The sequence below is a fragment of the Salvia hispanica genome, chromosome 4, assembly GCF_029641045.1.
Source record: "Salvia hispanica isolate PSC_SH4W2 chromosome 4, Shi_PSC_v1, whole genome shotgun sequence".
NCBI classification, from domain to species: Eukaryota; Viridiplantae; Streptophyta; class Magnoliopsida; order Lamiales; family Lamiaceae; genus Salvia; species Salvia hispanica.
Genome location: NC_142695.1, coordinates 57,777,550 through 57,830,846, shown reverse-complemented (window position 1 = coordinate 57,830,846; position 53,297 = coordinate 57,777,550). Strand labels below are relative to the sequence as shown.

Sequence of the window (53,297 nt, the reverse complement as noted above, 5' to 3'; positions counted from 1 at the left end):
AAGCTCAATTTCGAGATGAACAAAAGGAATTACACCTTGGCTGAGCTGTTGACCGAACTTCAGTCGGCAGAGGATCTCATGAACCAAGCTAAGGCTGCGATGGTCAGTTCGTCACATCCTTCCTCTGGCCCTAGGCCTAGCGCGGGAAAGAAGAAAGTGACAAACCAAATCGCACCTAAGGAAGCTAAAGTAAAGAGAAAGAAGAGGTCGGGAAAGAAGCAGACCGGAAAGTGTTTCAAGTGTGGAGAGAAGGGGCATTGGAAGCCAGATTGCCCTAAAAAGAGCAAGGCTACAGGTATGCACCAAGCTCTAGTTGTTGAGTCATGTTTGGCTTCGACTTCATCTCATACTTGGGTTATAGACACTGGAGCTACTGATCATATTTGTTTTGATCCTGACTTAATGCAGGTGACAAGACGGCTATATGATGGCGAGATCGAAGTCCAGCTGGGCGACGCTACTAAAGTGGCGGCCGTTGCAGTGGGAGACGTTTATTTGCGTTTTAGTAGTGATAGATTTTTGGTTATGAAGAATGTTTTGTTGATACCTTCTTTTAGAAGAAATTTAATTTCAGTTTCTAAATTGGTTTTTGATGGATATTCGATTTCTTTTAATGACAATTGTGTTATTAAGAAAGATGGTTCTTATATCTGTCGTGGTATCATGGAAAACAATCTGTACACAATCACATCTACACAATATAATCGCAAATTAGAACTCAATAATGCATCGAAAATTTCAAAGAAAAGAAAAGAACCTTCTTATTCAATGAACGAAACGTACTTGTGGCACCTTAGACTTGGTCATGCTAACCAAAAGAGGATTCAAACACTCGTGGATCAGAACCTTCTTAAAGGTGTTGACACTGAATCTTTTTCCACGTGCGAATCCTGTTTGGAAGGCAAGATGACTAAGAGACCTTTTAGAGTGAAAGGTAATAGGGCCAAGGAAGCACTAGAACTCGTTCATACTGATGTGTGTGGACCAATGTCAACCGAGGCAAGAGGAGGATTTCGATATTTCATCACCTTTATTGATGATTACTCGAAAGTTGGATATGTTTATTTGATGCGCTTTAAGTCTGAAGCTTTTGACAAATTCAAGGAGTTTAAGGCTTATGCTGAGACGCATCATGGAAAACGTATCAAGAGCCTGCGATCTGATCGCGGAGGTGAATACCTCAGTGCCGAGTTTTTGGACTACTTATCAGTAGAGGGAATTGAATCCCAAACGACTGCGCCGGGCACACCTCAGCAGAATGGCGTAGCTGAAAGAAGGAATAGGACCTTGTTAAACATGGTCAGATCGATGATGAGTTATGCACGACTGCCTATTTCGTTTTGGGGACATGCCTTGCTTTCCGCGAGCCATATTTTAGACAATTTACCGTCAAAATCTGTTCCTGCCACTCCATATGAGTTGTGGACCGGGCGTAAGCCTAATCTAGAACATCTCAAGATATGGGGGTGTCCAGCTCATGTTTTGGAAAAGGATCCAACTAAGCTGGGCTCAAGGACAGAGGTATGTTTGTTTATAGGATATCCCAAAGGTTCGAAAGCTTATGAATTCTATAGTCTCCGAGACAAGAAAGTCATAGTGAGTACTCACGCGACATTCTTAGAGGAAGACTTTGTTATGAATCATAAACCCAGCAGCGAGGTGGCTCTTGATGAGCTCACTTCAGTCACAAGTTCCATTAACCAAGAACAAGTACCCTTAGTACAACCAATTCCCGAACCTTCAACTTCTACACCTAATATTGTAGTGCCGCGCCGCAGTGGGAGGGTCTCTCATGAGCCCGATAGGTACATTGGTTTGGGAGAATCTATGGATCACTCCTCGGACAGTAATGTACCAGATCCCTGGAATTTTGCAGAGGCGCAGGCGGATGTCGATCATTGCGAATGGGTGAAAGCAATGGATTCGGAACTACAATCTATGATAGACAAAGACGTCTATGATTTGTCTGTCCTACCCGATGGCTGTACTGCCATTGGGAGCAAGTGGATATACAAACGTAAACGTGGACCCGATGGACGAGTTAAAGTCTTCAAGGCAAGACTAGTGGCTAAGGGGTATACCCAAAAGGAAGGCGTCGATTACGACGAGACCTTCTCCCCAGTGGCCATGCTCAAATCGATCCGGATACTATTGTCTATTGCAGCTTACATGGATTGGGATGTGTGGCAGATGGACGTTAAGACTGCGTTTTTGAACGGTAGTCTTGAGGAGACCATCTACATGGAACAACCCGAAGGCTACGCCGTCAAGGGCAAAGAGCACATGGTTTGGAAGCTTAAGAAGGCCATTTATGGCCTCAAGCAAGCATCTAGATCATGGAATCAGTGCTTCGATCAAACTGTTAATAAGTTTGGATTCGAAAAATGCCCTAACGAGAGCTGCGTGTACAAGAAGGTGGAAAAGGGAAATGTGGTGTTCTTAGTTTTATATGTAGATGACATTCTTCTAATTGGAAACAATAAAAAGATGTTGTCATCAGTACGAACTTGGTTGTCGAACCAGTTCGAGATGAAGGACATGGGAGACGCGGGACACATTCTAGGTATCAAGGTCCTAAGGGATCGTGAGAAAAGAATGTTGTGCTTATCCCAAGAACCCTACATCGACACTGTACTTAGTCGCTTTAGCATGCAAGATGCCAAGAAAGGTTTCTTACCTTTTAGACATGGCATCCATTTATCTCAAGAGATGTGTCCTAAGACAGCATCTGAGATAGCAGAGATGAGAAGGATACCATACGCCTCGGCTGTTGGTAGTCTCATGTATGCTATGCTTTGTACAAGACCCGATATTTGCTTTGCTGTTGGCATGGTAGCAAGATATCAATCAAATCCTGGCCAAGGACATTGGACTGCAGTAAAGAACATACTCAAGTACCTTAAACGGACTAAGGATTATGTTCTAGTTTACAAAGCAGGCGAGCTATGCCCTTTGGGATATACTGATTCAGACTTTCAAGCTGATCAGGACTCGAGGAAATCTACTTCTGGCTATGTGTTTACCTTAGGAGGTGGAGCCGTAATTTGGAAGAGTGTAAAGCAGAAATGCATTGCAGACTCTACCATGGAAGCCGAATATGTGGCCGCTTCGGAGGCTGCAAAGGAGGCGGTATGGCTTAAGAACTTTCTTATGGACTTAGGTGTGGTTACGAATCTGCCCAAGAGCATCACCATTTATTGTGACAATTCTGGTGCTGTGGCGAATTCGAAGGAACCAAGAGCTCACAAAGCGAGCAAACACATTGAGAGGAAGTATCATATCATCAGAGATATAGTGCAGAGAGGAGACATACAAGTGGTCAAGATTGCGTCAGAGAACAACCTAGCAGATCCTTTCACTAAGGCATTGGCGGTCAAACCGTTCGAACGCCATGTAGAAGGAATGGGAGTTCGACTCGCTCGAGACCTCAACTCGCTTTCAGTATAAGTGGGAGAATTAGACGTAGTGCACAATATTTTGTATACTCGAAAGCTGTTTTGAGTATAAGTGGGAGATTGTTAGAGTTTGTATACTAGAAATCACCTTTCGAGTGATTGAATACTGTTAAAACTCTTATTTTATTTTCCAAATGAATAAACAGATCATTTTTGTCATAATGTTGTTATATTTTACATTTAATGGATGTTAATTGCATATTTAAATGTATAAGTAATTTAACAAAGTCTAAGTCTTTGTTTTAGTAGACCGGTTGTGGGCGTCGTCCACTTTAAGGTAACACGGTCAGTTCTAAACAAAGAAAAAGAAGAATTTCACAACCTAGATAGGCTTAGACTACCTATCGTGAAAGGTTGCAATGTCAGTCCGATTATTTCTAAGCCTTACTGAAATAAGATGACGTTGGTGTGGTATAGCACTGAATGGATCTAACAGCGAGACAGTCTTTATGCTATCTACTGAAAGACGAGGTCTCGTAAATTATTTCTAAATCAATGTACGTTAGCATTGAGCATACGGTATTGATTATGCACTACTTTGACTTACCAAATGGTGCGGGTTTTTCGTAACCCAATAAGCCTGGTATATTGGGTAGTGGTGATTAGTATCTAGCGGTGCTAGGATTGCTATTATATTGAATCGTGCGCGAGGTGAGTCTCGTTTGATAACATCCTCAAGAGAAGCTTGAAATAAGGTTTTATTATTCGGAACCTAGCTAGTTGGAGTTTAATTACTCTATGAATAATAAATAAGATTTTCTTGCTAAGTCCTCTCTTGAAATAAATAAGATATTAATTAATTAAGTCCATAGCAGACAATAATTAATTAATGGATGTTTCTATCTTAAGCGCGGGAAATAAATATAATTTATTGGAAACCCGAAGTACTTGTAATTTCGGATTTGGATGGGGAGTGCAGTATTACTTCTGTAGTGGCTGCTCGTAATATTCCAATTTTAAGCTTATATTAAATTGGGTTTAATTTAATTAGTAAAAAGCTAATTGGAGGAGCCCATATCCAAAGCCTTCCATAGATCCCTGTCTGGGCCCAATATGTGACTTATTATAAATAGGAGAATAAAGGAGACAGAAAACACACTAGATTTATTGTCTAAATTTTCGGCCCCCTCTACTCCTAGTAGGGCTCGAATTTTTCTCCTCCGTGGGAAAGGATTTCTGTCTTCTCTATTTAAGTCCTAGTGCACTGGTGAGATCAGCCCACCCTGATATCAGTTCACAGTCCGGGAACCAGTCAGAAGATCCGTGGTTTTGTACTGAAGATCTTCACGAGGAGAAGGCGCTAGCCATCTTCGATTCTTTGGAGAATCATCAAGGTATAATGGCTAAACCCTAGAACAGCATGTTTTAGATTCTATTTGATTTAAAGCATGTGATAATTTGAGTTATGAGCATGATACGTGAGATAATTACGCGAATAGAATTTGTCTAAATAATCCGCTAAATAGATCTGATTATTATGTAATTGATTTATGAATGCGCTTCCACTGCCAACCCCTTCAGTTGTATGTGGATGATATGCTTATTATGGGTCCTTGCATTAAGTCTATTAAACATGTGCAAAGTGCCTTATGTGAAAATTTTGACATGAAAGATCTTGGTGATGCTAAAAAGATTTTGGGGATCAATATCCTTAGGGATAAAAAGTCCTCTTCTCTGGTCCTTCATCAGGAGCCTTATGTGCAAAAAATTCTTGAAAAGTTTAATATGCTTGGTGCTAAAATTGCTTCTGTTCCTTTAGCTGCTCATTTTATGCTGAGTAAGGACCTTTGTCCTACAACTGAATCTGAGGTTAAAGCTATGCAAAAGGTCCCTTATTCTAATGCTATTGGCTCTGTGATGTATCTTATGGTTAGTACTAGGCCTGACATTGCCTATGCTGTTTCTTGCTTGAGTAGATACATGTCTAACCCTGGGCCAGTGCATTGGGAAGCTCTTAAGTGGTTTGTGTTTTTCTAAGCATGATCAAGGTGTTGAGTTGTGTGGTTTTGTTGACTCTAACTATGCAAATGATAAGGACAAGAGAAAGTCCACAACTTCCTATGTGTTTCAGGTTTGCAGGTCTTGTGTTAGCTGTAAATCACAACTCCAACACATTGTAGCTCTGTCTACAACAGAATCAGAGTATATAGCCATTACAGAGGCTATGAAGGAGGCAATATGGTTAAAGGGAGTTCTCTCTGAACTCAAGTTTATTAAGTCTGCTCCTGTGTTGTACTCTGATAGTCAGTCTGCCATTCAACTTTGTAAAAATCCTGTCTTCCATGATAGAACTAAGCATATAGATGTTAGGTTCCATTTTATTAGAGATGTTGTGGAAAAAGGTGAAGTTCTTTTACAAAAGGTGCATACTGATCATAACCCTGCTGATATGGGTACTAAATATTTCTCTGTGGATAAATTTATGTCATGCATAAAAAAATTGCACTTTGATTTTGGTTGAGCATGTGCATTGCATGTCCCGGGGAAAGACCTTGCTGACTCTTTGAAGTCACAAGGCATGTGAAAGTCCTACAAGACTAATTGGCCTAGCCATCTGGAGTCTTGTTCAGGCAACCTGGTTTCTCTCTTGACTAATGAGCTTTAAAACTCTTTGGTGTCTTGAGACAAACCTTGTAAGCTGTGATGAAAACAACAGTAGACTTAGGCTCTCCCCATATACTCCCAAATTAGTCCAAGGTGGAGAAGGTTGAATATTTGTGTGGACTATTTGTATTTTGGACATGTATATTAATTGTGTTGGGCTTGCTCATTTAATTAATATGTGGCCCAATGCTGATAATAAGTCCAGCCTGGTTTTGCAGGCCTGTTACTTATTTGATGGCACAGATGCATGCCACGTAGCAGCTCCACAAGGATCATGATTCTGAGCCGTTGGATTAATGTGTGTGTTAGTTATGAGTCTACTGACTCTTCGGTTACACCATTATTCGAAAACCAGAACTCTCTCTCTCTCTTGCGCCTTTGCTCTGCCTTCTCTCTAACCTCTCTCTAGATTCCGGCCTTGTTCGCCGGTTATCTTCTCCAGTCTTTTGTTCTCACCGTTGATACTTGGTTCTAAAGCTGTTCATCGGTTCAGATCTTGAGTGAAGTGAGACTCAGTGTATTCCTTCTCAGATCTAGGGTTTGGTCCAACTTCTGTGTTGGATTTGGTGGTGACTGGAGGTTCTTGTGTTGCTGAGTAGTGATCCAAGAGTTTGGTGTTGATCCTTGTGTGAGGAGGCTACGTTGGTCGTGTACTCAGTGAAACTGAGGTTTCTAGTCCCTGAGTTCTTTCGACGGTTTCTCTCTTTGTGACTTGTGGTAGAAGTGAGTGGGGAGGTCCTTGGCCTAGTGAAGTCACCGTTGTGACCGGAGCCATATTCCTACTGTTTCTTTCTTAGTTGCTAAGTTTCGTTCTGAATATTAGATCCTACGGGATCATTCTTGTGTTACTAACGATTCTACTTAAGTGTGCAGGATATTGAAGAAGATGAAGACTCAAGTTTTGTGTGATACTTGAACTTAGTCTAGGGTTCTTCAATTGTATCTTCTTGTACTAGTGTAGAGTGTAATCTTAGTATCACACTTGTATTGGCTTGTATCTCAGAGATTAGCCATCTCGGACTCAATCAATAAAAGAGGTCTCGGTAATTAGCGAATCCCGAGTGGTCTGATCCCTACATATCTGAAAATAAAATAAAATGGATAAAGAGAATAAAGTAGAAGAGAATGTTATTTTTTGTCAAAAGCAAAAAATGACTAAATTATTTCGGAGCTATTCAAAATACAATAATCACTAAATTAACAAAGAACGTAGGGAGTATATACTAACAGTCCCTCCGTCTCATAAAAAAAAGACTGTTTTTTTTTATGATAAGCAAGCGCTCAAGCCACAAAACGGCGAGCTACAAAAGGCAAAGTAAAAAAGAAAAAAAGACTATTTTTCCATTTTGGTTTGTCTGATAGAGACCTAGACTTTACTTTATTCCAGAAGTCGGCTGATAATCTTAGTTTTACTACTACTCCCTCTGTCCCAAAGAAGATGACCCATTCCTTAGGCGCATGGAATTTTCAATGCAACTTTATTTTGTATGTTAAGTAGAGAGAATAAAGTAAGAGAAATAGAATAAATTAAGAGATATGGAATAAAGTAGAGATAAAAACCTATTTTTAGTAATTGTCATCTAGGTTAGGACAAACCAAAAAGAAAGTATGTCATCTTTGATATGACGGGGGAAGTATTATTTAGTATTTTGTGACTTATTGTTATAGTGGTTAAATTTTTATTTACTTTACCAATTATAAGTTAAAACCGATGCCGAACCAATTGTTCATACCTTTTTAGGGAGGGGGGTAATAAATAGTTAAAGTGAAAAACGACTAAAGTAAGATAAAGAATAATATATAGAAAAAATAAATGTGACATTTTTTTTGGGACTATGAGAGTATCTATTATCATCTTTTACCCTATACTTTATAGACTAAACTCCAAAATTGGTCTATAATTAATTTTGATAAAGATTCATGAACAAGATGTCGGCCACCTGTTTGGACTTTCTTTATTCATATGAACTCATTTAATGCAATATAATGCTATTTCATTCATAAAAAGACGATTTTAATTTTTTTATTATGGGTCATTAATCAAAATTAATCTGTGTATATTAGATAGTGGAGCGTAATCGTCAGAATTGGGATCGAAATCAGTAATTCTTCAAAAAGACTTGATTATGCATGTTAACTACACAAAAATATTTCTCATCAATTTAATGTCCAAATACCGATTGAGATGTACTTGCATGAAATTGGACATCATTTTCTCATCAATGAAATGAAGAATTTACTGATAAGTTGAACGAACTACATTTATTATTTGGTTGGAGTCAAGAAAGACTTTAGTCAATATTCATGAATTAAATGTTATTTTTTTAATAATTCCCTGTTTCTTGTTAAGTCACTTATTTTCGGTCCGGAGTATTAAGTAGAAGAAAGTGTATCTGAAAATAAAATAAAAGGGATAAAGAGAATAAAGTAGAAGAGAATGTTATTTTTGTCAAGAAAATAAAGTAGAAGAGAATGTTATTTTTTGTCAAAAGCAAAAAATGACTAAATTATTTCGGAGCTATTCAAAATACAATAATCACTGAATTAACAAAGAACGCAGGGAGTATATACTAACAGTCCCTCCGTCTCATAAAAAGAAGGCTGTTTTTTTTATGATAAACAAGCGCTCAAACCACAAAACGGCGAGCTACAAAAGGCAAAGTAAAAAAAAAAAAACTCTTTTTTCCATTTTGGTTTGTCTAATAGAGACCTAGACTTTACTTTATTCCAGAAGTCGGCTGATAGTCTTAGTTTTACTACTACTCCCTCTGTCCCAAGGAAGATGACCCATTCCTTAGTCGCATGGAATTTTCAATGCAACTTTATTTTGTATGTTAAGTAGAGAGAATAAAGTAAGAGAAATAGAATAAATTAAGAGATATGGAATAAAGTAGAGATAAAAACCTATTTTTAATAATTGTCATCTAGGTTAGAACAAACTAAAAAGAAAGTATGTCATCTTTGATAGGACGGGGAAAGTATTATTTAGTATTTTGTGACTTATTGTTATAGTGATTAAATTTTTATTTACTTTACCAATTATTAGTTAAAACCGATGTTGAACCAAATGTTCATACCTTTTCAGGGACGGAGGGGGTAATAAATAGTTAAAGTGAAGAACGACTAAAGTAAGATAAAGAATAATATAGAGAAAAAATAAATGTGACATCTTTTATAGGACGGAGAAAGTATCTATTATCGTCTCAAAAAATTATTCTTTTTCTATATTTAGTAAGTTTTCTCTTTTATGAGGTGAACTTTATTTTTCACTAACAATACATCAATTATCTCATTTTTTTTCTCTCTCACTTTATCAATTTTGCATTTAATATGTGTCATCTCTAAAATCCTTATTTTTAGACAACGGAGGGGAAAATATTTATCTTAGAAGGGGACAAATGATTCAGTCTAAACACACGAATGCTGCCAAGTCGTATCAATAACAAAAATACGCAAATTAAGCGATGTTTGACTATAAATGGAGTACTATTATTTTGCACTATTTTTTTTAACTAAAATGAATGAATACTCTTAATTTTGGATTAGTTAATTATAACAATCAATTAGTTAGACATTCCTCCTCCAAGTTCAAAGAACAATTTAGATGTTGTTTTTTTTTTTTTTGGAACATTTAAGTTAAAAAAAGTAATTAGATGTTTGAGTTAATTGCCCAATGTGTGTGGAGTGTGGTATGGTGCGTGCGAATTATAATTAAAAGATGGGACTTGAATTGGATTACAAAACTCTAAATAAATATCTTTAGTTATACTTACACGTAAGAGTTTGTGTTAAAATGACAACACCTCTTAAAGTGACATAGTGACACAACATATATAGCAATATTATAAACGCTACACATCAATCTATAGATTGTTGTATAGCGTGTTGAATATTGCTAGCCGAGAAAAATTGCTGTATACAGTGTTGCATATTGCTGGCATGTGTTTTTTACCCCTTTTTTATTTTATTTTTTCTACATGGCAGCTTATTATTCGTCCACGTGTACAGATAATTGGCTAGAAATGGTGGTATGGTGTTATTTTAGGATGTGGTAGTACCCTAACACTCCCCTACACATAAGAATATACTCCCTCCGTCCAAGCTAGGATGACACATTCCTTAGCCGGCACGGGATTTTAGGAGTAATTGGTTAATGTGTTTAATTAGAGAGAGAAAAGGTAGGTGGAAGTATTAAAATAGAGAAAGAAAGAAAGGTGAATATTTTAATAGGGGTGGGAAAAAGTGGTCGAGTGTATTAATTGGAGAGAAAGTTTCTAAAAAAAGGAAATGTGTCATCTTGGTTGAGACAAACTAAAAGAAAAACGTGACATCTTAAGCGGGATGGAGGGAGTAAAATTGAAGATATAAATTGTTTAAAGATATGGAATTGAGCGTGGAACTAGCATCATAAGCCACTGAATTATGATTACTGAAATAGTTTTAATATTAAACACATTTCAACTATTTAGGCCCAATAGTCCAATTTTAAGCCCAGCTAAATTTGATCACCCTCCGTTTCTTACTATCGCTAAATTTGACCTAAATTTAAAATTTGGCCCATTTTAAACCCAGCTTATTTTTAGCACTTCGGTGCTCGAATATTTCTACATTTTTATGCAATTACTGTTTTAAATTAAATCATTATCTCACTCTATAAGTAGCACTTTGGATTTGGCACAAGTTTTAATGCAAAATTGGTAAAGTAAAGAGAGAAATAGAGAGAAAAAATAATTAAAGTATCGTGAGTGTGAATTTTTTTTATATTGGATTTGTTTTACAGAATTTATTGTCTGAGGTTTTATACTGTATTTTGTATTTAGATGGTGTTATATGCTGTTAGAATAAAGAAAAAATTGATGATTCAAGGAAATAATAAGGCTACAATTAGGGTTTAATTATTCAAGATTGAAAGAAATCAATCAAGAATATGTTGGGATATAAACACCAATCCCGAGTAGGCACAATAAATAGTGAAGTAAACCAAGTCGGCAATGCCATTCTCGCACTCATTCCGAACCATGCCATTCTCGCCTCAAAGATACTCCATCTATCCTACCATAGGAGTCTTATTTTGTTATTTCGGTTCGTCCCATAATAAGAGTTTTATTTTAATTTTTTTATAAATGGTAGGTAGACTTCACGTTCCACCAACTTATTCCACTGATATTTTATTATAAAACTAACATATATAAGTTGGATGCATATTCCGCTAACTTATTCAATGGGATTGAGGTAGTATGATTTTAATTTTCTTTTGGTTGAAAATCACTGAAAACAACTCAAAGCTGACATTTGCAAAGTGTGGATATGGATTTAAATGGCAAGAAACTCAGTATATAAACACAAACATTCATTTCTAGAAGAAACAAATGTTGAATGAAGATTGCTGACTCATAATTGAAAGTATCGGGACTTAGTCTTTGTTGGTTTCAGCTTTAGTTTGACTCATTCTTACTTAGTTGTTTAGTGTTCCTAGTCATTAGCTATTTTTAGCTCATTTTAATCTTCATGCTTAGAGGGCTTATAAATAGCACCTCATATTAGTGGAATAAACAAGTCAATTTGGAGTCATCTTCTGATATACACTTTTAGATTACGAATATTTCTATCTCTTGTTGTTCTCTGCTTTCTACTTCCAACAATAAATACACACCAAACATAAAGTTTACAAATGAAAGCAACAAACTGAAACAAAATGAAAGTACATTTCCGCAATTCACAAACAAAGAGAAAAACAATCCAAATTACTTGGAAAGATCAGCATCCATGAGTTCGACCTTGTGATTGAACGTTAAAGCGCCTAGTTTCACCGCTGATAATAATGAGGATGTTATGAATCAAAACATCAAATCTTGATTGTAATATGTTAAAAGTAACGCGAAGATAAAAAGTTGTGCGTAAATTTTATACTCCCTCCGTCCCACTTAAAATGCAACATTTGAGAATCGGCACGGGATTTTATGTAATGTTGTTTTGTGAGTTAATGAAGAGAGAGTAAAGTAAGAGAGATGAAAAAGTAGAGATAGAGTTGTTTCCATTTAAGGAAACGTTTCATTTTTAATGGGACAATCAAAAAAGGAAAACGTTGCATTTTTAATGGGACAGAGGGAGTATTATTTGTGAAAATTAACCTAAAACTGTATCTGAGAGCAGAAAATAAAGTTGATATTACCTGCATGTTTCAACTTCGTCTCCATTTGGATACAAACACAGCAATCCTGATATAGAGCCAATCTCCAGCAACATCAAACAAGTTGAAGAATGCAATTCTCCATGATTTCTTCAATATGAATGAGCCAATAAGTCCCCAAAATCCAAAGATAAAACCAAGGCCCATTGATATCCCAACTTCTTGCATAAATGAGAAGTGGCTGCCGTCTTTCTCATTCATGTTATCCACCGGATTAGTGGTGGATGGCCTCAAGCTACCTTAAATGCACATCGGTAGAGGGTTGCCACAAAGTCCATCATTCCCGGCGTAAGACGATGCATTGAAGCTTTGAAGTTGTGTACTCGTTTGGAATTTTTCCAGACAAATTGTTGTTCGACAAATCAAGAACACCAAGAGTGTATATTTTTGTCAAACCTAGAGGTATCTTGCCCGAGAGTCGGTTATGAGATAGATCAAGAGAATCTAGTATATCCATTTTACCACCGTCTAGAGTAATATGACCCGTCAAACTATTTCTTGAAAGATTCAAGGAATTTAAATTGCTCATACTGGAAAATGACTTGGGAATGTTCCCAGTCAATCTATTGCTTGAAAGATCAATGAGTTTGAGAAGCCCGAGATTTTTCCTGTATTCTGATTCCTTACCTTTCCATTGAAATGAGGAATATTCATACTCCCATGTTTCGTAGCCTCCAAACTGTGTACCAATAGTACCTACGTAAGCATATGTGTCACTGATACTCTCACTTGCCAAGAGAGTGAAATTGTCGAAGCAATCAGGTATTATCGAAGACAGATTGTTTATCGATAAATCTAGAACTTGAATATTAGTAAGATTGCATATCTCAGGAGGAATACTGCCATGCAATTTATTTCCACGAAAGTTTAGAAATTGCATTTGATACAGCTTGCCAATCCAAGTGGGGATCTCTCCTGTTAGCTTGTTTCTTCCAATATCAATGATTGTCAATTCTTGGCATTGTCTCAAATTGTATGGCAACAAACCAGAAAAGCCATTACTATGCAACAGGAGTCCAAGTAATTCTTTTAAGTTGCCGAAAGAGGAAGGAATTTCACCCAAAAAACCATTGTTAGCCAAATTGAGGTAACTCAAGCTTGGCATATTGTCCCAACAATTGGGAACCTCTCCTGCCAACTGATTATTTGATAGGTCAAAGTATTCGAGATAGTCATGGGGAGTTTTGCAAAGAGATGAAATTGAACCCGAGAACATATTTCCATTCAGCTGAATGTGTGAAGCATTGACAGACAATAATGGTATAGGACCTCGGAATTGATTGTTACTGAGATCCATATACCTAATGGAGGTGGATAATAGATTCGGAACCGTACCACTAATTTGATTGTAGGAGAGAAATAAGTATTGTAACGAAGGAGACGTACTCCACAACCACCATGGGACTTCATCTGTTATATTGGTACCATTGAGATTAAGGTATGCCAAATTCCTCTGAGTTTGGAGCCATTTTGGAAAATATGGGCCCACTTTGCACCAGGCTAAATTCAAATTATCCAACTGAAAAGGAGGAGTCCAATTAGAGGGAATATCCAAGATGAATGAATTGAAGGATAGATCTACTGACTTTAACTTATCAAGCTTGGAGAAATGGGATTCAGAGACTAAACCTTCCAAAGAATTATGAGAAAGATATAGACTTTGACGCTTTGAGAGTTGGCCAATGCTTAGAGGAACTGAACCTTTGAAAGAATTTTGTGAAAGATCTAGATCTTGAAGCTTGGAGAGATGGCCAATAGTTACGGGTATGGAACCGGTAAAGTTATTGTTTGAAAGGTCCAATTTTGTCAATGAAGGAAATGCTCTCAGGTCCGGCATTGATCCGTTGAGATGATTATTGGACAAGTCTAGTATTTTGAGTGATTTAAATATAATACCAAGTTGAGATAGAGATACACAACACAAAGAGTTGAATGAGACGTCAAGTAAGCGTAGGTTGGTAAGATTCCCCAACTGAGGAGGAATACTCCCAGAAAAGTTACAACCCCCAAGGTATAGATGTTGTAATTGTTTCATGGAACCAATGAATTGTGGGATCGGAATGCCTCCAAAATCATTCTGACTAAGGTCAAGTGAACGTAGGTTGGTAAGGTTACCTAACTGAGGAGGAATGCTCCCAGAAAACATAGAGAATTGAAGAGACAAGTGTTGTAATTGGTTCATGGAACCAATGAATTGTGGGATGGGAATTTCTCCGAATTCATTCCAACTAAGGTCAAGTGAGCGTAGGTTGGTAAGTTTCCGTAACTGAGGAGGAATAATCCCACTAAAATAACAATTCTCAAGAGACAAGTGTCGTAATTGTTTCATGTAACCAATGAATTTTGGGATCGGAATGCCTCCAAAATCATTATGACTGAGGTCAAGATGATTTAAATGATCCAACTCAAGCAATGAAGAGCCAATCTTACCTCTCAACTTTGCAGAATAATGTGAATTAAGTTGGAGGGTGATGACATGGCCAGTGGTGTTGCTGCACTCAACACCATGCCATTCGAAGCATTCGTCGCTTCGCCACGATGAAAGAATACCATGCTCATCGATGAGGCCATTCTTGAAGCTAAGAAGAGCTTCTCTCTCACTCTCAATGCATCTCACTTCTGCATCTCCCGAAACAAACACACATAAAAGAAGAACAACAACTACAATTTTGATTGCTGTTCTTTTGTCAGAAATCATATTACTCTCTTTAGTGATGTATGGAAGTGAATTGTATTTCTTGTATACTCCATTCATCAATTTATTGACGAATTAAAATGTACATGCATGAAGTTGAAGTTGTACATCATTTTGTCATAAATGAAATGAGGATTTTACTAATACGTTCAACGATCTACATTTATTATTTTGGTTGGAGTTAGTTGGAAAAATTGATCACCAAAGACTAGAATCAACTTTCAAGCACTAATAGTCATTTTTCAATCTACACCAAAAATATAATGAAAGTTAAAACATTATAATTACTTAAATAATTTTCCATGTGAAATTTTAAAGAGTTAAAGGAATCAACTTCACACTTTACAGATCGTTATGACAATACGAATCATCAAATAAATTTAAAATATTAAGTAATATAAGTTAAATATCTATTCATGATGCAAACAAATTTAAAATATACAACATGGAATAACAAGTACTACTAATAATATTTTGTTGAATAAATGCATATATTTAAAATATCAGAGATTTTTGAGATTATATTTATACATTCAAAACTAAAATTACATAGGTAGATACATTATGTATATTAACATATACATACATTTTAAAGTTGTAAAGAAAATTATAATATGCAGTCTAAACAATCTGTGCAATAGGCTTCCAACATGCATGTATATTTTGATGATCAAGTAATTATCAAACTAATATTTTATATTAGTAAATAAGTTAAAAGATCTAGCTTTGTATAGAAACCAGTCTACATATTTTGTTTGAATAATTCTAGAGAATTATACATATCTTGAATTTTGTACTAACAATTTTGGGAGGACCTCAAAAATAAAGTCTATAGCTTAAATTTCAAAGCCAATGCTGTAACTTTAAATTTGAAAATGACCCAGGAAAAAGATGTCGGTTGTTGGAATTTTCTCATCTCATTTAATGCAATATAAGTCTCTAACCAATAATTAATAATTCTATTCCCCCATAAGGATATTGACGATGATACACAATTTAATTGGTTAGTTAGATTTCCTTCGGAAGCTAAGCTATAAATCAAGGATTTGAGTCACCCAGTATGTAGGATGTATTGTGGTCTGTGTGAATTAAAACTAAAAGCAAATAATTCAACATTTAACATTAATTGATTTAGTAAACTTAATATATTATATATTTATGCATAATAAAATAAAATTATGTAAAAATAAAGTAGAAAAACAGAATGATAAACTTAAGTAATTGAGAATTGACAAGATTTTAAGTTGAAAGCCCATTTTGAACCCCAGCGTGTTTGATCATTTCCTTTCTATCATGAGGTCCACTGCTACCAGCGTGTTTAAAGCCCATTTCTACTTCCAATGCCCATTTGGTTTTTTAAACCAAACATTGTTTTTATTTGGATAATTTAGCCACATAGATTTTCAAATTCAAAGGCAGAATATGTAATTACGAATTTCAGATGAACCACTTATTTTTTCTGTAATCGAGGCTAGTCGTTTGTTGTGTTGTTTAATCTATGATCCTCTCATTTGATGACAGGTAAAAGCATATGATAATTCTACTTTTTTTAATACTCCCTCCGTCCACAAAAATTACAGCACAATTACCATTTTTGGCCGTCCACTAAAAATAGAGCACATTCATTTATAGAATGTTTTCAACAAATAATAATCCTACACATCATTTCACTAACACTACTTCTCACTTACTTTTTCTCTTTCTCTCTTTCTCTCTTACTCCCTATTTTTCCATTCTCTCTTACTTTATCAATTTTATATTAAAACCCGTGTCATACACAAATTGCTCTATTTTTTGGACGGAGGGAGTATATGATTATTGATTATTGGGAAAGTTTAATTAAGGTTAGTCCTTTCTTGTTTTGCTATAAGTTAATTAATTTGATTAACTGATATGGAGAAATTTTTGAGATTGGATTTGTTTTAGTGAATTTGTAGTTTGAGGTTTTATACTGTATTTTGTATTTAGATTTTAGATGATGTTATATGGTGTTAGAATAAAGAAAAAATTGATGATTGAAGGAACTAATAAGGCTACAATTAGGGTTTATACAAGAAATAAAGAAATCAATCAAGAATATGTTGGGATATGATTTTAACTTTGTTTTGGTTGAAAATCATTGAGAAAAAAACTCAAAGCTGACATTTGCAAAGTGTGGATATGGAATTAAAGGGCAAGAAACTAAGTAAAAACACAATCATTTATTTCTAGAAGAAACAAATACACACAAACATAAAGTTTACAAACTAAAGCAAGAAATTGAAACAAAGTGAAAGTACATTGCTGTAATTCATAAAAAAGAGATTGAGAACAATCAATCCAAATTATAGTAACTTGGAAAGATCACAAGCCATGTTAAAGTGCCTTCACCGCTGAAAAAAATGAGGATGTTATGAATCAAAAAATCAAATCTTATTTGTAATATGTTAAAAGTAACGTGAAGATAAATGGTTCAAGTAAATTTTATGTTATCTGGGAAAATTAACTGAAAACTGTATTTAAGAGCAAAAAGTCTAGTTGATATTACCTGCATGTTTTAGCTTCGTCTCCATTTGGATACAAACACAGCAATCCTGACGTAGAACCAATCTCCAGCAGCATCGAATAAGTTGAAGAATGCAATTCTCCATGATTTCTTCAGTATGAATGAGCCAATAACTCCCCAAAATCCAAAGATAAAACCAAAGCCCATTGATATGCCAACTTCTCTCATAAATGAGAAGCTGTTGCCATCTTTCTCATTCATGTTTTCCCTTGGATTAGTGGTGGATGGCCTCAAGCTATCTCCGGGGCACTTTGGCAGAGGGTCGCCACATAGTCCATCATTATCAGCATAAGACGATGCATTGAAGCTCTGAAGTTGAGTGCTCGTTGGAATTTTTCCAGACAATTTGTTGTTCGACAAATCAAGAACGCCAAGAGTGTGTATTTCTACCAAACTTGCAGGAATATTGCCCGAGAGTCGGTTATGAGATAGATCAAGAGAATCTAGCATCTCCATTTTACCAATATCTGGAATTATATATCCCGTCAAACTATTTCTTGATAGATTCAACGAATTTAATCCGCTCATATTGGAAAATGATTTCGGAATGTTCCCAGTCAATCTATTGCTTTAAAAATCAATGAGTTTGAAACTCCATAGATTTTTCCTGTATTCTGTTTCCTTACCTTTCCATTGAAATATTGAATATTCATACTCCCTATGTACAATGTCACCCAAATATATAACAAAAGAATACAGCGCCCCATACGTGTAATCCTTATCTGCTAAGAGAGTGAAATTGTTGAAGCAATCAGGTATTATCGAAGATAAGTTGTTTACTGATAAATCCAAAACTTGAATATCAGTAAGATTGCAGATTTGGGGAGGAATACTGCCATGCAATTTATTTCCATGAAGGTTTAGAATTACCATCTTATTCATCAGACCAATCCATGTGGGGATCTCTCCAGTTAACTTGTTCCCGCCAACATCAAAGACACTCAATGTTTGGCAATGTCTCAAACTATAAGGCAACTCACCAGATAAATTATTACCATGCATCTGTAGGGAAAAAAGGTTTTGTAACTCGACCAAAGAGCCAGGTATTTCACCTGAAAATTTGTTGTTAGCCAAATTGATGGAGTACAATTCCGGCATTTTCTCCCAGCAGTTGGGAACCTGTCCTTCCAACAGATTATTGGAGAGGCGAAGAGCCTCAAGCTGATCGTGGTGTGTTTCACAAATAGATGAAATTGAACCGGAAAACATATTTCCACTCAAGTGAATCTCAAAAGTAGTTGCAGGAAATAATGGTATAAGACCTGAGAATTGATTGTAACTAAGATCCATAAACACGATGGAGGTGGATGAGAGATTCGGAATCGAACCACTTATTTGATTGTCGGAGAGACTGATATATAATAAGGAAGACGTATTCCACAACCATATGGGGGCTTCATCTCTTATATTGGCACCACTGAGATAAAGGGATGACAAATTCTTCTGAGATCGAATCCATTTTGGAAAATATGGACCCACATCGCACTGAGCTAAAGATATAATACTCAACTGAAAAGGAGGACTCCAATCAGGGGCAATATCCAAGTTCAATAATGGATTGTAGGATAAATCCAGTGTAGTTAACTTATCAAGCTTTATGAAGTGGGATTCAGACACTAAACCTTCCAAAGAATTATGATAAAGATATAGATATTGAAGCTCAGAGAGTTGGCCAAGACTCAGAGGAATGGGACCTGTAAAGTTGTTTCCGGAGAGGTCCAAGTCTGTCAACGAAGGAAATGGTGTCAGGTCTGGGATTGATCCGTTGAATTGATTTCCAGACAAGTTTAGTATTTGGAGTGATTCCAACACAAAACCAAGTATAGAAAGAGACATTGAAGTCAAAGAGTTAAACGAGAGATCAAGTGAGCGTAGATTGGTGAGGTTTCCAAACTGTGGAGGAACAACCCCAGAAAATATAGAATCATGAAGAGACAAGTGTTGCAATTGTTTCATGGAACCAATGAATTCTGGGATTGAAATGCCTCCAAAATCATTCCCACTAAGATCAAGTGAGCGTAGGTTGGTAAGGTTCCACAATTGGGGAGGAACGATCCTCAGATAATTCCCACTAAGGTCAAGTGACCGTAGATTGGTAAGGTTCCCTAACTCAGGAGGGACAGTCTCAAAACCATTCCAACCAAGTGCAAGTGAGCGTAGGTTGGTAAGGTTCCCTAACTGAGGAGGAAATTTCCCATGAAAGCCAGAATACTCAAGAGACAAGTGTTGTAATTGTTTCATAGACCCAATGAATTCTGGAATTGGAACGGATCCAAATTGATTCCCACTGAGATCAAGATGATTTAAATGATGCAACTCAAGCAATGAAGAACGAACCTCACTTCCCAATCCAAAATGATCACATTTGAGGGCGATGACATGGCCAGTGGTGTTGCTGCACTCCACACCATGCCATTTGCAGCATTCGTTGCTTCGCCACGACGAGAGAACACCATCGTTGATGAGGCCATTTTTGAAGCTAAGAAGAGCTTCTCTCTCACTCTGGATGCATCTCACTTCCGCGTCTCCTGAAACAAACACACAAGAAAGAACAACAAGAACAAATTTGATTGCTATTCTTTTTTCAGAAATCATACTCTCTTTACTCATGTATTGAAGTGAATTGTATTTTGTAGGATACTGAATTGTATATTAAGGGTAACGGTTTAAATAGGCAAAATCTCTAAAATGAAATCCAACGTACCTCGAAAACTTGACAGTCAACTTGAAAAACAAAACAAGAAAGTGACACTTGACTAAGTTATAATCACAAATCATATAAAAATAAATTTTTAAGATATAATTCATGATAAGATATAATATAACGTAAAAAGAAGTCCGAGCTTTTATATTACGATTTTTTTTTTCAACATATAAAAAATTCGAACGCAAAGATTGCGTTCCAAATCAGAGAAGAAAAATGACACATAGTAAAGCGAAGGTTGACTAAATTATTATCACTAAAAATATGTACATTATAAATTGAAACATAATTCGTGATTATGTACAAAGATATTCTTCCATCAATTTAATGTGCAAATTTAACTGTACAGGCATGAAGATTGTACAATATGATTTTTACATCAATGAAATGAAGAATTGAACGAACCATATTCATTATTTTGGTCGAAGCGAAAAATTATAAAATAATAACTTATTGTTATATTCTTTGTTTAAATAAATCTCCAAAATAAATCTTATGAAATTTTATTTTTATAGTATCAATTATATCCGATTCTTTTCTACGTACCAAATTTATCTCAATCTTAAAATTGTACTATCAGACACCAAATGATTCATGATCGTATAGCGCAGAAATTGGGTTGGTGTTTTAAAAGACGAAATAATTTCCAGCATAGAGTAGTGATATAGGACAACTACTAATTTAATGCATAACTATAGACTAAAGCACGAAGTTCACTATAATTGCGTTTTGGTCACTATAAATTTGTTTTAATTCATTAATAATAAAGGTCTTTTAGTTTCGTAACATAGATTTGAAAATACGGATGGTACAGAAATGTCATTATAAGGAAGGGTTTAGGTTTAGTTCACTATAACAGTGTTTTCGTTCACTATAAAGGAGTTTAGTTCATAGCACGAATATGAAAACACAGAGACAAAGTGAACCAAAACAGTCTTACAGAGAACTCCATGTTTTCAAAATTCATCTAATCTCATCCTTCCATTTTTTATCTAATAGCTGAAATTTATTTTATAACATTTTATTTTGTGTTCCAAGATATAAACAAAATTTAACGTAAGAATTGTGTTCAAAATCAATGGAAAAAGGACCAAAGAGTAAAGCGAAGGTTGACTAATTCATGCTCACTTAAAATATTACATAATAAATTGGAAGACAATTCATAATGATTATATACGAAGATTATAAATTCTCCAATAAATACAAAATAAAAGATAAAATATATGTGTTATTCAAAAACAAATGCTACAAAAAACTCAGATGAGTTTGACTGATTCATAAACAATAGGTAGTATAATTTCGCGTAAGAACTTGAGTCCAAATTCAAAGAAAAGTTATGTACAAAATAGCAAAGTTATGTTTGATTATATTAAAAACTAATAAATTTTGTGTTCATGATTTTTTTTTCCTAGAGTTATTTGTGTCCTGTCATGTGTTATTTTAAATTTTCTACTATTTTATAGCTATATTTTTAAAAACAAATTCATATACTCCACTATGGATGATGAAACGCAATTAAATTAGTAAAACACTCCTCTAATTTCAACCAATTATTCAGAGACATAAGTCACCCAATTTGTGTGAGCTTAGTTAGTGAATTCTAGTGATGCTTATAGATAAGAAAATAAAAATTGTAGAAATAAAACGATTAAACGATAGTGACATTAATTTTCGGGCCCATTAGGCCAAGCTAAATTTTATCAACCTCCATTGTGGTCATTGCTTTAGCTACATCAGTTTAGGCCCATTAGGTTTGACGTTTTAATTATTTTTCATTACATTAATTTTTCTAATTTGGGGTAACATGTTTTTCTTTAGAAAACAGTTTTTTAAATCTTTTTTGTTTGTCCTTGATTAACAAATTGAATATTTGGGCTCATTAATGTAGGATTTAAAATTTTATAAACAGGGCCCAAAGCTGCCGGAATTCTATTTATATTGCTTAGTCCGAATCTTGTATTCCACTGAATTGGACTTTAAACATTTCATTGAGTTTATTGTATATTCAACACAGAATTGAGTTGATTTAATCATCTTTGAGTATAAAGATTATCATATTAAATGTTGTCACGTACGGAATTAATTAGTATATTGGTGTTATTCCAAACACTCAATAATAAATGGAAAGTTAATTCATGAAGATTATATACAATGATATTTCTCATCAATAATGACTAATTTAAGTGCATGAAGATTGAATATGATTTTCTCATCAACAATGTGAAGAATTTATATATCTATAAAGGTGAGGGGCATTTTCCCCGATGAATTCGAGATTAGATTCAATAAATTTCAATTCTATCCATACTTTTGAAATCAAGGTTAATGCATTGGGTATTTGTCTTTATCTTAGATTACTAAAAAAACACATGTTCATTATAAAGAAGCAACACATTTATACACACCAACATAAAGTATACAAATACAAGTAGAATACAGTGAAAACAAATTAAAACTACATTCACCCAATTCACAAGAGAAAAGTGATGATTTTTTTTATTTCCAAATTACAAAAACTTAGAAAGATCATCTGCCATGAGCTTGCTCAACCTGATTCAATGCTAAAGTGCGCATCACTGAAAAAAAATTCCGAATGTTATAGTAGTAAATCTCAAAGCTGAATGTGAATTTAACAAATTCAAGTAAATGTTACTATGCTATTTGCAAAAATAAACCTAAATAAAAGTATTTAAGTGAATAAAATATAGTAAATATAACCTGAAATAAGTAGTTTAGCTTCGTCTCCATTTGGAAACAAACACAGCAATCCTGACGTAGAACCAATCTCCAGCAGCATCGAATAAGTTGAAGAATGCAATTCTCCAAGATTTCTTCAATATGAATGAGCCAATAACTCCCCAAAATTCAAAGATAAAACCAAATGCCATTGATATGCCAACTTCTTGCATAAATGAGAAGTTGTTGCCGTCTTTCTCATTCATGTTTTCCACCGGATTAGTGGAGGACGGCCTCAAGATATCTCCTGGGCACTTTGGCAGAGGGTCACCACAAAGTCCATCATTCCCGGCATAAGACGATGCATTGAAGCTCTGAAGTTGAGTACTCGTTGGAATTTTTCCAGACAATTTGTTGTTCGACAAATCAAGAAAACCAAGAGTGTATATTTCTGCCAGACTTGTAGGTATCTTGCCAGAGAGTTGGTTATGAGACAGATCAAGAGAATCTAGGGTCTTCATTTTACCAATATCTGGAATTATATGCCCCGTCAAACTATTTCTCGATAGATTCAAGGAATATAAATGGCTCATACTGGAAAATGATTTGGGAATGTTTCCGACCAATCTATTGCTTGAAAAATCAATGAGTTTGAGAAGCCTAAGATTTTCCCTGTATCCTGATTCCTTACCTTTCCATTGAAATGATGAGTATTCATAAGGCTTATTTTCAATCATAGTGTACCGTGTAAGAAAGTAAACTGAACTAAGACGCGATACATTCTAACTTGCCAAGAAAGTGAAATTGTTAAAGCAATCATGTATCATCCCAGACAAATTGTTTATCGACAAATCCAAAACTTGAATATTAGTAAGATTGCATATCTCGAGAGGGATCTTGCCATACAATTTATTTCCACGAAGATTTAGAACTTGCGTATCATACAACTGACCAATCCAAGTTGGGATCTCTCCAGTTAACTTGTTCTCTCCAACATCAATGATTCGCAATGAATTGCAGAGGCTCAAATTGTAAGGCAACTCACCAGATAAATTATTACCATGCATCTGCAGTGCAACGAAGTAGTTTAAATTGCCAAAAGAGCCCGGAATTTCACCTGAAAACCTGTTGTTAGAAAAAATGAGGGAGTGCAATTGCCACATTTTTTCCCAACAGTCGGGAACCTGTCCTTCCAACCGATTATTTGAGAGGTCAAGGTATTCAAGATAATAGTGGGAGGTATTGCAAATAGATGAAATTGAACCGGAGAACATATTTCCACTCAATAAAATACGTGACGCGCTAGGAAATAATGGTATAGGACCTGATAATTGATTGTTACTGAGATCCATAGAAAAGATGGGGGCGGATGAGCGATTCGGAATCGTACCACTTATTTGATTATCCGAGAGATGTAAGTAGTTTATTGAAGTGGTTCTCCACAACCACATTGGGACTTCATCTTGTATATTTGCACAGCGAAGATCAAGATATGCCAAATTCCTCTGAGTTCAGAGCCCGTTAGGAAAATCTGGGCCCACATTGCATCCGGCTAAAGATAGAGTGCTCAATTGAAAAGGAGGATTCCAATTAGGAGCAATATCCATGATCAATGAATTGAAGGATAAGTCTAGTCTCCTTAAGTGGTTAAGTTTGATGAAGTGAGATTCTGACACTAAACCTTCCAAAGAATTGGATACAAGAAATAGATCTTGAAGATTGGATAGTTGACCAATGCTTATAGGAATGGATCCAGTAAAGTTATTTCCCATAAGGTATAGGTTTGTCAATGAAGGAAATGCTCTAAGGTCAAACATCAATCCATTGAGTTGATTCTCAGCCAAGTTCAGTATTTCGAGTGATTCCAATACAGAACCGTGTATAGAAAGAGAAAAAGACTCGGAATTCAAAGAGTTATACCCGAGATTAAGTGAGCGTAGATTGGTAAGGTTCCACAACTGAGGAGGGATGTTCCTAATACCATTCCCACTAAGGTCGAGTGAGCGTAGGTTGGTAAGGTTCCCTAACTGAGGAGGAATGGTCGTAGAAACGTTAGAAAAACTAAGATGCAAGTGTTGTAATTGTTTAATGGAATAAATGAATTCTGGGATAGGAATGCCTCCGAAATTATTCCGACTAAGGTCAAGATAATTTAAATGATGCAACTCAAGCAATGAAGAACGAACCTCGCCTTGCAATCCACAAAACTCACACTTGAGGGTGATGATATGGCCAGTGGTGTTGCTGCACTCAACACCGTGCCATTCACAGCATTCGTTGCTTTTCCATGATGAGAGATTACCATCCTCATCGATGAGGCCGTTTTTGAATCTTAGAAGAGCTTCTCTCTCCTTGTCTATGCATCTCACTTTTGCATCTCCTGAAACAAACACGCATAAAAGAACAACAATGACAAATTTAGTTGCTATTCTTTTATCAGAAATCATCCTTTCTTAATTGATGGTATGTATATTTGAGGAATGCTGAAGAATCTCTAGTTGGTGGGTTTAAATAGCCAATGCATTTATGGTGCTTCATATTGATTTTCACTTTAATAAAGTAGTGAAAAAAAATAAGCAAACGTATGTAAACCAATTTCAGACTTTAGTCTATAATTTAATTTTGGAAGGTATTGGATGACTTGAAAGTCAAGTCTATAATTTATTTTGAAAAGGATTCATGCATAAGAGGTCGGCCACCTGTTTAGTATTTCTTTATTTATTTTCCATACCACCTTATTAAATGCAATATAACTGTAATGAATCTAGTTGAAAAGTCCTCCATGAGGAATTTCAATTATGTAAAGTGATCCTCGTCATTTATAGAGAGATTTCGGAAAAAAGGATTAAATTCGTTATCATTTCGAAATTTGGGATTAAATTCACGGACCTTTCGAAATATGGGTACGAGACATGCGAATTTTTTTGGGAATAAGGGATGTAGAAAGAAAACTGTGTTAATGGAACATGGCTCACATTTCATTAGAGAGAAAGAAATTACCTAAAATAGAAAAATTTTATTTTTATGGGATGGACCAAAACGGAAAGAGTTTCTATTTTTAGGGGACGGCAGGAGTACAATCTAAGCAAATTATGCTTTAAGCTTCATAACATGCCTATGTATATTTTGATGATTAATTATTGCTAATGAGTTATCAAATAATCTAATAGAGTTTTATTAGTAAATGAGGTAATATATCATTTTTATAACTGATATTTATATAGTACGAGTAGTATAAAAGAGTTGGGTTAATTAATAGCTAAAAAATATAGTACCAATTTTCGGTCCATTCAGATTTTTATCACGAATTTTAATTCTTGATATGTGGTGAAAAATTACATCACTTTAAACTTGTAGTAAATTTAGCATGATTAAATTTCTAGTGGCAAAAAATACTAAATTATATTAACCACACGAAGATATTTCTCATCAATTTAATGGCCAATTGAACTGAACATGCAAGAAGTTGAACATCTTTTTCTCATCAATGAAATGATGATTTTACTACTACGTTGAACGAACTACATTTATTATTTTCGTTGCAGAGCTAGTTCTATCTAGTTCGACCTCCTAAACGTTTTGGGAAAGAACCGTCAAAGAAAACCCGGACGGAGGTTTATATTACGTTTTGGGAAAGAACCGTCAAAGAAAACCCGGACGGAGGTTTATATAACAGCTCGAATCAAGATTAAAAAAAAAACTAAAATAACATTTATAATTAATTAAAATAGACGAACTACAAGACTAAGCATAGTTTTATAAGTATTTGGGTCGTTGTGATCAACGTCTCGTCCGTGTTAATTATGAAGCCTAAAATATCTCCTGCCATATTTATGATTTGTTTTCCTTGATGTATATTTCCTTGTGATTAATTTATTCCATAGAAAGATATTTCCTTATGGAATAGAATTAATGCTCTCTATTCATTTTTAGTCAAACCTCTTCTTTCCACCGAATTATACATTCAAACTTATATTAGTCCACTACTAAAGAGAACAAATAAGTTATAATGAAATTCAAAATATTTTGTAGTTATAATTTTATGTAATTGAATTTGAAGTAATAAAATTTTAATTATTTTAAAAATAGAATAGCCTTTTAAATCATGAAATTTGTTCAAAATCTGGTCTGTCCCATAGATTTTAAAATTGAAATATTAAATCACTAAGTTTAAATAATAAAAATTAACTTAAATTTGACATTGACTCTTAATTAGACTTAATATAGTAGTTGACATAGGACTAGTATAATACTATCAATCTAAGATCCATAATTTTTTTAGTGTTTCATTATCCTAAAAATATCACTAAGATTTAATATAGGAGTCTAAGTTATAATTGTTTGGGAGCATGCAGAAAGTAAATAGTAGAGGAATGAGAAAAAAAAGGTGTAACGTACAAAAAAATCAAAAAAACAAACGGTAATAAATTTAATTAAGTAGCACAAAAATTTGGAATCGAAAAATAAAATGAATGATAAAAAGCAAGAAATTAAAAAAAAAAAGTGATAAATGATCAGAAGCAGGCGAGTTGAGCAAAGAAGCGTGGTATCAACCATGCAGCCATGTGTTTGTAGCTTTGTTGAGTCATATGGATGCCATCCCAACTTATATGTCGATCAACATCTTCACACACACTGACATTAGCTCCTCCACACATTCTTTCCAAATCAAAATTGTATTTCCCTCCTATTCCGCAGCAAGCCCTCTCTACCTCATATCCATTATGTTTTCCCTTTTGGAGGAGATCTAGGTAAGCATTGTAATAGTCGTCGTAGACTATGACAATATTGGGATTCTCTTGTTTGAGTTTGAGGATGGCTTCTTGCAGAACCTCGTTGTGGTAATTCGCAAATTCATTCAACTCCGTCACGCAACTTTGGTTGTTAAGGGGCGCGCCTTGGAATGCTGTTTTATATATCGGAAGGCAACCGATCGGAAAGTTTCCGGGAACAACCAATCTTCTTGCACCCATCTTTATGGCTCTCTGCAACATTAATCATATTCATAACTTTCAATACCATAACTAAATAGCAAATTAAAGCATAACCTTTCCACTTTAATTGATTAAAATATTGATTAAATTTGTTGGTATTTTTTACAATATATCTTCAATAAATCATCTCATAATTTTCGATCGTCATATAGAACAATGTAAAATTTTGGATAAGAAATATCAATCAGAAATCGTAAAAGGTAGAAAAGTGATGATATAATTTGATATTTAAAAAAATTACAATTTTCTCTAATTGATGCATGACAATGTGTCAACTCACCTTAGTTCCATTAATCACGGCTTCAACCACTTGAGGAACCATGCTTTTCAATTCCTCCATCTGTTTCCCTTGAAAGATTGCGTAGTTGTAATTATTACCACCGGTTTCTCCCACCATGAACAAAGCACTTCGGAGTTTCTTGAAACGATCTATGTACTCACCAAACCAAATCCTCCATAATAATTATTCTACTACATATATATATATAGAGAGAGAGTAGATCGTAAAAGAAAGGATATATATTGTTTACCTATCTCATCAAGGCTGGTGGAATTGAAGTAGGAGTCCATCCAATCCAATTGAACGTCAAGAGAACTATTTGTCACCGGATTCGTTACGTTATGAGCAGCTAACACCTCAGACGGCAACGCGGTGGAACCAGCCACGGCAAAGTTGACTCCGTTCCCAAACCAAGTCCCCTTGTGTTTATACGGTGGAAGCAAAGGAAGCCCAACGGACATTGCTGTTCATCATATATTAACAATCGTGATTGTAACTAAATTAAAAGCATCTATAGTAATTAACTAAAACAAATTTAATATTAATCTTACCAATATAGTCTATCATTAAAAGGCCATTGGAGCAACGACCTGTAGCTTCCTCAAAGAACGTTTGGCCGTACGGCAGTTTCGCAAAATTCGTAGAGGCCCCGACCGGGTACTCTCTAATCAAATTTCCTACATCACTCATGGAATCTCCAAGTTGATAAATTTCATTGAAGTGGCAGTACCCAAAAATGTTACGAACAGCACCAACAGAAAAAATCAAACCAAAAATAACTACAACACTGAATATTGCTTTAAATACCATCGACAAAAATCTAAACTCACTACAATAGTCAAACACCACTAAGGTAGCCTAGTATATATAAGATGCTCGCCCAATTCGACAATAGAGAAAAATCTAAACGCACAACAACAAAAAGACAATACCAATCACCAATGTAGCTAAGTATATATAAGATGCTAATCCAATTCGAAGTCTGAAAGGATTGTCAATTGATATGCTTGGATTTTTTAAATTATACTATTAAGTATACTAATTTTATGTTGAAGATAATTTATAGTGTATATTAATATTATTTTTATGCGTATTACAAGGGATCAAGAATTGATATGCTTGGATTTTTTAAATTATACTATTAAGTATACTAATTTTATGTTGAAGATAATTTATAGTTTATATTTATATTATTTTTATGCGTATTACAAGGGATCAAGAAACATGTACATCTAAAGGAGTACATGTAAATAGGAAAATAAACATATTAGTATTATTTTTATTTAATTTTAATATTTTCCTTTTCTAACAAGGTTAATTACTTGTTAGATGTTACTAAATCTATTTTTTTTTGGTCAAGGTTGAATGTAATTAGAATAAACATAGTTGGCACTCCATCTAACAGGACTCGAATTGGACTATAATTTTAATACTAGTTAAAGCATGTCTCTAATAAACTAGTAGATTATATTTCTAACGACAAATCAAACAACTAAACCAATAATATAAATACAAAGAGAGAACAAAGCAATCGAAAGAGAAACAGCATGGGTGATCCAGATGAGAAAAATCTCTCAACCAAGGAGAAGAAAAAGGAGAAAAGTTTAATCTATACTATTATCTTTTGATATTATTAGATTTCTACTCCATCCATCCCTGATTAGGAGTCACACTTGGACCAGGCACAGGTTTTAAAAAATGTTAAGAAAAGTTTGTTGAAAAAGTTAGTGGAATATGTGAATCATTTTTTTTTATATTGGTTTTATAATAAAATGTGAGTGAATTGAGTTAGTGGAATGTTTGACCTACTTACTATTTAGGATAAAAATGAAGTGTGATTCTTCAACGGGGACGGACCGAAATGGAAAAGTGTGACTCTTAATCGGGGCGGAGGAAGTATTTGATAATTGCTCTGAAGATCAAATTTTGATCGGTTTTACATCACTTTTCGTTCAATGACTAATTGTTGTTCCCTCCTTGCTTACATTAACGTACTAACTGGTCGCGGTATGGAGGAGAGAGAAATTAGAGATAAACACAAACATATTTTGTTATTACACATTTGATAATTTTAAATAGTTAATTATCTAATAATAATAAGGGTTTAGGGTTTTATAGTCAAATTATGGTTTTACATACTGGCTTTAGGTTTCACCTACAAATTACCAAATAATTGATTTGTTCTGATTTTGTGGCCGATCAAGATTTTATCACTGATATAACTTAATATAAATCATAACTCAACAAATGAATTATTTACTTTAGTAATAGTCCTTCCGTCCCACTTAAGATAATACATTTTCCTTTTTAGTTTGTCCCAACTAAGATGACACATTTCCTTTTTTAGAAACTTTCTCTCTCCAATTAATACATCTAACCACTTTTTCTCATTCCTATGAAAATATTCATCTTTCTTTCTCTCTATTTAATACATACATCCACATTTTCTCTCTCCAATTAAACACAGTAATCAATAACTCCTAAAATCCCGTGTCGGCCAAGAAATGTGTCATCTTAGCCGGGACGGAGAGGGAGTAATATTATGTTGTTTAGCATCCTAAAACATGACATCATTTTAGTTAACGTTTGATAATGCCAACATATTTTAGATTACACATTTGATAATTAAAAAATGTTCTCTAATAAGAATAGTAGTAGCAATAAAAATTTATTCTTCAAATTTATGTCAAATTAGGGACCAAAATATATATGTATGTACATATTTGCACACTCCATAATTACACTGGTTGCAGTGTTTTAATCCCGCAAACTGAGTAAGGATATCTTCAGAAAGTAATTAAATTTCCTAAGCAAACTTGCCTTCGTTCCAATCAGACGGCGTCGGTGCGCTTTGTGCATTTGGAGGCCAAGCTCATGCCTCGACTCACACACTTTTTCCTATGTCAAGACAAACATGAAAGGCTTGCTATTTTCTTATTGGTAGATTCTGAGACATATGCTGTCGCATTACTTCTCCTCGTTGTTAAAGACAATGGAAAACTTATGAATTTCGGGACTCACTCGTTCGAAATCGGGCCGAGCCAGATTTTATGTCTCAGCCACCTTCTCGCAAAGTCTCAAATTCTGGAAAGGCCATTTATAAAAAAATAAAATAAAATCACTACAAATCGCAAACAAATCTTACAGCTGCAATTGCAAAAGTTGCATGGGAATGCGCAATGTTTAAACTTTAATAGAGCAAAAATGGACTATTGTATTAATATATTGTTTATGTTGAAAAATAAAATGTGAAAAATAAAACTCAAGTACTCTTGAAGACTACAATGTGATTAGGCTTGAATTGTTATTTGTGACTGTTGATGTTGACACTGTGTTGATATTTTCTGTTGTTGTTATTTTGTCATCCGTTGACATTTTTTAACGGTTCAGGTCATAGTTTGGAGTTTTTACAATATTTAGAGTTTGCAATTCGTTACATTTCTTATTTAATATTAAAACAAATACTTAAAGGTGACAAAATGTGGGAAACATATCGATGACCAGATCTTTATGGGGTTAACGCATTTTACTATAAAGTATAAGAATCATAATGTTAGTTTGCGTGTTTAAATTTGCATGTCCTGAATAATAAGAAAATTCTTTTCCTAAATCACACTCTCAGTCTCACAGGCATCGCCCATAAAAACAATTTTTAAGAAGAGAACATTTCGAAGAGCATAATGTTTAACATACAACATATTTAAGAAAATCATAATTGGAGTGTTAAGTGGTAAAATGGAGGGAAAATCTAGCAAAGAGAGAATATAGCCAAGTTCTTTTTTTAAAGCCCAGTTCAGCTTTATAGGCCCAATATTTGGCCTGTTTAAAGCCCAACTAAATATGCCATCCTCCGTTTTATACGAATATATTTAAGGCCTTTGTTTACGAATATAATTTGACCTAAATTCGTAATTCGGATTACTTTGCCTCTGAGATAATTTTATTTAAAATTTTTTAAAATTCAAAAGTAGAATAAGCTATCTGAATTCAAAAGAATCTCACACTTTGCGCTTTTGTTTTTGTAATCAAGCTTAGTCTTTATAACTTTGATAGCTTTATAGGGATATATGATGTTGTATCGTTTTGTATACGGATGGGACACTCTTGGAAAAAATTGGAACGTTATTAGGATCATATTTCATTTTCAAATCTGAAAAAATTGGAACGTTATTAGGATCATATTTCATTTTCAAATCTTAAGTGACTGGTGAAAATGTAATTGAATAAGATATAAGAATAAACACGGTCTCTATGCATGAGCAATGAGATCGAATAGGTCCTTATTGTATTTGCTAGAGAGCTGATATATAAGGGAAGGCCTCCGGTCTTTTCTTAGCTCATATTTATTTCTCTAGTGTGAGGTTTTGAGAAAAAGATTTAAATTAATTTGCAGCTTGTTAACATTTGCTTAATAGATAAAAATTTAAATCTCGTGGTTTAACATTCTATTTTCAAATTTTGCAACTATGGCTATAATTTGATCAACTCAGATCAAATTATAGTAATCTATTTAGTATCTGACTGTTACCAGTTTGTAATATAGATCAATTCCCTTTATGTATTAATGTAGAAAATATCAGAAATTAAATTAGTTCTATGCATCAAATTAAATTAGTTCTCATCCTGGTGGCATATGGACTGGCATGCATATTTCAAATTTCAAAATGTTATTTATGCATTAATGTGAAAAATATCAGAAGAAATTCTATATTTACAGGGAATACAGTGCATACGCATCGCAAACAAAGTGTTGAAAGTGCAAAAACACATACATAAACATTCATTTATAGAAGAAACAGCACAACTATTTATCACAATTGCCAAATCAAATCAAATTTGTCGAACTCAGCCCATCAATCAATATAATCATACATATTCACTGCGAGTGTGATGCAATGGAACATATAAAAATATCGACATTGTAAGTATTTGACAAATATTTGAAGAATATTGGAAAAATAGTTTTCATTCAGATGAAAAATGAAGCATTTGGTCATAATTTCGTCGTAAGAACTTGAAAATCAAAGAAAAATTACAAATTAGCAAAGTTATGTTTGACTATATTACAAACTCATAAAATTTTATTTTTATGATTTTTTTCCTAGTTATTTGTGTCCTGTCATATGCTATTACAAATTTTACTATTTTATGTACTAACTTTTTGAAAAAAAAAACATACAATAAATTGTTGGATTAGTTAAACATTCCTCCTCTAATTTCACCCAATAATTCAGAGATGTAAGTCACCCAATTTGTGGCAGTTTAGTTAGTGAATAGACTTATACTAAAATTGTCGAAATTAAAACGAGTTAAAAAGATTAAAAGATAGTGACATTAATTTTCGGCCCATTTTAAGCCCAGCTAAAGTTGATCAACCTCCCTTGGTGGACTTTGTTTCAGCAATATCAGTTTAGGCCCATTACGTTTGACATTTTAATTATTATTCATTACTAAATTAATTTTGTTATTCAAAATACATAACTCATTTGGAGTAACATGTTTTTTATTTTCAAAACCAAATTTTTTAAATATAGTTTTTGTTTGACCATGATTAACAAATTGAATATGTTGGCGGAATTTAAATATTGTACATGATTTTCTCATTAGTAAAATGAAGAATTCATTAGTACGTTCATCAAGAATTAATTTTTTTTTAGTTAGACTCGACTAGTAAAAGAAAAATTATTAAGAAAGTCCAATTTCTTAAACACCCAGGGTATATATTGTTGGCTATTTATAGTTTAGAGAAAAATATTGCATAAGCATAGCATTTTCCTACTATGAAAACAGAGTGAGTGAAAGTACAAAAACACAAACATCCATGTCTAGAAAAAAACAAATACATACCAACATATAGTTTACAAAGGAAAGTAAAAACACTAAAAAATTAAAATTACAATAACTTAGAAATAACATCACCAGCTCCGAGTTTGTTCACCTTGTTTCATCTCTAAAGCGAGTAGTGTCACCGCTGAAAAAAATTGGGAATGTTATAAATTCAAAAAATAAAATGTTGATTGCAATATTTTAAAGTAATGTGAATATAACAAATTCGAGTAAATGAAATGTAGTTGATATTACCTGTATTGCATTTCAATTTCTTCTCCATTTGGATACAAACACAACAATCCTGACGTAGAACCAATCTCCAAAAGCATCCAACAAGTTGAAGAATGAAATTCTCCATGATTTCTTCAATATGAATGAACCAATAACTCCCCAAAATCCAAAGATAAAACCAAAGCCCATTGATATGCCAACCTCTTGCATAAATGAGAAGACGTCGTCTTTATCATTTATATTTCCTTTTGAATTAGTGGTGGATGGCCTTAAGATATCTCCGGGGCACTTTGGTAGAGGGTCGCCACATAGTCCATCATTACCGGCATAATACGATGCATTGAAGCTCTGAAGTTGAGTACCGGTTGGAATTTTTCCAGACAAACTGTTGTTCGACAAATCGAGAAAACCAAGAGTGTGTATTCCTGCCAAACTTATAGGTATCTTGCCAGAGAATTGGTTGTAAGATAGATCAAGAGCATCTAGCACCTCCATATTACCAATATCTGGAATTATATATCCTGCCAAACTATTTCTTGATAGATCAAGGATATTAATCCCCTCATAGTGGAAAACGATTTGGGAATGTTTCCGGTCAATCTATTGCTAGAAAAATCAATGAGTTTGAGCCATTTGACATTATTCCAATATTCCGATTCCTTGCCTTTCCATTGAAATGATGAATATCCATTGTGCTTATTTTCATTCATAAGGTCTATCGAAGCAAAAAGATATTCATCAATATCTGGATTTTGGATATACTTACCAGACAAGACAGTAAAATTGTTGAAGCAATCGGGTATTATCGAAGAAAAGTTATTTATCGACAAATCCAGAATTTGAATAAATGTAAGATTGCATATCTGGGAAGGAATACTGCCATGCAATTTATTTCTTCGAAGATTTAGAAATATCATGTTTGGCAACTGGCCAATCCAAGTTGGGACCTCTCCTGTTAACTTGTTCCCTCCAACATCAAAGATAATCAATGTTTGGCAATGTCTCAAACTAAAAGGCAACTCACCAGATAAATTATTACCACGCATCTGTAGGGCAAAAAGGTTTTGTAACTCGAACAAAGAGCCAGGTATTTCACCTGTAAATTTGTTGTTAGCCAAGTTGATGGAGAACAATTCCGGCATTTTCTCCCAGCAGTTGGGAACCTGTCCTTCCAACAGATTATTGGAGAGGCAAAGAGTCTCAAGCTGATCGTGGTGTGTTTCACAAATAGATGGAATTGAACCGGAAAACATATTTCCACTCAACTGAATCTCATAAGTAGTTGCAGGAAATAATGGTATAGGACCTGAGAATTGATTGTAACTAACATCCATATACATGATGGAGGTGGATGAGAGATTCGGAATTGTACCACTTATTTGATTGTCTGAGAGATATAGGGTATCTAATAAGGAAGACGTATTCCACAACCATATGGGGACTTCATCTCTTATATTGGCACCACTGAGATAAAGGGATGACAAATTCCTCTGAGATCGAATCCATTTTGGAAAATATGGACCCACATCGCACTCAACTAAATATATGCTACTCAACTGAAAAGGAGGACTCCAATCAGGGGCAATATCCAAGTTCAATAATGGATTGTAGGATAAATCCAGTGTAGTTAACTTATCAAGCTTTATGAAGTGGGATTCAGACACTAAACCTTCCAAAGAATTAAAAGAAAGATGTACATTTGAAGCTCGGAGAGTTGGCCAAGACTCAGAGGAATGGGACCTGTAAAGTTGTTTCTGGAGAGGTATAAGTGTGTCAACGAAGGAAATGGTCTTAGGTCTAGGATCGATCCGTTGAATTGATTTCCATACAAGTTTAGTATTTGGAGTGATTTCAACACAGAACCAAGTATAGAAAGAGACATTGAAGTCAAAGAGTTAAACGAGAGATCAAGTGCGCGTAGATTGGTAAGGTTCCTTAATTCAGGAGGAACAACCCCAGAAAAATTAGAATCCTGAAGAGACAAGTGTTGCAATTGTTTCATGGAACCAATGAATTCCGGGATTGGAGTGCCTCCAAAATCATTCTTATGAAGGACAAGTGAGCGTAGGTTGGTAAGGTTCCCTAATTGAGGAGGGACGGTCACCAAACTATTGAAACTAAGATCAAGTGAGCGTAGGTTGGTAAGGTTCCACAATTGGGGAGGAACGATCCTCAGATAATTCCAACTAAGGTCAAGTGACCGTAGATTGGTAAGGTTCCCTAACTCAGGAGGGATAGTCTCAAAACCATTCCAACCGAGTGCAAGCGAGCGTAGGTTGGTAAGGTTCCCTAACTGAGGAGGAAATTTCCCATAAAAGCCAGAATGCTCAAGAGATAAGTGTTGTAATTGTTTCATAGACCCAATGAATTCTGGAATTGGAATGGATCCAAACTCATTCCAATCCAGGTTGAGATGACTTAAATGATGCAACTCAAGCAATGAAGAACGAACCTCACCTCGCAATCCAAAGTTATCACATTTGAGGGCGATGACATGGCCAGTGGTGTTGCTGCACTCAACACCATGCCATTTGCAGCATTCGTTGCTTCGCCACGACGAGAGAACACCATCGTTGATGAGGCCATTTTTGAAGCTAAGAAGAGCTTCTCTCTCACTCTCGATGCATCTCACTTCCGCGTCTCCTGAAACAAACACACAAGAAAGAACAACAAGAACAAATTTGATTGCTATTCTTTTTTCAGAAATCATACTCTCTTTACTCATGTATTGAAGTGAATTGTATTTTGTAGGATACTGAATTGTATATTAAGGGTAACGGTTTAAATAGGCAAAATCTCTAAAATGAAATCCAACGTACCTCGAAAACTTGACAGTCAACTTGAAAAACAAAACAAGAAAGTGACACTTGACTAAGTTATAATCACAAATCATATAAAAATAAATTTTTAAGATATAATTCATGATAAGATATAGTATAACGTTAAAAGAGGTCCGAGCTTTTATATTACGATTTTTTTTTTCAACATGTAAAAAATTCGAACGTAAGGATTGCGTTCCAAATCAGAGAAGAAAAATGACACATAGTAAAGCGAAGGTTGACTAAATTATTATCACTAAAAATATGTACATTATAAATTGAAACATAATTCGTGATTATGTACAAAGATATTCTTCCATCAATTTAATGTGCAAATTTAACTGTACAGGCATGAAGATTGTACAATATGATTTTTACATCAATGAAATGAAGAATTGAACGAACCATATTCATTATTTTGGTCGAAGCGAAAAATTATAAAATAATTACTTATTGTTATATTCTTTGTTTAAATAAATCTCCAAAATAAATCTTATGAAATTTTATTTTTATAGTATCAATTATATCCGATTCTTTTCTACGTACCAAATTTATCTCAATCTTAAAATTATACTATCAGACACCAAATGATTCATGATCGTATAGCGCAGAAATTGGGTTGGTGTTTTAAAAGACGAAATAATTTCCAGCATAGAGTAGTGATATAGGACAACTATTAATTTAATGCATAACTATAGACTAAAGCACGAAGTTCACTATAATTGCGTTTTGGTCACTATAAATTTGTTTTAATTCATTAATAGTCTTTTAGTTTCGTAACATAGATTTGAAAATACGGATTGTACAGAAATGTCATTATAAGGAAGGGTTTAGGTTTAGTTCACTATAACAGTGTTTTCGTTCACTATAAAGGAGTTTAGTTCATAGCATGAATATGAAAACACAGAGACAAAGTGAACCAAAACAGTCTTACAGAGAACTCCATGTTTTCAAAATTCATCTAATCTCATCCTTCCATTTTTTATCTAATAGCTGAAATTTATTTTATAACATTTTATTTAGTGTTCCAAGATATAAACAAAATTTAACGTAAGAATTGTATTCAAAATGAATGGAAAAAGGACCAAAGAGTAAAGCGAAGGTTGACTAATTCATGCTCACTTAAAATATTACATAATAAATTGGAAGACAATTCATAATGATTATATACGAAGATTATAAATTCTCCAATAAATACAAAATAAAAGATAAAATATATGTGGTATTCAAAAACAAATGCTACAAAAAACTCAGATGAGTTTGACTGATTCATAAACAATAGGTAGTATAATTTCGCGTAAGAACTTGAGTCCAAATTCAAAGAAAAGTTATGTACAAAATAGCAAAGTTATGTTTGATTATATTAAAAACTAATAAATTTTGTGTTCATGATTTTTTTTTTTCCTAGAGTTATTTGTGTCCTGTCATGTGTTATTTTAAATTTTCTACTATTTTATAGCTATATTTTTAAAAACAAATTCATATACTCCACTATGGATGATGCAACGCAATTAAATTAGTTTAACACTCCTCTAAGTCACCCAATTTTTGTGAGCTTAGTTAGTGAATTCTAGTTATACTTATAGATAAGAAAATAAAAATTGCAGAAAATAAAACGATTAAACGATAATGACATTAATTTTCGGGCCCATTAGGCCCAGCTAAATTTTATCAACCTCCGTTGTGGTCTTTGTTTTAGCTACATCAGTTTAGGCCCATTAGGTTTGACGTTTTCATTATTTTTCATTACATTAATTTTTCTAATTCATATATTATATACTAATTTGGGGTAACATGTTTTTCTTTAGAAAACAGTTTTTAAAATATTTTTTTTTTGACCTAGATTAACAAATTGAATATTTGGGCCCATTAATGTAGGGTTTAAAATTTTATAAACAGGGCCCAAAGCTGCTGGAATTCTATTTATATTGCTTAGTCCGAATCTTGTATTCCACTTAATTGGACTTTAAACATTTCATTGAGTTTATTGTACTCTAAACGGAATTGAGTTAAATTTAATAATCTTTGAGTATAAATATTATCATATTAAATGTTGTCACGTATGGAATTAATTAGTGCTTTGGTGTTATTCCAAACACTCAATAATAAATGGAAAGTTAATTCATGAAGATTATATACAATGATATTTCGCATCAACAATGGCGAATTTAAGTGCATGAAGATTGTATATGATTTTCTCATCAACAATGTGAAGAATTTATATATCTATAAAGGTGAGGGGCATTTGCCTCGCGGGCTGCTTAAGGACTGGCTCTGCGCCCCCTGTGCACGAGTGACGTGGAGTCGATGAATTCGTGATTAGATTCAGTAAATTTCAGTTGTACCATACTTCGAAAATCAAGGTTAATGCATTGTGTATTTGTCTTTGTCTTAGATTACTAAAAAACACATGTTCATTATAAAGAAGCAACACATTTATACACACCAACATAAAGTATACAAATACAAGTAGAATACAATGAAAACAAATTAAAACTACATTCACCCAATTCACATGAGAAACGAGATGAATTTTTATTTCCCTATTACAACAACTTAGAAAGATCATCGGTCATGAGCTTGCTCAACTTGATTCAACTTAGAAACTTGATTCATCGGGGCACTTTGGTAGAGGGTCACCACATAGTCCATCATTATCAGCATAAGCCGATGTGTTGAAGCTCTGAAGTTGAGTACCCGTTGGAATTTTTCCAGACAAATTGTTGTTCGACAAATCAAGAACACCAAGAGTGTCTATTTCTGCCAAACTTGTAGGTATTTGGCCAGCGAGTTGGTTGTGAGAAAGATCAAGAGAGTCTAGCAACTCCATTTTACCAATATCTGGAATTATATAGCCCGTCAAACTATTTCTAGATAGATTCAAGGATCTCAATCCCCTCATAGTAGAAAACGATTTGGGGATGTTCCCGGTCAATCCATTGCTTGAAAAATCAATGAGTTTGAGAAGCACTATATTACCCCGATTATATTCAAATTCCTGACCTTTCCATTGAAACGATGAAAATCCGTTTTCATGTACGGAGCTTTGACCAAAACTAGGTATAATGAAAGGCATATTTTTCGACCTATTCAAGAATGTAAAATTGTCAAAGCAATCAGGTATTACCGAAGACAGATTGTTTATCGATAAATCCAGAACTTGAATATTAGTAAGATTGCATATCTCGGGAGGGATACTGCCATGCAATTTATTTCCACGAAGGTTTAGAAAGAACACTCCATACAACTGGCCAATCCAAGAGGGGATCTTTCCTGTTAACTTGTTCCCCCCGACATCAATGGATAACAATTGTTGGCAAAGGCTCAAATTGTAAGGCAACTCACCAGATAAATTATTACCATGCATTTGGAGTCTATTTAATTTTTGTAAACTGCTTAAAGAGGGAGGGATTTCACCAGAAAGACTGTTGTTAGCCAGATTAAGGGTGTGCAAGTTCGGCAATTTCTCCCAGCAGTCGGGAACCTCTCCCGCCAACTGATTATTTGAAATGTCAAGATGTAGGAGATCATGGTGGTCAGTGTTGCAAATAGATGAAATTGAGCCGGAGAACATATTTCCACTTAATAGAAACTCGGAGGTTGTGGCGGGAAATAATGGTATAGGACCCGAGAATTGATTGTAACTAAGATGCGTATACCGGATGGAGGTGGATGAGAGATTCGGAATAGTACCATTAATTTGATTGTCGGACAGATATAAGCCACGTAATGAAGAAGACACACTCCACAACCACCTCGGGGCTTCATCTCTTATATTGGCACTACTAAGATCAAGGGATGACAAATTCCTCTGAGTTTGAATCCATTTTGGAAAATACGGGCCCACATTGCACCCGACTAAAGATAAGATATTCAACTGAAAAGGCGGAATCCAATCAGAAGCAATATGCAAGGATGGATTAAAGGATAAATATAGTCTTTGTAACTTATCAAGCTTGATGAAGTGGGACTCAGAAACTAAACCTTCCAAATAATTATAAGATAGAGATAGAAGTTGAAGATTTGAGAGTTGGCCAATACTCATAGGAATGGTGCCTGTAAAGTTATTAACCATAAGATTTAGTTCTATCAATGAAGGAAATGCTCTCGGGTCTGGCATTGAACCATTGATTTGGTTAACAGACAAGTCCAGCTTTTCAAGTGATTCAAATACAGAACCAAGCATAAAAGGGGATATGGAACTCAAAGAGTTAAACGAGAGATCGAGTGAGCGTAGGTTGGTGAGGTTCCCTAACTGAGCAGGAATACTCCCAGAAAAGTTAGAATCTCTAAGAAACAAGTGTTGCAATTGCTTCATAGAACCAATGAATTACGGGATTGGAGTGCCTCCAAAATCATTCCCACTGAGATCATGATGATTTAAATGATGCAACTCAAGCAACGAAGAGCCAACCTTACCTCCAAAATTTAAACCAAAAATTTTGAGGGCGATGACATGGCCAGTGGTGTTGCTGCACTCAACACCGAGCCATTCACAGCATTCGTTGCTCCGCCACGACGAGATAATACCAAACCGGTCCATGGTGCCATTCGTGAAGCTAAGAAGAGCTTCTCGCTCACTCTCGATGCATCTCACTTCTGCGTCTCCTGAAACAAACACACAAGAAAGAACAAAAAAAAAAATTTTGATTGTTATTCTTTTTTCAGAAATCATACTCTCTTTACTCATGTATTGAAGTGAATTATATTTTGTTGGATACTCAAGTACCTCAAGAGTAACAGTTTAAATAGGAAAAATCTCTAAATTGAAATCCAACATACCTCAACAATTTGACAGTCAACTTGAAAAACAAAACAAAGAGAGTGAAATTTGACCAAGTTATAATCACAAATCATATAAAAATAATTTTTTAAGATATAATTCATGATAAGATATAGTATAACGATTTTATATTACGATTTTTTTTTCAGCATATAAAAAATTTGAATGTAAGGATTGCGTTCCAAATCAGAGAAGAAAAAAGACAAATAGTAAAGCGAAGGTTGACTAACTTATTATCACTAAAAATATGTACATTATAAATTGAAACATAATTTGTGATTATGTACAAAGATATTCCTCCAAAATAAATCTTTTGAAATTTTATTTATATCCGACTCTTTTGTACTTACCAAATTATCTAAATCTAAAAACTTGTACTATCTAAGACGAAATAATTCAAGATAACATTGCGTACAAATCGGGTTGGTGTTTTAAAAGACGAAATAATTTCCAACCTAGAGTAGTGATATAGGATAACTGTTAATTTAAACAATAGACTAAAACATGAAGTTTACTATAATTGCATTTTGGTCACAATAAAGTTGTTTTAGTTTATTAATTATAAATGCGTTTTAGTTCGTAACATAGATTTAAAAACACGGATCGAACAAAAATGTGTCATTATAATGAAGGGTTAGGTTTAGTTCACTATAAAGACGCTTAGTTCATAACACGAATTTGAACACAGATTGAACCAATACACTCTTATAGTGAACTCCATATTTTCAAAATTCATCTAATCTCATCCTTCAATTTTTTCATCTAATGGCTGGTATTTGTTTAATTATGCATGTTATTTAGTTGTACATTAATCACTTCTCTTCCAAGATAATAAACAAAATTTAACGTAAGTATTGTGTTCAAAATCAATGGAAAAAGGACCAAATAGTAAAGCGAAGGTTGACTAATTCATGGGGTTAATTCTTCTTTTGTTCTAGGCTTGTAATTGCATTCCATCTTAATGAAGGAGAATAGATTTGTTCCCAGTTAGGGAGTGACGCATAAAGGTTATGCGTCACTCTTAATGAAACGCATAAAGGAGATGCGTCTTTATTGAAAGACGCATAACGATGATGCGTCGTTAAAGTGAAAACGCATAAAATATTGCGTTTTACAAAGACGCATAACCCTTATGCGTCTTTCAGTAATGACGCATATAGCTTATGCGTCTTTCCCTTATGACGCATATAGATTATGCGTCTTTCGTTAATGACGCATATACGTTATGCGTCTTTCAGTCGGGTTTTAAAGGGCAGAAGGCGCAAACAGAACAGAAGCAGAAGCAAGGAGTCACGGGTTGGCGATTTCCGCCGTTTTTCGACGATTTCGGTCGATTTTCAGCATTTTCTTCATAAGTACCGGTAATTGTACTTCAATTTAGCTACATTCATCTTTATTCATGTTTATTTTGCTTTCATTTGTTAGTTTTACCCAATTTTTTAAATTAGGGCTTATAGGAAAAATGTCCCTAATTGTTGTTTTTGGAAAATGTTATTGATGCAGAAATCATGCAAGTATTTGTGAGTTTGTATTGGGGTGGTAGAGTAGTTCAACTACCCCATATGGGTATTGGTTATGATCCACCTCGTGCGAGGAGCTCCATCGTATTAAATTCGTGTGTTTCCTATTCTGAATTGGTTGCAATGATATGTGATGCGATGAGAATAGATATGAACCAACACACTATTGAATTATTGTGGAGACAATGTATAATCTTTGCTTCCGGTATGAGTTATACATGTTCTGTGATTTGCAATGATGAAAGTGTAATGTTTATGTTCAACAATGCTCGAAATTCAAGTGGGTGTATTGAATTATTTGTTGAGTATTCACCTGTGAGAAGTTCAGAAATCCCACCAGTTGTTGATTGTGGTATTGGATCATCTGCGAGGGTTGAACTTTTGAGCTCAGACTGTGGTATTGGATCATCTGCTAGGGGTGAACATATGAACTTTGATCATAGTATGAATGAGCAGAGAGATGTTGTAGATGCTGTTGATGTTGGTGTTGGATTGAATGATGAGGTAGATGTTGTAGATGTTCTTAATGAGCCAACAGCATTATCTGAGACTGAGCCATAACCCGATCTCTGTGATGGTGATGGTTCTTCTGATGATGGTGATGGTTCTTCTGATGATGAGATAATACCTTGTAAACCTGTTGTACAAGGTGAACAACCACTTCCAGAGTACAACACTAGGGGGTTGAAATTCTTTCGCAAATTACCAAGTGGTCCTTCTGGAGTATCTGATGATGTTGTTGATAATGAACATAGCAATTTGTATTGGGATGAGAAAGAGCCGCATCGGATTGTGTTGGGAACAAAATTTGATTCCAAGCTTCATGTGAAGACTGCTATAACTGTGTGGAGTTTGTGGCAGGAAAAACAGTTTAAGGTCGTCGAGAGCAAATTAAGAAGAAGGTGGCATGCCGTATGCAAATTTCCAGCAGGAACGACAGCAACAGGTATAGGCATCATCAGCACCACCGACGCTGAAAAAGCGAGGGAATGTAAGTGGGAGGTTTCAGTTACACAAAGGGCTCATGACGATATGTGGGAAGTTAGAAAGTGGATGGGTCGACATACTTGTGTAGGCCATCGTGCTAACAGAGATCATGCTAACTTCTCATCGGCAATGATTGCTCTGTGTATTCGACATCATGTGCGACAATGTGCCGATTTCAAGGTCTTCTCAATAATAGCTGATATTCAAGACAGATTTGGTGTGTCAATCAGTTATAAGAAGGCATGGTATGCAAAGAGAAAGGCTATAGAGTTTGTATATGGTGGATGGGAGGAATCATTCAGGCAGTTGCCAAGCTACATGTTTGAACTCCAGTCACAGAATCCGGGCACAATTGTTGAATGGAAGCACAACGAGTTGTTGAGTCAGAGACGTACAAATGTGTTCAACTATGTTTTCTGGGCATTTGGGCCTGCAATACATGCTTTCCAGAAGGCTGCACCGGTGTTAACAATAGATGGGACTCACCTCCGAGGAAGATTTAAAGGTAAGCTGCTTGTTGCTTGTGGTTTTGATGCTAACAAGACATGCTTGCCTATTGCATATGCTGTGGTGGATGAAGAAACCAATGACAGTTGGTCGTGGTTTTTGGATCATGTAAGAACTCATGTGGTGAAATACGAGAGAGAGGTGTGCATTATATCAGATAGGCATAAAGGAATCTTCAAAGCAATGGAGTCTGCAATCATGACAAGGGCCCCGCAGATACACCACAAATTTTGTTTGGTCCATGTGCGAGCAAATGTGTTGAAGAAGCACAAGGGCCCCAGTGTGAAGGCCAAAATCTGGAAGTTGGGGGTTAGTACTCAGGTACGTAAATTTGACAGAAGAAGTCGAGCACTATCTGATGTCAGCCGTGGTGCGATGCGGATGCTTGATAGGATTACAAAAGAACGTTGGTCGCTATGCTACGATGGTGGACTTCGATGGGGGGTGGCCACAACAAACATGTCGGAGTGCTACAACAATGTTTTGAGGGGTGTTAGAGAGTTGCCAATTAGAGCTTTGGTTGATTTGACATTTTGGAGGACGGTGAAATGGTGGGTGCAGAAGAAGACAACAATTGAACACACTGAAGGTGAGTTAACCCCGTGGGCGAGGGACATGCTTGCTAGGAATGACTCAAAGGGGCGAAAACATTACATTACTGTACTTGACCGAGATACAGGGAAGTATCATGTCCGAACTCGAGGAAGAATAGAAAATGGAGTGTCAAAGGGCAACAATGTACAAAAAGTCAGGTATCTGGAGTCGACGTGTAGTTGTGGTAAGTGGCAGACGTGGAGAATTCCTTGTTCATATGGTTGTGCAGTTGCTAGAGACAGAGGTCACGTCATGATTGACCTTATAGATAAGTCCTACTACCTAAGTACATGGAGATCACAGTACTATGGTGAAAATTCATTTGATGCACCAAGACACGAAGATTATTGGGTTGAACCTCCATGGAAATTGTGCATCACCCCCCAGCAGTTGATTCCTAGAAGGCGTGGCCGAATTAGAAGAAGGAGGATACGTAATCAAATGGATATCAGCGAGGAAGATGAACCGAGGGCTCCCCGCCGTTGCAAAAATTGCGGGAAAGAGGGGCATGACCGAAGAAATTGCACAGACGGTGCTGTTCAGTAATTTCATGGTATATATTTGATTTGTGTATTTGAGAGCTGTTAGGTTTTTTATTGACAATTTCAGTTGATTTGCAGGAACGGCAGACAAGAGAGGGCATGACGTCGAGGCTGAATATTGTTGATGTTTGTTTTTGAGCATATGTGATGGATCTTATATGACATTTACTATGTTTGTTTTTGGGCATATGTGATGGATCTTATTTGACATTTACTATGTTTGTTTATCAACATTTTGTGGTAGATGTTGTTGACAATTATTATGATTTATATTGACTTTAGTTGTCAGTTATTATGTCAAATGAATTCTGTTGTCATTTTTTTCAAGCAGGTGGAATGAGTGTTTGACAATCGATACTTTGTATTGTCAATTTTTAAAAAAATTTGCAAGAATTTACCTTAATTATGTGACCAAAGCCTGTTTAAAAATAAACAAATACCAACATATTTATAAACAAAATTCCACCAAAGACCATTAAAACATATAAGTTCAACTGAAAGATACATATGACACCAACTCATATCAAAAACCTATTTCCCCGAAGGAGTGTATTTTGTTGCAGCTTTCCCTTTGTTCCTCCTTGTTGAAAATTCCCTTAATACATTGTGCATTGCCTTCCCAATCTTACTTGATGAACTCTTCACAATTGGGCGTGACGATCCCTCGGTAGGTGGTCGAGATATTACTACTTCATCCCCTTCCACACTTCCTGATTCCGCGTCCTCTTCTTCCTCGTCTTCTTCTTCGTTGTCCTCTTCTTCCTGTTCCTGTTCCCGCTGACCCTCTTCTTCCCTCACACGAGCCACAAATTGGTAATTCTGGAAATATGAATCACGTCGTGCTCTAGCTGCATCCCAATCAGTACCAGCGTCGAAGAATGAATCACATGATAATCTTGTTCCCCATTGCGAGTCGTCGTGGCTTGAACCACTCATCTGGAACTGTGACCCTGGGTAGACAGACCAACTGGGGGATCGTACTCTGGACTCAGTGGCTCTGGTTCCGCATAATCAGGCTGCGGCTGTTGCGGCTGCGACAACCTATACTGTCGGGTATACCGGTGTCCACCTACTCGAACACCCGGCACTCCATGACGAATAGAAGTCGGTGGGCGTGTCGGCATGACCACATCTCGCCGTTGCGACGTGGGATACTCCATCACATCAGTATTACCTGTCGCACGAAGACCCTCAGCAACCATTTCTCGAATCTGCCGTAACCGAGGATCGGTGTCATGTTCAGAGGTCAAATGCCATATCCCCTGAGCCATCTCAACCTGGATAATACAAAATCATTAAAACCAACATATACAAATTTAAAACTGAATTCATTTTTATATACAAAAACATACCAACACTTTCATAGAAGAGGCTGACTCGTTCATCCCAGTCGTTGACTGTGTCCCAGGTTGAGTTAGGTATGACACCGTGATCCTATTGTACCACGCCATATAGCCCGGATTAATGCGACCTTCCATGCCCGCCGTTGCATGGTCAAAAGTTGATTGGAACCTCTCGTGTCTCATATCCCACTCATCAATGTACAATTTATGTTTCTTTGCCCAATCAGCGCCCTTCATCCCACGACGGTGACTTTTACACAAATGTCCGGCATTCTTTAGCATCCAATCATGATACTCAGGAATACGCTGGTAGCGGTTAAATTGTCGGCAAACCCGTCCAGCCTTGTGTGCCTCGACAAATGACCAGCACACCAAGTAAGTGTCGCACAAGAAGGATGCGGTCGAATCAATGCAGTGATCGGGCAAGATGCAATCTATGTACGGTGTCCACAGAAACTACAAACATATAATATAAAAATCAAATTAGCAACTGGCCGGGATGAATCAGTGATAATTGATTAGGATATAATAAAAAACCTATAATATAAAAATCATAGTTATAGTAAATTCATTAACTAAGACAATGGAAATAAATTTCACCTGGCCGGGACGAATCAGTGATAATTGATCACGATAATAAGCAACTGAATATCGGGGAGCATTTCCTATTTCAGTCACTCCGTGCCACCTACACATAAAATTAATGTCAAAAGTTACCAAAGACAAATAATTAAGTGAGTTAATGTAAAAAATACATTACTTGGCTCCACACGGGGTATACGGCGTGTGCATAGGCGATATCACAAAGGATGGCCTCAATGTGGGCATTCTTTCCCACGCCCATAGCTGCAAATGAACCATAGGTCCACCCAAATCCCTCTTCTGCCTGCCTACAGAAGCCTCGCATAAATAATGATACAGATACGCCAAAGCAGCACTACCCCAACTGATATTAGCCACTTGGTTCGGATCGTCAAAGGCATTTAACCACATAAAGGGGACCTTGCACCCTGTGGTGTCCGGTGAAATAAGCCCTCCTAACAAGATCAGAGCATGTATACGTGCCCTTTGGACGTATGCATAAGCATGTAGCCCATCATCCAAAGGTAGTGTCGCTTGGTGGATCAGAGATGTCATTAGCAATCCGCCCTGCTTCGTTTCTGTGTCCACGTCAGGTATCCATCCCAACATATCTCGACACTTGCTGGGCCAATCTTCATATCCGATAGGGTAGTCATAGCCAGTGAAAACACGCCCGTCTGCTCTCAAACCCCACAGGCTTTGCACATCCTGTAAGGTTACGGTAGCTTCTCCAACTAGTAGGTGGAAAGAGTGAGTCTCAGGCCTCCAACGCTCGACAAGGGCAGTGATAAGCTCATTGTCCATCCTCATTGGCCTATTACTTTCCAACACGCCTCTGAAACCCCATACATCAAGCCAATACTTCACATTTTCATGTATTGGCATTGCCCAAACCTTAGTTTCCGTCCGACGAACTCTGAAAACATTTGATGTGCCATCAGCCATCAATGAGGCTGAGATGTGTTCGTCTTGATGAAAGAGTAGTGATGGATCCTCAGGTCCATAGCATAACTGTCTTTCGGAACTTGTAGATGTCATCTGTTTAATATCATCAATCATACAACATAGCATAAGTTGAAAATCTACATATCCAATAACCTCCAACATACCAATCTAAGATGTCACAAACAAAACTAACATATTTATCAACAAATTAATATCTACATAGCACTCAAATACCTCAATAAGTAATCACTTAAACAAAATTTAAAAATTATTGTTCAAGATTCAAATTTTATCACAAAAAACTCAATAATCCAACCTAAATTGCAACTTTAATTGAAAAGCAAAAAACTATATTCCAATTTGAAAACATATAAACCAAGATTCAATTTTTAGCTTTGTAAAAAAGGGCACAATTACAAATATTGAACAATTACTTCCACCCATTGCATTATATACATGTGAAACCCACAAACAAGCAACAAAACAACAAAAATCGACCCTAAATTCATCAATTTCATCATAAATTCATCAATTTCATCATAAACCCTAATTTTGCTAAATTAGGGAAAACCTACTCAAACAAAGCAATAAAGGATGAATTTAGTGAAATTGAAGAACAATTACTTGAAGATGTTTGCAATTTGGTTGAAATCCGCCGGAAAAGGAGAGTATTTCGCCGGAATCGCCGCAGGACCGCCTGAATTCGCCGCCGCTGCCTTCTCGCGAACTGGAAGTGAGTTTGCTGTCTGTTCTGCCTGTTTAAATCGCGACTGGAAGACGCATCTCTTTTATGCGTCAGCAGGCAAAGACGCATAAGACTTTTGCGTCACTAAGCAACGACGCATAATAGTTATGCGTCACTAATGAAAGACGCATAACTCTTGTGCGTCACTCCAAAACGCTAATTTTATTTGCGTTTTCACCTAACAACGCATAACCCTTATGCGTCTTTGCTTAAAGACGCATAACCTTTATGCGTTTCATTAAGAGTGACGCATAACCTTTATGCGTCACTCCCTAACTGGGAACAAATCTATTCTCCTTCATTAAGATGGAATGCAGTTAACATCCCAGAACAAAAGAAGAATTAACCCTAATTCATGATCACTTAAAGTATTACATAATAAAATGGAAGACAGTTCATAATAATAATATACGAATATTATAAATTTTCCAATAAATACAAAATCAAAGATAAAATATATGTGGTATTCAAATACAAATACAAAAATACTCAGATGAGTTTGACTGATTCATAAACAATAGGTAGTATAATTTCGTGCAAGAACTTGAGCCCAAATTCAAAGAAAAGTTATTTCACAAAATAGCAAAGTTATGTTTGATTGTATTAAAAACTAATAAATTTTTGTTCATGAATTTTTTTTCCTAGAGTAATTTGTGTCCTGTCATATGTCATTACAAATTTTCTAGTAGTAATATTTTTTGAAAAAAAATCATATATTCTTCTAAATTGTTGGATTAACTATGGATGATGAAACCCAATTAAATCAGTGTAACACTCCTCTAATTTCAACCAATAATTCAGAGATATAAGTCACCCAATTTGTGTGAGTTTAGACTGTTTAGTATAGTCAAAAATGGTTATACTTATAGATAAGAAAATAAAAATTGCAGAAATAAAACGATTAAAAGATAGTAACATTAATTTTAGGGCCCATTAGGCCCAGCTAAATTTTATCAACCTCCGTTGTGGTCTTTGTTTCAGCAATATCAGTTTAGGCCCATTAGTTTTGTCTCGTTTAATTAATTACATTAATTTCGTAATTCATATATATAAAACTCATTTGAGGTTAACATGTTTTCCCTTTCAAAAAAAATTTTTAAATATTTTTTGTTTGACCTAGATTAACAAATAGAATATTTTGGCGGAATTTAAAAATTATAAAATGAAGAATTCACTAATCTGTTCAACACGAACTGTATTTTTCATTTTAGTTAGAGTCGATTAGTAAAAGAAAAGTTATTAAGAAATGTGTTAATTTACTAATACGTTAAACAAACTATGTTAAACAAACTATGTAGGGGTTCATGTCTACAGCTCGTTATTTTCTCATGTTATTCTTAGGACTTATAGAAATTCGTATTTTAATCAAATCAGGGGATTTGATTAAATTAAGTGCGTCATTTACTTCACTTAAATTCCTTTAATTCAAAATTTATTTCTATAAAAGAATAATTTCATAATCTAAGTCACTACTTCAATTAAAGAGTCCGTTTTGGAGCGAGAGTGATTATGGTATTTGATTGTATTAAAATTGATTTGAATAATTGAATTGATTGAGCACAAGGTTTGGGATTTATTTTGCAGATTATGGAAGAGCGGAGATCGCGTGAGATCATTGAGGAAGATGTTTTTGTGCACAACAACATCTTTAATTATTTGGGCTCACTAATGTAGGATTTAAAATTAATTAAATAGGGCCCAAAATAAAATCTTCAAGTATTTTATTTTGTTTATTGCACTCAACACAGAATTGAATCGAATTAATAATCTTTGGTGGTGTTCGGTTGACAAGATAAAATAATACCAAGATATAATCTAGGATTGAGTCGTGAGATTATTTTAGTCATAGGGGTTAGCTAAAGACTAATTATCCCATGATTATTCATTTAGGATTGAGTTGAAGGATTTAATCCGTTGAACCAAACACACTATTAATTTAATACGAGATACAATCTTGCAAACCAAACACCCCTTTTGAGTATAAATATTATTGTATTAAATTTTGTCACCTCGACAAAACAAATTTGAACATCACGTATGGAATTAATTAGTGCCTTAGTGTTATTCCAAGCACTCAATAATAATTTTTTATCAATCGTGAGGCACCCATTTATGATTCAACACAAGGTCGTTCATACAATCAGTCCAGGTAATTAAATTCGTGAAATAAAACCCTAAGCACTAATGTTATGCAGTAATTCCACACGCCTCATTTATTTCACTGACGTCATGGCATTTAAAAGATATAAATTTCTTGGGGTTCGGAAATTTGGATGTTACATTAACTAGAGATGGAATTATGTGCAATATATATTATCTAAAAATATCTAGATTTTTATAGAGAAAAATCTAGATATAAAGAACACAAAAGAATAGAATAGAGAATTCTAGATAAATTATGAATGTCTATAAATACAAGTGAGTTGCACCATTATGTACAAATTATTGAGAAGTTTAAAAATAAAGTGTTTAATACGAGTGAGTTACACCATTATGCACCATTATACGAATGAGTTGCACCATCTACATTCCATCAGCCTTTAAACTTTCAACTTCACCGACAACTTTTGAAACTCTCTTGGATGATTAAATACACTATTGTATAAAATGTACAAAATGAATAAACATAACATGATTTTCAATACCTCCGATCATTAATCAACTTCACCGACAACTTTTGAAACTCTCTTGGATGATTAAATACACTATTGTATAAAATGTACAAAATGAATAAACATAACATGATTTTCAATACCTCCGAATCATTATACAAGTACCAAGTTTTGGTGCTTTTACGGATACAGCAGCAGTGTCCTAATTCCATTATGCTCCCATCATGCACATTGATGGTAGTTAAGAGAGGCCTGCCTAAACAATAAGAGACTTGAACAGACATAAAACGTGCTTGTGCATGCGAAAGGACTCAAGTGCAAGGAAGGGGGAAACACAATATGCTCGGGTTTCTTACCATGTGGACCAAACCTTTTCAGGACAAATGTGATGATAGGTGAAGCATGTTGGATATCAAAAGTTTGTATATTCTAGCAACGAAGATAGTTATATTGAGATAGCAATGAGTGTGTATATTTTTCTAATGCTGGTTGAAGATCAACACAACCATCAATGGCTATTGGAAAGACAAATACTTCACTTTGAAGATTAGTAGCAGAGCCACATTCACAACATTTTATCGGCTAGTCATGTAAACAAGATAAGAACAAAGAATACAATAATAAGAGAACTTAGAAATCATAGCTCCGTAACAGAGCCACATTCACAACATTTTAAAGTTGATTTATTCTCTTAGTTTAGAGTTCGCATGAGTCCTATAAATAGCTCATCTTAAAATAAAGAATTTAGGTTGGTGTCAAATAATTTTTTGGGGCTCTTAAAAGGATTGTTCTTCTTTAAATTTTAATTTTTTTATGAACAAATAAATTTAATTAACAAGAAAAGAGAATTACAGATCATGCTCGGGCATACCCGCGAAGCGACTTTTGACTAGTCAAGTACTCCCTCCGTTCCATAGTAGTAGAAACATTTCTTTTCGGCACGGAGATTAAGAAAAAGTTGTGTTAGGTGAGTAAGTAAATGAAGAATAAAGTAGGGAATGAAAAAGGTAGAGAGATGTAGAGAGAATAAAAGTAACAGAGAGTAAAGTAGGTGTGGAAAAATGTGTTGACTTTTACCAAAAAAAAGAAATGACTCTACTACTATGGAATGTACC

General features: G+C 35.0%; 4 protein-coding genes and 4 pseudogenes across 5 annotated transcripts; 1 reads left to right on the top strand and 7 right to left on the bottom strand.

Annotated features, from left to right (window-relative positions):
• Window positions 1-11,620: 11,620 nt before the first annotated feature.
• On the bottom strand, window positions 11,621-14,979 carry LOC148929679 (uncharacterized). The gene is made up of 2 exons (XM_089056137.1): window positions 12,232-14,979; window positions 11,621-11,871 (listed from the first exon to the last, which is right to left on the bottom strand). The coding sequence occupies exon 1, from the start codon at window positions 14,945-14,947 to the stop codon at window positions 12,527-12,529; it is 2,421 nt and encodes an 806-aa protein (XP_088912263.1). The 5' UTR covers window positions 14,948-14,979; the 3' UTR covers window positions 11,621-11,871; window positions 12,232-12,526.
• Window positions 14,980-17,468: 2,489 nt separating this feature from the next.
• LOC148929678 (receptor-like protein EIX2) lies at window positions 17,469-20,087 on the bottom strand (annotated as a pseudogene).
• Window positions 20,088-22,569: 2,482 nt separating this feature from the next.
• LOC148929677 (receptor-like protein EIX2) lies at window positions 22,570-23,606 on the bottom strand. The gene is made up of 2 exons (XM_089070174.1): window positions 22,912-23,606; window positions 22,570-22,769 (listed from the first exon to the last, which is right to left on the bottom strand). The coding sequence occupies exon 1, from the start codon at window positions 23,604-23,606 to the stop codon at window positions 22,926-22,928; it is 681 nt and encodes a 226-aa protein (XP_088926300.1). The 3' UTR covers window positions 22,570-22,769; window positions 22,912-22,925.
• A 774-nt stretch (window positions 23,607-24,380) lies between these two features.
• Window positions 24,381-25,365, bottom strand: LOC148929676 (receptor-like protein EIX1). Its single transcript, XM_089070173.1, has one exon. The coding sequence runs from the start codon at window positions 25,314-25,316 to the stop codon at window positions 24,381-24,383; it is 936 nt and encodes a 311-aa protein (XP_088926299.1). The 5' UTR covers window positions 25,317-25,365.
• Window positions 25,366-27,371: 2,006 nt separating this feature from the next.
• On the bottom strand, window positions 27,372-29,031 carry LOC148929675 (acetylajmalan esterase 2-like). The gene is made up of 4 exons (XM_089069741.1): window positions 28,695-29,031; window positions 28,394-28,606; window positions 28,144-28,292; window positions 27,372-27,854 (listed from the first exon to the last, which is right to left on the bottom strand). Exons 1-4 carry the CDS (start codon window positions 28,951-28,953, stop codon window positions 27,384-27,386), a joined length of 1,092 nt encoding a protein of 363 aa, XP_088925867.1. The 5' UTR covers window positions 28,954-29,031; the 3' UTR covers window positions 27,372-27,383.
• Window positions 29,032-33,967: 4,936 nt separating this feature from the next.
• On the bottom strand, window positions 33,968-36,928 carry LOC125197345 (receptor-like protein EIX2; annotated as a pseudogene). Its single transcript, XR_016128703.1, has 2 exons — window positions 34,225-36,928; window positions 33,968-34,114 (listed from the first exon to the last, which is right to left on the bottom strand). The product of XR_016128703.1 is annotated as a receptor-like protein EIX2 (transcript).
• Window positions 36,929-39,621: 2,693 nt separating this feature from the next.
• Window positions 39,622-41,712, bottom strand: LOC125195537 (receptor-like protein EIX2; annotated as a pseudogene).
• Window positions 41,713-43,292: 1,580 nt separating this feature from the next.
• LOC148929674 (uncharacterized) lies at window positions 43,293-45,959 on the top strand (annotated as a pseudogene).
• The last annotated feature ends 7,338 nt before the right edge of the window (window positions 45,960-53,297 follow it).

Excerpts from the sequence above, each read along its gene's own strand:
- LOC148929675 (XM_089069741.1), bottom strand. The coding sequence starts at position 28,953 with ATGGTATTTAAAGCAATATTCAGTGTTGTAGTTATTTTTGGTTTGATT. Across the intron at positions 28,607-28,694 it reads TTTAATGATAGACTATATTG|CAATGTCCGTTGGGCTTCCT; the intron begins GTAAGATTAATA and ends TATGATGAACAG. Across the intron at positions 27,855-28,143 it reads CCGTGATTAATGGAACTAAG|AGAGCCATAAAGATGGGTGC; the intron begins GTGAGTTGACAC and ends TTAATGTTGCAG.
- LOC148929677 (XM_089070174.1), bottom strand. The coding sequence starts at position 23,606 with ATGATTGAAAATAAGCCTTATGAATACTCATCATTTCAATGGAAAGGT.
- LOC148929676 (XM_089070173.1), bottom strand. The coding sequence starts at position 25,316 with ATGATTTCTGATAAAAGAATAGCAACTAAATTTGTCATTGTTGTTCTT.
- LOC148929679 (XM_089056137.1), bottom strand. The coding sequence starts at position 14,947 with ATGATTTCTGACAAAAGAACAGCAATCAAAATTGTAGTTGTTGTTCTT.